Source organism: Sus scrofa, chromosome 7 (genome assembly GCF_054392235.1).
Source record: "Sus scrofa isolate SSC_HxYL_T2T_F1_AM1 chromosome 7, Sscrofa_HxYL_maternal_Yorkshire_Landrace_v2.0, whole genome shotgun sequence".
NCBI classification, from domain to species: Eukaryota; Metazoa; Chordata; class Mammalia; order Artiodactyla; family Suidae; genus Sus; species Sus scrofa.
Genome location: NC_139389.1, coordinates 19,923,223 through 19,995,311, shown reverse-complemented (window position 1 = coordinate 19,995,311; position 72,089 = coordinate 19,923,223). Strand labels below are relative to the sequence as shown.

Below are 72,089 nucleotides of genomic sequence, written 5' to 3'. Positions count from 1 at the left end.
TCATTCATGGGTTAAACAGTTCTTGAGTAACTATAATGTACTAGAGTCTAAAATTCTCTGGAAATTCAAATGTAATCGGTCTGTTCCAGGCTTCAAATATCTATGAGCAAATGTGTATCATTTCCAGGAATTGTGTAGCAATTTTGTAGCATTAATAAGATGGATATTAATTTTAAAACAAAGTAATTATAGGTAGGATTTTTTTTTTTTTTTTTTTTGGTTTTTAGGGCTTCACCTGAGGCATATGGAAATTCCTAGGTTAGGGGTCCAATCGGAGCTACACGATAGCCACAGCAACTTGGGATCCAAACCATGTCTGCAACATATACCATAGCTCAATGCATGGATCCTTCAGCACTGAATGGGGCCAGGGATCAAACCCACATCCTCATAGATCCTAGTCGGGTTCGTTGACCGCCGAGCCACAAAGAGAACTCCCTAAGTAGGATTTTTTACAGACTCCAAATCTAAAAATTTTTATGAGCAATATATGTTGTAGTGTCCTATAAATCTACTGCATTCTTAACTGCTGCATCCACAGAAGGATGTGCCATAATTTATTTGTTCATTCCTCTATCAGTAGTTTCAATATATCTCCTCATTTTTAAAAGTTTTATTAAAGTACAGTTGATTTACAATGTTGTGATAATTTCTGCTGTACAACCAAGTGATTCATTTATACACGTACACACATCCATTCTCTTCAGATTCTTTTCCTACACAGATTATCGCAGAATACTGGATAGAGTTCTCTGTGCTATACAGCAGGTCCCCACTGGCCAATCATTCCATATACCTCAATGTGCATATGCCAATCCCGAACCTCCAGTCCATTCCTTCCCCTCGCCACCTTTCCCCTTTGGTAACCATAAGTTTGTTTTCAAAGTCCGGGAGTCTGTTTCTGTTCTCAAATAAGTTCATTTGTATCCTTCTCTTATATTCCACATATCATATTATGTTTGTCTTTCACTGACTAATTTCATTTAGTATGATAATTTCTAGGTCCATCCATGTTGTTGCAAATGGCATTATTTTCATTCTTTTTTATGGCTAAGTAATATTCTGTTTTGTCTATTTAGCAAATTTTCTATTTCCATTCCTCTGCCAGTGGACATTTAGGTTGCTTCTATGTCTTGGCTATTGTCAGTAGTGCTGCAGTGAACATCGGGGCGCATGGATCTTTTGAATTAGATGTCCAGGAGTGGGCTTGCTGGATCATGTGATAGTACCCGTTTAGTTTTTTTTTTTTTTTAAGGAACCTCCATACTGTTTTCCATAGTGGTTATACCAGTCCCAACAACAGTGAAGGAGGCTCCTCTTTTCTCCACACCCTCTACTGCATTTATTATTTCTAGACCTTTTTTTTTTTTTTGCTTTTCTCAGGGCCACACCTGCGGCATATAGAGGTTCCCATGCTAGGGGTCCAATCGGAGCTATAGCTGCTAGCCTACACCACAGCCACAGCCACATCAGATCTGAGCTGTGCCTGCGACCTACACCACAGCTCACAGCAATGCCAGATCCTTAACCCACTGAGTGAGGCCAGGGATCAAACCCACAACCTCATGTTGGACTTGTTTGGACTTGTTTCCACTGTGCCACGACAAAAACTCCTATTTGTAGACTTTTTGATGCTGGCCATTATGGCTGGTGTAAGGGGTTACCTCATAGCAGTTTTGATTTGCATTTCTCTAATAATTGTCAATGTCAAGCATCTTTTCATGTGTGGGCTTGGGGGGTGGCGCATCTGTATGTCTTCCTTGGAGAAATGTCTATTATTTTCTTGCAACAAACATCTTTTTGTACAAGTGCTAAAGTACTTCTTTATTAAAAAGAAAAAAACGCCTATACTAGAAGAGAAGTAGAATTGCTAAGTCAAAGGATACTCCCATTTAAAATTTGCCAGATAATGTCAAATTTCTTCCTAAAGCTACCAATTTATATTCCTACAAGTACAATGAACATAAACCTTTCCCAGTGTACTCACCAACACTGATTAATATTCATCATTAAAATTCTATCAAACTAAAGAATGAGAAGTGACTCCATCTTCTTTTAATTGATGGGAGAAGGGCAGAGGAAAAGGTAGGGGAGATTTTCACTTTGTTCTCTTTTTATCTGATGGAAGACAAATCTGAGTACCTAGCCCCTTCAGCCAGGCTGAGCTGGCCTGAGCTAGTCTGCAAAGGGGCAGCCTTGGCTGCTGTTAGCCTTCCGGGTATACAGAGGCCCTTCAAGATTGTTCCAGGGCCTTCCAAATGCAGTCTTTGACCTTCGGTGTAGATGTAGGCCTTCCATATGCATTCTCCCTACTCTTCTTCTTTGGCCCAAAGATCCTGTCATTCATTTCCTATGACCTAGAGAATTGAGTATCCCATGGGCCAACACGTTTGTAGCAACCTAAATATGTCACATGGTGACATCTTTGGTGTGAGGTCAGGTCCTCTCTCCTGTGAATCCAGGCGACTGTAGCGGCTGACCCTTCTCTGCTAGGTGTCGGCTGTGTCACATACAGCCATCTCTGCCTGGCCCAGGCTGTGGGGAAAAGAAAGCTGGAGGGTTCCATGTGCTCTGTTTCTCCTCGATAAATTTTCTCTAACTGTACTGTGTGGTGCTAGTGCTATGTGTCTGTGACCCTCTAGGCTGACAAGATCTGTGATGTTTTCATTTTAGACTAATAGGACCTTTAAATATCATTTGAGTGGTTGTTTTTTCCCCCCAGTAATGACAGCAGTCATTTGTTATGCACACAGGGCCTGTGGGTCAGGTATTCTCAGTCAGGACACAGTGGCGGGGACAGCTTGTTTCTGCCACGTGCTGTCTGGAGCCTTGGCTGGAAGAGCAGCTGGGGATGGAATCACTGGAAAGGTCACTCTCTCTTGTGTCCAGGATTGATGGGCACTGAGCCCTCAGCTGGCATTGCCGACCTGACCTACCCGGGTTCCTTCCGGTGGCCCCAGGCTTCTTCATGACGTGGTTATTGGCTTCCAAGGAGAGGCTCTAAAGAGAGGGCCTGGTGGAGGCTGTATTATTGTAGACCCACCTTCGGAAGCCACAGAACATCACTTCTGTCATCTACTCCATTGTTTGGGGGTGGTCACAAAATCCTACCCAGATACAAGCAGAGGGAACACAGATGCCGGATCTCAGGGACAGGAATGACAGTCACATGGTAAGAACAGCCTGTGGGCAGGTGCAGCCATCTTTGGAAAGAGAATCTTCCACTTTCCCTAATTCCTAGGAACTCATTCTTTTAATTCCCAAACTGGAAGATACTTGGTCAAATATTTCCCACCAGAAGAACATAATATAAATTTGGAACTGCTGGAAAAACAGAGGGAAGCACACATTTGTCTCTCTAAACTGGAGTCTAGGTTCCAATAACTCTTTAATCATGTGTCCATCATTTATTGTAGCTGCCCAGAAGTAAATATCCTAATAAAATGATTTATTTTATATTTATTTTGACCTTCAAAATTGCTGACCCTAAATCTGACCACACATAAAGTTAGTGTATTTGTTTTCATGCTTCCTCAGAACTTAGAATGGTCACCAGGCAGATGAGTGGCTTAGAAATGCCTTTATTGCATTATAAGGGATGACCTCTAGATACCAGAACTGAACACAGGACCTGACCATTTGAAAAAGATAGCTGCATTTCTCACAAATGGTATTTTTAAATATTAGTCAGTGTCATATATTCTTCACTGAGTTTAGTTCTAGAAGAATATATGTATAGGGGTGATCTTTTCCTCTCACAACCTTTACATTTAATTTCTGACCCTGGAAATTATATTTGTACTCACACAGTATTGACTCCTTTTGAACTAAAAATAAATTACTCTTATCACTGCCTGAGCCTTTTAGCAGTGTGGGTGGTGAGGGGAAGGTATTACTTGGATTAGTAGCACCTATAGCTTCTCTTTATGCAGGGTATGCTCTTTGGTGAATCAGGATCATATTAGAGGAAGGCAAAGGTTTCTAGAAAATTCCCTTCAGGACATGGCTTGGAGAAGGCTTATAAATTCCATAAAGTTTCTGGAATCAAGAGTCAGAAAGAATTCAATTTCATTGACATAGAAACTGTGTTTCTTTTACCAAATTTGCCCCTAACTGAACATGGAGCCTTGGGAAAGTGAATCAACCTCATCCTACTTGGGAGGGAGAAGAGCAGAAGAGCAGTGTGGTTGGGTTGAACTGGGTCATAATCATTACTGCTCTAAGCATCTATGGTTTTTTAGATATTGTGGATTTCTTTTTCTCTAGATCAAAGTTTTATTAAGCCTTGATTCTAGGTCTGGGCTTGTTTGATTTATGGAGTGAGCTAATGTCCAGTCCCTCCGCCACACATTTAATTGGCTAAAATATGCACCCTGAGTTTATCTAATGTAACCAGAATACCCTCAGGATATGAACCCGACTACCGACCAGCATTATTGGATATTGCTGCACTGAAGATCCTGTCGTATTTTATATTATAAAAATTCAGAGTAACAATGGTTTTTTAAAGACCTATTCACTCTTCTTAGCAGTTTTCCACAAATATCCTCATCCTTTACAAACATCCAACTCTTTCTCTGGTTTTGATTAAGTTTCTGCTAGAAATTATAGTAGTATAGACTTAGAAGTGGCTTGGCCCTCATTTCCCTCTGATGACTGCTTCAGGTGTCCCTCTTTTTTTTTTTTTCTAGCATTCACTGTATCCATTCATTTATTCAAAAATATGTACCATACTAGGTGTTGGGGATACAGCAATGAACAAGACAGGCATGACCCCTTCTTTCATTTAGCTTAATGTCTAGGGGTAAAGACATTGAATAAATAATCATAGATGTATTGGAAATTAGGAAGGAGATATGCAAAGGTCTACACACTATAGAATCTTATCTTAGGATTTAACCCAGTTTGTGGGCATCAGAAAATTCTAGATGAAGTGGCATTTAAGTTGAAATCTGAGTAGTAAGTTGGACTTACCAAAGATAGGAAAGGAGAACATTCAAGCAAAGGGGAAAGCAGAAATTATAAGGTCCATGGAACATTAGAAAAACCATCAGAAGTTCACACTGGACAGAGTGGAGAGAGGGCTGAGGAGAGTGATAGACAATCATGCTGGAGAGGAAGGCACAGGTCTGACCAGGATGCATGTTATACGTCATGCTAAGCTTTTGGACTTTATCCTCCAGGAAGTTAGAAATCATTAGGGTTAAAGCTGGGAAGAGATAGGATTAAACCTGTGATTTACAAAGCTCATTTGGTTGTCATATAACAAGTCGGTTGGGTTGACAAAAGGAGAGGCAGGAAGCTTAGTTAGGATGTTCCTGCTATGGGTGGATGAGAATGATGTGTGGGCTTGGCCCAGGGCACTCCATTCACTTGGGAACAATAGGGTTTGGTGTTCTGTAAAAGTTGGGGGAGGAGGGAGGACATAGGGCTTGGAATGGTTCTGTGAAGACCAGAAGGAAAGAGTGTTTCAGAAAGAACAAGTGGGGCTAAGATGTTCAGTAAGGGGATGACTGAAAAACATTGTTTGGATTTCATGATGCACAAGATATTGCTGCCTTAGGGAGAACACTTCTAGTGGAATGAAGAGGGTAAAATTCATTTGGGGTGACTTGAGGGGTGAGTGGAAAGTAAAAAGAAGGGAGGAAGAGAGACAGACAGTGAGTGACTGTTACTCTTCACTGGTTTAGCTGTAGAAGAAGAGCAAGAATCATTGCTGGGAGATACTAGTGAGATAAGAATTATCATTTTCCAACTAGGAGAAGCTTGCCTATATTTAAATGCTAAAATGATATTGCAGTTAGAGAGGGGGAGTGGAGGAATTAGGAGAGAAAGGGACAAAGCCAAAGGCCCCTGAGACGACTACGGATCAGAGGATGAATTCTAGACCCAAGGTGGAGGAATTGGTCACTTATCACATTTTGCCAACCTTTTCCTATCAGATGTCTGTCTCCTCCATGAGGCCATTAGCTCCTAAAGATCAGAAACTGTACCTTCTTTGATTCTGTATCTCCAGCATCAGTTTAGGGCTTAACAGCAAAAGTGCCCTGTGAGTTTTTAGCTGAACCATGGGTCATTTGTGGTGGGAAGACCACAGGAGTTTTCTTTTGTGGATGGAGACTAAATGCGTTGACAGTTGGAGGATTGGGGATCACTAGGGAGTGAGCTTCTGGAATAAATTTAAGAAATGACCAAGAACTATGGAATGGCAGAGTTGTCTGGCCAGTTGTTTGGCTAGAAGTTTGCGTTTATACCTGATGGGAAGGCCTCAGCTGAAATTAATCAAGTGGAGATAAAGAGCAACCGGTAACATACAAGTCAAGAGTAACTGAAAAATGAACTCCTGCCCTCTTGGCTTTCTCTTTGGTCCAGAAAGGAGGATGGACAGCCCAACACTATTCCATAGGAAAAGAAACAATGCTCATGCCTTCTGAGCCTGTTTTCATCAGCTCAGATGCCGCCATATGCTCAGGTCATAAACGGAACAACAAATAACCAGACGAACATTTTCCATTCAGTTGCTCTTATATCTTCTACAAACACGGAAGTTAAACTAATTCAGTGAAGCAATTACATTAGAGTGTTCCTTCTGTACTGGCAGAGGGCATCATTAATAATAATTAGCAAATGTTATCCCATATTTATTCATTCCCCTGAAATTTCAAAATCCTTCACTAATGTTTGACATGAGTTTCTCCCAGGAATGAGGAAAGGAGATGCAAGTGGGCTTGTAGTATTTGTAGGAAGGGAAAGTGGAAGCAGGATTAAAAGGATTTATGGATTTGGTTACAGAAGCAAACTAGCTTAAGAGTTCAGAGAAAGATTTTTTTTTTTGAACCAATATTTCTTCAACATTTATGGTGTACCTCTGGCCTAAGCTCTTCTTGCCAGATGTGGGCAATAAAAAGATCACGGAGCTCATGATCTGAAATGCTCACAGTCTTAGAATGAGTTCAAGTTTCACTAAATGCTATTCAGGGAGAGAGACCTCCAGGTTCTAGCAAATGGGGCATACACACCAGGACCCACTTACCAATGGGCAGAAAGAATGGTTTTATTACTCAGTACAGTGCCCTGTCAATCCCAGTTCAGACTTCGTTGATAAAAGCCGGATTGCAGAACATGGTCAAGGCCGAAGGCTTACTTGGGACCCTTAATCACCCATCCTGGATTTTTGTTGGGGGACTTCCATGTTCCAGTTGCCTCCACAGGTATGTCTGGGCTTGCAGAGGAGCTTCTGAGACCAACCAACCTAAAAAAGAACCCCAGGCCTCCCCACTTCACTGTGCCTACTCCTCAGTAGTCCTGCCCACTCATAAACTTGACCCTGTAAAGGCCAGTGTCTGGTCAATCAGAAGAGCCTTTTTTCCTTCTCGTCACGGGGAGAAGTGTTTTTCCACTTGCTAATGTGAGAGGAAGATTTCTTCGAGCTACCCCTGGATCCTCCCAGCAAATTCCTCTTTTTACTTGAGGAGATTCTGCTCTCTGGAAACAAATGCGTGAGACAGACACCATCTCTGTAATGAGATCAGTGGGGCAAGGGAGCCTGGGAAACAGGAGCATTTAAGGTCAGGCAGAAGAGAAGGAACAAAACAAAACACACAGCGCTAGAACAAGACAAAAGCAGAAAGCCATGGAGACCCAGAAGAGAGCATATTTCACGCTCAGATTTCTAGAGAGCAGACAAATTTCAAGGAGAGAGGCAGCACTGGGAGTTCCCGTCGTGGCGCAGTGGTTAATGAATCCAACTAGGAACCATGAGGTTGCGGGTTCGGTCCCTGCCTTTGCTCAGTGGGTTAACGATCCGGCATTGCCGTGAGCTGTGGTGTAGGTCGCAGACGCGGCTTGGATCCAGCGTTGCTGTGGCTCTGGCGTAGACCGGCGGCTACAGCTCCGATTAGACCCCTAGCCTGGGAACCTCCATATGCCGCAGGAGCGGCCCAAGAAAAGGCAAAAGACAAAAAAAAAAAAAAAAAAAAAAAAAAAAAAAGGAGAGAGGCAGCAGTGCTGGATGTAATAATGAGGTCAAGACCCACAGACACTCATTACACTTCACAGCATGGAGGCCACTGATGGCCTTTGTCCCAATGGCTTGGTGAGAGAAGCAAGATAGCACAGGGGGAGGAATAGTTAGGAAACTGAGAGGAGGAAGAAGGGTAGCAAGAAACTTGGCAGATGGGAAAAAAAAAGAGGAATAGTTGCTAAAAGACATCATCATCTCATTATTAGGACAGTGTTTAGAGGCTTAGAGACAAAGGGTATTGTGGGGGTGAGAATGGAGAGAATGCAAATCATCCCCTAGAGAAATCTGAAGGGCTTTTTGGGGGATGGAGTGTTCTGTTACAGGGGATTTTCACCAGAGGGTTGAGGCTGAGAAGGTTAAGATACCATGGAGCTGAGTACACAGTTGAAAATCAGTGTACTCTGAGACCTTATAAGTCCGAAAATGCCTTTATTTTTATAGTCTTGCTTGAATTACACGTAGGCTGTAGAATTCTCCCTCAAAACTGTGTAAGCATCTTTCTACTGTAGTTCCCTGGCATTTAGTTTACAAATGAGAGGGCGAATGTCAGCAGGTTTCTTTTCTTTTCTATTCTTTTCTTTTCTTCTCTTTTCTTCTCTTTTTGTCCTTTTCTCTTCTCTTCTCTTCTCTTTCTTTCTAGGAAGTAGAAAAAGTAGCTCTAATTGTCAGGCAAAGAGGGAACACAGAAGGCTAGTCACTGCGTCAAGAACTGTGCCCCCCTTGGAGGGGGTAGTGAGGAGTCATAGTGTTTGAGGAGCAAGGCATCATCAGCTCATAGACATGCTCCTGATTGGTGGGTGATCAGATAATTAGGAGTCAGCACCATCGACCTTCTGGTTCCAACCTGTCTGGGATCTACATGCTTGTGGGCTGCAGATACTTGACTTTTTCCACCCAATGGGAGCTTCAGCACCTGCAAAACAGGTCCAAGGACAAGGCTCAGAATATTATCTCTAGTCTTTGAAGAACTAACTAAAGGTCCTTGACTTTGTTATTCTGTTTTGCCTGACTGTTTTCCTTTTTTCTGTATTTTCCCCCTTTCTCTGATTAAGTTGATTGTTTGACTGAAGTTTTTCCATAGATGGAGGAGGTGGAGGGCGTGAGTTGGGGGTCCACTCTGGGAAGTCCTCCCGGGGTCCTGCTCGGTTACACTAAGGCAGTGAACTATCAACGACCCAGAAAAATCAGAAATTCCATCTGGCTTGAAATGCTATTGATACATTTCTCGTGTGCCCTGCTGAATATTTCAGTGATGAGGTGAACAAAGCATTTAGGGGAGTAGCTACACTGGACCTAATTTTCATCAAGAGAAAACTGATTTGTGATAGATGCAGGAATGTGACAGAAAGTGATCTTGTGATTTCAGAGCCTGTAATAGCCAAAGAAATTTGGTGCCCATATCAGTTGTCAGCCTTAAATCTCTGACTCACATAAGACTCTTCCTCAGTCATTTAGAAGATGTGTTGAAATATAGGTCCCCAGACTCTTCTTCAGATTGACTGAAATCAGAATCTGTGCATGCTCGTTAAAAGAAGGTTTTTTTTTCCTCCTTGTCTGGTTGACTTGGGGAGGCTTTTGGTGGAGGATGGAGGGTGGAGGGTGGAATAGGGGCGTGGTCTGGAAGTTTGTAGGATTTCTTATAGGATTTTTTTGTGGGGGGGTCCCCTTTAAATTTCATCAGATTACCTATGCTATGCCTTTTTTCAGTATTCCTGCCTCACAATCATTAGATTCTTTAAATATGAAATCAAGTTTTTCTGTAGCTAAGAAAAAGTCCCAATATTTCCTCGTTCATTCCATCTTCATTTATTCTGTTTTCTCCTTCTGGAATTCCTGTTACATAGAAAGCAGTTATCAAATATTTTTCTTCTGGTTATTTTGTTTTTCATAATTTTTCTTTCTCATTTCCTATTCTCTTTCACACTTTTTCTCTGTTTTTGTTTTTGTTTTTTTGCGATTCCTTAAATTGATTTCCTAGATCACGGATTCTAGATTTGGTTTTTGACATATTGTCCTGCTACTTAAGACCCGTACTGATCCTGTTTTGTTTTGGCACTCATGGTTTTATTTATTTAACTTTTTGTTCTTGTGGCACCTTCTTCATAGCTCCTCTTTAATTTATGCAACATCTTCCCGAAGGTCACCCTGTCCTTGGAAGTTTAAATATGTCTAATCCCAATTCCATACCTGATAAGAAATAGAATGTCTCCTCTGGGGTTTTCCTTTATTTTTAATTCAGAGAGGTTTTGTGTTTATGGTTCCCTCTAGGTCCAGTTTCCTTTGACCAATGATCTCCAGATCCCACTCCTTCGTATAGCCCACCCTGGCCCGAACACACTTCTTTTTTTGGGGGGGGGGGGTCCTCTTTTTTGGCCGGGGTGCAGCTTGTGGAAGTTCCTGGGCCAGGGATCAAATCCAAGCCCAAGCTTCAACCTATGCCACAGCTACCAGATCCTTAACCCACTGCCCTAGTCAGGGGATTGACCGGGCAGGGCCGCAGAGACAAGCCAGATCATGACTCCACTGCACCACAGCAAGAATTCCCCATGGGAGTTCCTGTCGTGGCGCAGTGGTTAAGGAATCCGACTAGGAACCATGAGGTTGCGGGTTCGATCCCTGCCCTTGCTCAGTGGGTTAATGTTCCGGCGTTGCCGTGAGCTGTGGTGTAAGTTGAAGACGTGGCTCGGATCCTGCGTTGCTGTGGCTCTGGCGTAGGCTGGCAGCTACAGCTCCGATTAGACCCCTAGCCCGGGAACCTCCTTTTGCCGCAGGAGCGGCCCAAGAAATGGCAAAAAGACAAAAAAAAAAAAAAAAAAAAAAAGAATTCCCCAGAACACACTTTTATTCCTTGTGTGTCCCAAATGCCATTCGCCTTGTGTGGGCACCTTGTGCAGGTGTAAGGAAGGGATGATAGCACAGCTTTCCAGAGAGCACATGCTATTATTTAAAGTCCTTCAGCCACCCCATCACCAGGCATTTCTCACCTGCCATTTTTCTAAGCAGACCCTCTCTCCTGTCCTGTTGAGTGGCTGTTGGTTTACAAACTGATCCCTTACAAGGAGGGCAAAGAGAGACCAAAGAAAGAGGCAGACCACTCAGATTGGTAGGTGGCAGGTTTCATAAGCAAAGAAATGCACCCTTGAGGCTGGTCTTGGGCAACTGCAAGACAGGTAGATCTCTGAACCTGCCCCACCAGAATCTTGAAATTCATGTGGGGAAGCCTTCACTGAACTCAGTCATGTATTCCCTCCAGATGGTCTCAACACCTTATTCTCACAAGGCTATGACCTTGGAACAGCTCCCACTGTGGGAATGGTGGGCAAACATTCCAAGAATGGGGAGGGGTGATAAGCTTCCCATTACCTGGATCCACCTTGAGGGTCAGCTGGTGGCCATGTCCTCCCAATGACCCCCAGCACAGCCCTGCCTCTCTTCTTATCTCCCTCTTTCAGCTATGTGTCCTCCTTCTAGAACTTCCTTCTATTGCAAATTTCCTTTGTTTCTCTGTCAGTATTTAAGTAAGTCAAAAAGTTGTGGCCAAACCACACAAACCCCAGTTCTCAAAGAAATTCAATGGACTAAACTCAGGTCCTTGCTATTAAAATATCACAATTTTTTTGGCTGCACCTGCAGCATGTGAAAGTTACCAGGCCAGGCATTGAACCCATGCCACAGTAGCAACCAGACCCACTGCAGTGACAATACTGTATCCTTAATGCCCTGTACCACAAGGGAACTCCTAAAATGACAATTTTTATAGCTTGCGACACTAATGAAAAAAATGTTAGTTCTTTCTTATTTTTTTTATGAAACCCAACTTGGAGAGAGATACCTTTTCTCTGATTGCTCAACTTAGTATTTTTTCTGGTAGATAATTTTTCTTCATCCTCCTTGATTTCTCATATTTCTAAACAGAGGTCTAGTTTCCTCTTGGCAGTCGATGTGGCTTCCCTCAGCAGTTATGCATGTCATGGTTCAGTTTTTTTCTGGTGGTTTCCTGCTTCCTTTCCCTAAATGAGGCTTACATAGAATTTATTAAATGTGTAATAAATGTACAACCATACAACCTCCAGCAATAAAACATGGACTCTATAGGGTGCTGTTCTAACATGAACCAACTATGACTCCTTTCTCAGCTACTTGAGTCACTCTTGACCAAGAGTAAATAACAGATTAGTTACTGTCTGTCCTTCTTTGTTTTCCTGACTTGGGCTTGTTTTTGTGATGCATTATACCTGTGGATGCATTTAGGTTGTCCATATGCTAGCATCAGGGCTGATAAACGAATCACATTGCCATGAGCTGTGGCATAGGTCACTGGCATGGCTTGGATCCAGCATTGCTGTTGCTGTAGTGCAGTCCAGCAGCTACAAGTCTGATTAGACCCCTAGCCTGGGAACTTCCATATGCCACAGGCGTGGCCCTAAAAAAAGAATGTTTATAGCATATTTAATCAGATAGTCAAAACAAGGAACAATCCAAATATCTAACAATAGGAGGATAAAGAAAATGCAGTGTATTTACTGTGTGGAATACGATACAGCAAGGAAAAAGAACACACCAGTGGGGGAGAGATGGTTTGGGGGTTTGGGATGGGCATATGTACACTATCATACATGGAATGGATGCTCAACTGGGCACTTGCACAAGGAATTCTACTCAATATTCTGTAATACTCTATCTGGGAAAAGACTATAAAAGAATGGATATGTGTATATGTATAACTGAATCACTTTGTGGTATGGCAGAAATTATCACAACATTTAAATCCACTATACTTCAATAAAACTTGTAAAACATGGAAAAGATAAAAAATAAGCCCAACCTTAAGAAAAAAAAAAAAAAAAAGACCACACACACACCACTGCTATGTATAACAATATGGAGAAATCCCACAGTCATAATGGTGGGAGAAAAAGTCAGATAGATAACTATATAATTCCATTTACATAAACATCAAGAATGGACATAACTAACTTATGGTGATAGAGATTAGCAGAATAGTAAGTGTTTGGGTATTGACTGGGAAGGAGTTTGTAGGAGTGCTAGAATGTTCTATACCTTAGTATGGAGGTAATTACATGGGTATGTACCTATGTAATTATCTCCTGGGTACAATATCAGTGCACCTTAATTTAAGTTATACATAAACTTAAAAAAATACTATGTGATGTCTTCTAGAACTAGAGAAGGAAGAATTTGAGAGACCTTGATTTGGAAAGGAAAAGAATACTTTCATGGCCAAGTGCTAATTGGAAGCACACTTTATGTGGAAGCCCTTTCTTCCTTTATCCTATTAGCAGACATTTCTCCACCTAGAACAAATGTGGTTTAAACTGTCCTCTTACTAACTTTACTGGGAATTTGCCATTGAATTTGCTTGTACATCGCTATAAGTACTGTGGTGAATATAAGTCCTAAGCCACATCCCTGGCACTCCAGAAACCTACAACCTAATAGACAAGACCAAATAAAATATTTCAAGAATGTAGTATTTCTTTTTTTCTAAAGTCCAAACGGTGAGATGCAAAATTCTCTAGGAATTCAGGAGAAAGAAAAAAATCAGTAGGAAATGGTGTAAGTGATTTTCATGAAGGAGGTAGGACTTGATAGCAGTTTTTAAAACCAGATGGGCGGACAAAATGTCAGAGTCCTTCACTTTATTTGTTTGAAGAACCTGTTTGCTAGAGCTGCAATATGGTCATTGTTGACAAGACCGGATGTTTGTCAGGGAGGTGGCAGTAAACCAAGAAGAGGATCCTAGGCTTCTCAGGTGAGCCAGGATTGGACCCCAAATTGACACGGGTTGGGATGCTAGGGGCTGGGAAGATGGAAACACAGAGGAACATAGGAATCAGGAGTAAAGTGAGGCCAGAACTAAACTCTACACCCCAAGGGGAAATACTCTGCCGATTCACTTTCAGAAGAATATAGAAAGTTTGGGGAAATATATTAATTCCTCCTTAATGCTTTTTTCTCTTTCTCCCAACTCATGGATCTGGAAAACACACACACACACACACACACACACACACACACACACTCACACTCACACGCTTTATATTCTGGTGCTGGCAGGGAATTAGGAGTTTATCTAAAGTGGCAAGGCTGTACTGGGTGGAACCAGGACAGTAACAGTAAGATTGGCAGATATGTAAAGACAACTGAAATTCACATCAGCTGATGGACTGTTCATGCTACCAGAGGTCTGACTCGCCTGCTGTGGTCTCATAATTGCTCTTGGAAAGGTTTTCTGGCTCTGAGGAAATCAAATCAAATTTATTACCAAGCAAATTGAAATTTCCAGGCTGAAGCTATTCTAGAACTTCTAAACATCTTTAAAAGAAGATTTCAGCCTCACCCTGTTTTGACTTTCTGCAAGGTTTTGCCCCTTCTGCCTGGTCAAAGGTATAGTTAAATTTTTTTTCCTACTGAATTTAGGAGTGATATTTTTGGTAATCTGCCTTCACTTCTTCTGGTGAAAAGTTACAAGAGCTGGGAGCTCTTGGTGGGGGGGACAGGGCGGAGTTCATGCTGTTAAGACAATTTCTGTGGATCTAGTACTTACCATCTCAGGAATATCTGATTTAAAACTCACCCAGTTACTGAGTATCAAGCTTGCCTTTTCCACATCCTGCTTGCCCTGGATATTCCATCTGCCAGAGCCCCCTCTTTCCAAGCCCTGTTTGCTTCACCCAACCCTATCGCTGGCAACATCTCCTTTTCTGTAGATTTTTCTTATTTTTCCCCTGGCTCCAACAGATCTTGTCTTTGGAACTTTCCTTCTGGCAACACATTGCCCACTGCTTTGCTCGGTCCTCAGAAAGCTTTAGGACCAAAAGGGAGACTGAAGATTAAGGGCTGAAAGAGCCTGGAGGCCTCGAGTTTCAGAGTTGAGGGGTGCTCTGGACTAAGACATACCCTGAATTCATGGTTCAAAAGTGCAGTCCGTCTTACAGCTCCTACCAGTAAGAGGCCGACTCCTTCAGGGTAAGATTTTGTGGGCTGGGTTAGAATTTACTTGCCGTTTACAACTTGTTTCTATATCAAGAGCCATACAAATACTTTCAGATTGCCACCTAGTCATAATGGGGGCACTGTCTGTAAGATATTTAATTTTAGTTTTAATTTTATTTATTTATTTATTTATTTTTTATCTTTTTGTCTTTCCTAGGGCCGCACCTGTGGCATATAGTGGTTCCCAGGCTAGGGGTCTAATCAGAGCTGTAGCCACCAGCCTATGCCAGAGCTACAGCAATGCGAGATCCAAGCCGCATCTTCGACCTACACCATAGCTCACGGCAATGCCAGATCCTTAACCCACTGAGCGAGGCCAGGGATTGAATCCACAACCTCATGGTTCCTAGTCAGATTTGTCAACCACTGAGCCACGACGGGAACTCCAAGATATGTAATTTTTAAAATGTCAGTGTTATATTTGGGTACATGCTAGTTCTCAAGAAAATATGAACCTATTCTAAAATTCTAGGCATGTGCAAATTCCAGGTACATAAATAAGTTTTTATAGGCATCATTGTGGGCCAATAATTGCAGTATTCGTTTATTCTTTCAGCAAATATTCATTGGACTCCTCATGTGTGCTAAGCTGTAGGGGTGTGATGGCAAACTTACATAGGTGTGGTTCCTTCCTTTTTGTGGCTGTCAGTTATTTCTAGGGGATACAGGTATTAATCTCATAACGAAACATGAAATCAAAAGCTTGCTAAGTTACGTGATAGAAAGGTATGTGATGCTTTGAGTGTGTGTAAAAGTAGGGTTTGCCCTTCTCTGGGGAGTGGAGAGGAATTCCCCCTGGAGTTGATGATTGAAATGAGATCAAAAGGGTAAGGAGAGTTAAATCTGTGCAGAAGGCATCAGGAAGTATATTCTGGGCATAGGGTTGTACTTTAAGGAAGTGGAAGAAGGCCTGGTGTCATTAGGATCCTTCGGGGCCTTCTCGGGCCACCTGACCTCTGTGGGCAACTACAAGAACAAAGGATTTCTGCACCAACAAACCACGCCCCGCCCCTTCGCTTTTAAAAATGCTTTGCAGTTTGGGTTTGGGGAGTTCAGGATATTCCTGGGACATGAGCCATTTATCTCTTGGTATGGTCCTGCAGTTAAGTGCCAGACTCCAATGTTTGGGTTTGTTTGTCCTCACTGTGCATCAGGCACACGGACTTGCACTAACCATAGTTCAGAATGAGCGGGAGGAAGTAATTAGGGGTCCCTATTGTCACCTCTTAGGTCATACTAGGAATTTTCTTCTTTCCCCTGAAGCAATGCGAAAAGTCTTGGCAGGATGAGGTTATTTCAAAATTTCCATTTTAAATATGTTATTCTGGCCCTAGTGGAATGAACAGAGTGAACACTGGGTGACCAGTTAGGGGGCCATGGCAGTTGTCCAGAAGGGAGATGATGGTAGCCTGGATCAGGTTAAAATGGACAGATTTGAATTGAATATGGGATAGTGAGAGAATGCGAGGTGCCAAAGATAACAGGGGCTGTCTTGATGGATATTTGGAAGTTTGGAGATGAGTGAGATGTGCTGAATTGGATTTGGGACATGCCAAGTTTCAGGGGTCTTTAGGATATCCTAGTGGATCTATAGGAAAGGCTAAACAAATAAGGGTTCCTGGCTCAGGTCTGTTCATGTGAGAGTCATTGTGTTCTGGAGCCATGGGTATGGATGACCCTTTAGGGGGAAGATGTCAAATGAAGAGTGTGCAGAACTGGGCCTTGAGGAACTACGTCATTTAATGACCAGGTAGAGGAAGGATGAGTCTACAGTGGAAACAGAAAGAATGGCCAGAAATGTAAGATGAAAACTAGTGAGCTAGTAGTTGCGTAGAAACAAAAAGTATGTCTGACTGTAAAGGAGAGGAGAAAGCAAACTGGAAACTATGTGGGGCTGAGCTGTAATTTCTTTCATGGAAGAGATTGGGACAGGTTTTTTTTTTTTTTTTTTTTTTTTTCTGTCTTTTTGCCATTTCTAGGGCCGCTCCCATGGTATATGGAGGTTCCCAGGCTAGGGATCTCATCGGAGCTGTAGCCGCCGGCCTACGCCAGAGCCACAGCAATGTGGGATCTGAGCCGCATCTGTGACCTACACCACAGCTCACGGCAACGCCAGATTGTTAACCCACTGAGCAAGGGCAGGGACGGAACAAGCAACCCCATGGTTCCTAGTTGGATTTGTTAACCACTGAGCCACGATGGGAACTCCTTTTTTTTGGGGGGGGGGGACAGTTTTAATGTAATGCTGTTTGATTCCATTTATATATCATTTGTGAAATGACAACATTATAAGGGTAGAGAACAAATCAGTGTTTGCCAGAGAATGGGCAACAGTGGGGCTAAGACAGTCAAGGGCAGACCTTGGGAGTTCTACCCAGGAGATTCCTTGGTCTTAATGGAAGCTAAATGTCTTGATTGAAGTGGTAGCTATGCAAATCTATACACAGAATCAAATTTTATAGAACTATCTACATGTGCATGTAGACACACACACAAACACACACAAGTGGCTGCACATACAAACTGGCGATATCAGAAAAACGTTTGTATTCTTTTGTGTGTGTGTGTGTGTGTTGTTAACATTTTATTAATGGATGAAATTCAAATTCCATCTAATTTTCACACTTCATGAAATATTCGTCTTTTAATTCTTTTTCAACCATTAACAATTGTTTAAAAAAAAAAAAAAGACAGAAAGAAACCACTCTTCACTCACAGGTAGTACAGAAGCATATAGCTGGCTGGACTTGGCTTGTGGGCCACAGTTTATAGACTCCTGTCCTCATTAGCCCAGAAGGGCCTGTAAGGGATTTGTACTGGACAAAGATGTGGGCTTGACTGGGAGAAGGAAGAGGATGTTAGGATGAGAATACACCTGACCTCAGGTTTAGAGGGGACAGAGGTGAAGGCTTTTCTTCAGAGTGGGCCGACGCCTCTTCCCCGTCACTGTAATGTATTCTGGTATATGGTATTGTACCACTCTCAACTTCCTGCTTTTGATACGGGAATATAGTAATAAAGTGATATAAGATGTCACCATTAGGGGAAGCTAGTTGAAGGGTACAGGGGACTCAACTCTTATTACAAATTCCTGTGAGTCTCTTTTATTTTTATTCTAAAATTTATTTCAAAATAAAAAGTTGTAAAAAGTCAATGGGAAAGATAGGAAATTTACAGCCAAAAAATGTCCCAGTGTCATGTCTTTATCTGTTTAGTTCTCTGTCCTTCAAGTGCAGCTTAATCATTACCATCATCGTTGTTACTCATGCATAATGTCCGGGAAGCACTTCTTATTAATTGTATAACAGGAAACTCCCAACATCCTGCCACTAGCAGCCGCTGTCAGAGGCAATTTGGCGCATGTAAAGAGCAAAAAGTGTTTGTTTTGAGTGTGTGTGTTTTTGGTTTTGTTTATTTGTTCTTTTTAGGGCCACACCTGTGGCATATGGAAATTCTCAGGCTAGGAACAGAATCTGAGCTGCAGCTGTTGGCCTACATCACAGCCATGGCAACACCTACCGGATCCAGATCTGAGGTGTACCTGCAACCTATGCACAGCTTGCAATACTGCCAGATCCTTAAACCACACGGATCAAGGGATCAAACCCACATCCTCACAGACATTATGTCAAGTTCTTAACCCGCTAAGCCACAGTGGGAACTCCCATTCTTGATAGGACCTTCTGTGTTGATTATATCTGGTGGTAGGGGTGGGTTGCTCCCTCCCAAGAGGCCAAGCCTTAGTCTTCCATAGTCCCAGGCTCCACATCCGTGGATTCAACCAACTGAGGATCAAACATATTTGAAAGAAAAATGTTCTAGAAATTCGCAAAAAAAGCAAAACTTGAATTTGCCGCCCTTTACCACCCTGGCAACTCTTTACATAGTATTTACATTTTATTAGGTATTATAAGTCATCTAGAGGTGACTAAAAGTATCTGGGAGGATGTGTGTTGGTTATATGCCAATATATGCCGTTTTACATAAGGGACTTGAGAATTGGCAGATTTTGGTATCTGCCGGGGTCCTGGAACCAATCCCCCTCAAATACCAAGGGATGACTGTATGCTTCAGAATAAATGAGGATTGCACATGCTTTGAGAAGCCGTATTTAAAACGCCAGTTTCTCCACTCTTTTTATTGTGCAATATAGAGGACATACAGACAAGTTCATAAAATAAAGTTTAACACTTAAAAAGCAAACACCAAGTTTACTCCAAGTGAAATATAGTAACACTGCCCACCAGCACCTCAGAATTCTCTCATGTGCCCCTTGTTTTTTCAAAATAGCCTTGTCAATAGATGATTTACGTACCATAAAACTGACCTTATTTAATTGTACTAGTTAAGGATCTTTAGTATATTTGCAGTTATTCAGCGATCTTCACAATCTAATTTTAGATTCTTTCTATCACCCTCCCCCAAAAGAACACCCAATCATCAGTCCCTCCCCATTTCCCAGTCACACCCCTACTCCCACCCTTGATAACTTAATCCACTTTCTATCTCTATAGATTTGCCTCTTCTGGTCATTTCACTAAATGGAATGATAGCATATGTGGTCTTTGTGTCTGGCTTCTTTCACTTGGCATGGTTTTGTGAGGTTCACTATGTTGTAGCATGTATCACTACTTGTTACTTTTTATTGCCAAATAGTACAGTTGATCCTTGAACAACATACGTTTGACCTGTGCTGGTCCACTTATAGACTGATTTTTAAAAATAGTAAATACAGTGCTACATGATCCATAGTTGGTTGAATCTGTAGGTGTGGATCTGTGGATATGGAGGGCAAGCTATAAGATCACATGCAGATTTTTAACTGCTCAAAGGGTCAGTCCCCTAATCACCACGTTGTTCAAGGGTCACCTGTATTCCTTTGTTTGGATATACACATTTTATTTATCCACTGCTTGATTGATGGGCTATTTTGAATAATACCAAGAGAATATTAATGTACAAGTTTTTGTGTGGACATATCTCCAGCTCTTTGAGGCAGAGACCTAGGAGTAGAATTGCTGGATCCTACAGAAACTATATGTTTAACATGTTGAGAATCTGCCAAGCTGTTTTCAAAATTCTCACCAGCAATGTACGTTGCCTTCTGTTTCTCTACATCCTCACCAACACAGTACTATCGGTATTTTTTTTTTTAATCACAGCCATTCTAATGGATGTGACATGATATCTCATTGTTGTCCTTTCACTTTTTCGATGGTGTCCTTTCGATGGGATTGTCTTTGTCAATCCCGTGTGATGTGTGCAGAATTTCTGTTTTATTAATATTCATTCTGATATTCTTTCTTTTTTCTTTAGATTTTGTTCTTTAATGTTCTTGAGATGGAGGCTTTTTTAGCCTTTCTTTTTTCATAGTTACCCTCAAGGCTATCTTTTTATCTCTGAGTACTCTATTTCCACATGGATCATTCTAGCTTCCTGTCCTTGCTTATCTGTGGATTCTTGCTCAACAGTGAGAAAGCTGGCTCTCAGTGTTGCCATATATTTATTTAACTGTGCCATTCCAGGATACATGTACGGAAGTATCAGAATTGCCAACTCATACTCCTACGCAAAATAAATTTGTCACCCAGGGTATGGTAGTTCCTATGGGCAGTTCCTTTTTGCCTTTAATCTTACAGACTCCATTCACTTCCAAAGATACTTGGCCAGCACTTTTCCCCTCATCCACTTCAGTTAGTTTGTTCCATACATTTGTAATAGTTAGATCCTCTTGTTAGCCTATGTTTTTTCCTAGGATTCCTGAACCTCCCAAATGATTTTTTTCTTGTTCTTACTTTCTCGAAGCCTTAAAAAAAAAAATTCTAGATTTGAATAAGTGTAGATGTTACTACATTTATAGATTTTACCTATAACAACTTCAGTGTATCTTCTGACTAATGGATACATTTCTCTTTTATTTGCCTACATCATTTCAAATTCAAAATACTGCCTTTCCTCTCTAACATCTTTAAGATCGATGAATAAACCTATAGTATACTACAATTATGCCTCCTCTCTCCCCTAAATATTCGTCTTTTCAGAATAAAAGAGTTCTAAATTTTAGGCTCTAACTAGAAAGTCCTTGCATCCACTTTATGACTTCAGTCTCATTTCTCAGGACTTCTTCCAGCTCTGGGATGTCTTTCTCATGGTGTGGGGAATCAAAACTGCACAGCATATCTAGCTGAGAGACACTGAGTGGTTTTAAATAAAAGCAGGATCACAAATTTTATTTTGTTTCCGGTATCCTCTCTGGGTAACACCCAGTGTTTTCTGTAATGAAACACACAATGTGGTGTCTTAAGGGAATAGTTGCAGCTGATGCCTCTTTATTGAACAGTTTAACATAAAACCTATTATTCTAAAAGTGTAATTGGAATTACTTTTCCCTAAGCATTCCTTCTTCTCTACTATCATTATTCTAAAGTCTTTTTTTTCATGGAGGATGCTTCTGGTGCCTGCTCCTTTGTGGGGAAAGTTGATCCAGGGGCTTGTTACAGGCTTCCTGATGAGAGGAACTTGTGCCTGCCTGCTCACTGGTAGGTGGAGTTGAGTCTTGTCCTTCTGATGGGTAGGGCTTTGTCTAGGGTGGGGGTAGGGGTGGAGGAGGGTGGCAATTAGGCCAGTGATGTGCCTAGGAGGACTTTAGGCAGTCTGTTTGCTGATGTGTAGGGCGAGTTCCCACCCAGTTTGTTGTTCGGCCTGGGACTTCCGAGCCCTGATGGGTGGGGCCAAGTTAAAAGTTCCTTCTTAATTGCTCCTTTGCCATAATTTCACCTGTTCACATAGCCTCATAAGAGCTTTTTGTCTATTGATTTCTCATTTTGGTTTCTGGAACAGCTTGAAGGCCATTTGCAATCTTGAAATTTTCACATTATTGAAACGTGAAAGTACCTGGTGGAAGATGTAGTGATGAAAGAGTAAGTCTCTTCCTCTACGAAGCTTGTAGCCTAAAGTTCTTCTGCTAGATCATTGGTTCCCAAGGCATTTTAGGGAACCAATTAAAATTAATTGGTTTTAAAATTAATTTTTATTGACCCTCATTCGGTAGTGGTATTTTTAATGGCTCCTCGTTGGGAACATGTGAATATGAAGTTGGGTCGTCTGTGGGTTGGGGACTACCATTCTAGGTAATTTATGAAAGCATTAAGCTTCAGTCCTGAACTGCCCAATAGGTTAAAAATGCCACTGTTCATAATTCCCCATAAATAACAATCGTATAAACACACACACACACACCATAATATTCACCCACGTTCTGTAGAATTCAGGTGTTTGTTTGTTTGGTGGAAGGCAGGCATTTAAAGTCTATAGAAATTCTCTTTACTAATTTTGCCATGATCATATTGTTTTTACTCACTCAAAGAATTCTAGTAGGCTATTGAGACCCCTTCAAAATTAAAATGTCTCTTCCCTTCACCCTGTTGACATGTTTACCTAAGTGTTTAGAAAATTTCCTAGTCAACTATTAGATCATGTAATAAAAAATGGGAATTTATACTTACTTTTTTTTTTAAGCTTTCAGATCTTTCTTGAATAGAAACTTATCCTGAGAGAGAATTATAGTCAATCTGCCAGTCTTAGAGTTATTCTTCACCCCCAAGGGGATTGTACATATTCTAAGATTGTTTCACGTCTCACCTTTGAATAAAATTTGCTGTCAACCTAGACCCTGGAAAGCCGGGGAGCCTGTCTGGCCTGTTGACTAGGTCACTCTAGATCAGTGGGTGAGCTCACCATGCCTGGGTCTGGCTTTTTCAGATGCTTCAGAAGGAGCACTGCTAGGTTCTTTGCAGGGTGGGCCATGGTCAATGCTGTTATTTATGGACATGGGGCAGGGGCTATCAGAGCTCTGAGCCCTGAGTACCACCTCTAGGAAAGGCGAGCAGCTGTCTGTGGTTTGCCTTTCCTAACTTTGGCATGCCACTTGCAACAGGTTTTAGAGACTGGTGTATGCTGAGGCTTTTAATCTTGACTACATCTTTTATTTAATTAAGTTTTTGATTGATTTTCTAGCTGGCAGTCCCCTGCTGAGTCACGCTAGATGTGCTTTAAGAATTTTACATTAATAATTTTTAGAGTCCTCTGTAAGACGCTCCTCAAATTTTTTGGCCTGCCTAATTTCTTCTTCTTTTTGTATGTTAAATGTATAATTTAATAAAATTGAAAAGGCCATATAATTTGAAATAAATGCTTTGAAAAAATAATTTGAAGATACAGGTAAACAAAAGAAAGAAAATAATCTCATCATTTGTTGAGGTACTTCTAACATTTTAGAGTATTCCTTTAGCCTTTTTAATAAAAATTATAAATTAAATTTTTTTTTTAAATAGAGATTTACTGTATTTACACTTTAGTGTCCTTTTTTTTCCTCATTTTATATTAGGAGCATTTCTCATAGCCTTAAATATGATTTATAAATGATGCCTAATATTTAATTGTGTTATATATCATAATTTATTGAACCAATTTCCTATTGTTGGAACTTTAGGTTGTATCTCATTTTTGGTTATAATATAATTTTGTTATAAATAATTCTACAATGATTATCTTTGCCACGTGCACTCTAGTTTCTTAGGATAAATTTATAGAAGTGGCATTATTGAGCTTTATGTATGTATTACCAAAGTTCTATGAAAAAATGCCATTGGTATCTTGGATAATGATTGCATTAAATCTGTAGATTGCCTTGAGCCATATGGTCATTTTAACAATGTTAATTCTTCTAATCCATGAGCACAGTTTATCTTTCCTTTTGTTTGTGTTGCCTTCAGGTTTTTTTCACGTCTTATAGTTTTCTGAATACAGGTTTTTTTTTACATCCTCAGTTTAATTTATTCTAGGTTTTATTTTGTTTTGTTTTGTTTTGCTGTGCCAGTGGCAAGCAGGGGTCAGGGATCCAGGAATCAAACCTGCTCCATAGCAGTAACCAGTGCCATAGAAGTGACAATTCTGTATCTTTATCCCATTGAGCCATCAGGGAACTTCATTTAGAGGGTTTGGTTTTTTTTTGACATAACTATAAATGGAATCATTCCTTAATTTCTCTTTCTGATACTTCATTGTTAGTGTGTATAAACACAATAGATTTCTGTATATTCATTTTATATACTGCAGCTTTATTGAATTCAGTGATGAGTTCAAACAGATTTTTGGTGGCATTTTCAGGATTTTAGTATCATGTCATGTGCAAACAGTAACAGTTTTACTTCTTTCTTTCCAATTTGGAAGCCATTTATTTATTTTATTTGCTCGATTGCTGTGGCTATGACTTTTAATACTGCGTTGAATAAAAATAAGAATAGGCATCCTTGTCTTGTTCTTTATTTTTAGAGGAAATGATTTCAGCTTTTTGTTATTGAGTATGATGTTAGCTGTGGGCTTGTTATTTATGGCCTTTATTATGTTGTATGCTCCCTCTGTACCCACTTTGTTGAGAGTTTTTTTTTTAAATCACAAATGGATGTTGAATTTTTGTCGAGCTTTTTCATTAAGATGATCATATGGTTTTATTCTTTGATTTGCTAATATAGTGTATCACATTGATTGATTTATGGAAAATAAACCATTCTTGCATCCCTGGGATAAATCCCACTTGACCATGTTTTGTGATTCTTTTAATATGTTATTGGATTCAGTTTGCTAATATTTTGTTGAAGATTTTTGCATCTATGTTCATCAGTGATATTGGCCTGTAATTTTCTTTTTTTTTTAATGATATCTTTGTCTGGTTTTGGTATTGGGATGATGCTGGTCTTGTAGAATGAGTTCAGAAGTATTCCTTCTTCTGTAATTTTTTGGGAAAAGATTGAAAACAGGAGTTAACTCTTATTTAAATGTTTAGTAGGACTTACCTCTGAAGCCATCTGGTCCTGGACTTTTGTCTATTGGGAGTTTTTTTAAAATTGATTCAATTCCATCATTAGTAATTGGTATGTTCATATTTTCTATTTCTTCCTGATTCAATCTTTGGAGATTGTGCACCTCTAGGGATTTTTCCATTTCATTTAGATTGTCCATTTTATTGGCGTATAATTGTTCATAAGGTAATCTTTTACGATCCTTTGTTATTTCTGGGGCTTTTTTTTTTTCTTCTTCTTCTTTTTAGGGCTGCACCTGCAGCATATGGAAGTTCCCAGGCTAGGGGTCGAATCAGAGCTGCAGCTGCTGGCCTACATCACAGCTACAGCAATGATAGATCTGAGCTGCATCTGAGACCTATAGCACAGCATGGCAACACCAGATCCTTAACCCACTGACCAAGGCCAGGGGTCAAACCCACATCCTCACAGATACTAGTTGAGTTTGTTACCACCAAGCCACAATGGGAGTGCCTGTATTTCTGTGGTGTTGTTTGTAACTTCTCTTTCATTTCTGATTTTATTTACTTAGTCCCTCTCTTTTTTTGATGAGCCTGGCTATTTTTATCCATTTTATTCATCGTTTCAAATAACCAGATCTTAGTTTCATTGATCTTTTCTATTTTTTGAGCCTCTATTTTATTGATTTCTACCCTGATCTTTATGATCTTTGTTCCTTCTACTAAATTTGGGTTTTATTTGTTGTTTTTCTAGCTCCCTTAGTATAAAGTTAGGTTATTTAGTTTGGATTTTTCTTATTTCCTGAGGTAGACTTTTATCAATATATATAATTCCCTCTTGGAAGAGCTCTTGCTGTTCTCCATGGATTTTTGGATCATCTTGTTTTTGTTTTCATTTGCCTCCAGGTATTTCTTGATTTCTACTTTGATTTTTCCAGTGACCCATTGGTCTTTTAGTAGTATATTGTTTAGCCTCCATGTGTTTGGGTTTTTACAGTTTTATCTTTTTCTTTTCTTTACTTTTTTTTGCAATTTTTTCCTTGTAGCTGATATCTAGTCTCATGGCATTGTGGTCAGGAAAGATACTTGATATCATTTCAGCCTTCTTAAATTTACTAAGACTTGTTTTGTGGCCTAGCATGTGATATATCCTGGAATACATTCCATGTGCACTTGAAAAGAATGTGTATTCTGCTGCTTTGGGATGGAATATTCTCTGTATATCTATGAAGTCCATCTGATCTAATGTGTTCTTTAAGGCCAATGTTTCCTAATTGATGTTCTGTTTGGATGATCTGTGCATTGATGTTAGTGGAATGTTGAAGTCTCCCATTATTATTGTGTTACTATTAATTTCTACTTCAATATTAATATTTGACTAAAATATTCAGATGCTTCTATGTTGGGTGCATATATATTTGCAATTGTTTTAGCTTTTTCTGAAGTGATCCCTTTATCATTATGTAATGTCCTTCTTTGTCTCTTGTTAGAGTTTTTCTCTTAAAGTCTGTTTTGTCTGGTATTGTTACTCTGGCTTTCTTTTTTCTTTCCATTTGCTTGGAATACCTTTTTCCATCCCTCTCATTTTCAGTCTCTGCATGTCTTTAGATCTGATGTGAATCTCTTGTATACAGCATATATATAGGTCTTTGTTTTGTATCTATTTGCCTACTTTATGTCTTTTGATTGGAATATTTAGTCCATTTACATTTAAACAAATTATTGACAGATATGTGTTTATTGCCATTTTGTTAATTATTTTCTGGTTGTTTTTGTTCTTTTGTTCTACTTCATTTCTTTATTCTTTTGCCATCTTATCTTGTGATTTGATGTCTATCTTTAGTGCTATGTTTGGGTTCATTTCCCTTTTTGTGTATGTATTCATTACAGATTTTTTATTTGTGGTTACCATGAGGTTTATATATGGCAATCTTTATATATGGTCAATTACTTTTGTGTGAGTGTTTGTGTCTTTTTTTTTTTTTTTTTTTTTTTTTTTAGCTATTTCTTGGGCCGCTCCCGCAGCATATGGAGGTTCCCAGGCTAGGGGTCCAGTAGGAGTTGTAGCAACCGGCCTACACCAGAGCCACAGCAACGTGGGATCTGAGCCGCGTCTGCAACCTATACCACAGCTCACGGCAACGCCGGATCATTAACCCACTGAGCAAGGGCAGGGATCGAACCTGCAACCTCATGGTTCCTAGTCGGATTCATTAACCACTGCGCCACGACAGGAACTCCTTTTTTTTTTCTTTTTTAAGGGCTGCACCCTCAGCGTATGGAGGGTCCCAGGATAGGGATTGAATCAGAGCTGTAGCTGCTGGCCTATGCCACAGCCACAGCAATGTAGGATGTGAGCCACATCTTTGACCAAGACCACAGCTCATGCCAATGCTGGATCCTTAACCCACTGAGCAAGGCCAAAGATTGAACTTGCACCCTCATGGATGCTAGTCAGATTCGTTTCCACTGAGCCATGCCAGGAATTCCCCATATGGTCAATTACTTTAAGTTGCCAATCTCTTAAGTTAGAATGCATTTTAAAAACCCTGCTTTTTTTTTTTTAACCCATCCATGTCTGTTTAATGTTTCTGATACCACATTTTACATCTTGTTATGCATATCCCTTAATCGCATATGGTGGATATAGATGGTTTTACCACTTTAGAATTTTAACTTTCCTTATAATTTCATTGTTATAAGTTGTTTATCTACTACCTTCATTGTATTATGCCTTTACCAATGACATTTTTACCTTCATAATTTTCATATTCTAGTTGTGGATTTTCCATTTCTGCCTAAGAAAGTCTCTTTAATATTTCTTATAAAGCAGGTTTGGTGGTGCTGAACTCATAGCTTTTGCTTGTCTGTAAAAGTCTTAATTTCTCCTTTAAATATGAATAATAGACTAGCTGGGTAGAGTTTTCTTGGTTGTAAGTTTTTTCAACCATCACTTTAAATGTATTGTGCCACTCTCTTCTGGCTGGCCTGCAGAGTTTCCTTTAAAAAGTCAACCCACAGTAATGCAATTTCCCTTGTACATAACTAGTTGCTTTACCCTTGTTGATTTAATATTCTTTCTTTATCTTTATTTTTTGCTACTTTAATTACAATGTGTCTTGGTACTCTTTGGTTGATCTTGTTTGGGATACTCCGTGCTTCCTGAATCTGGATACCTGTTTCTTTTCCCAGCTTAGGAAAGTTTTCAGCTATTATATCATCAAATATATTTCCTTCCCCTTTCTCTCATCTCTTTTGGGACACATATAAGGTGAAAGTTAGGATGCTTGATGTTGTTCCAGGTCTCTTAAATTGTCCTCGTTTAAGCAATTTTTTTCTTTTTTTCTGTTCAGTTTGAGTGATTTCCACCACTCTGTCTTCCAGTTCACTGAATATTTCCCGTGTATCGTCCAATCCACTGTTGATTCCATCTGATGTATTTTTTATTTTAGTTATTGTGTTCTTCAGCTCTGTTTGATTCTTTATATTTTCTAACACTTTGTTGAAAACTTCTAACTTCTAGTTCTGTTTATCCATTCTTCTCTCAAGTTCTTTGAGCATCTTTTGACTATTTTATCTAAACAAAATACGATATACACACAATGGAATGTTATTCTATCTTAAAAGGGAAGGAAACCCTGTCACATATTAGTTACAACATAAATGAATCTTGAGGACATTATGCTAAATGAAATAAGCCAATCACAATAAGACCAAGACTCTATGATTATACTTACATGAAGTAGTTAAAGCAGTCAAATTCATAGAAACTGAAAATAGAATGGCAGTTACCAGGGGCTAGGTGGGAAAGGGAAATGGGGAGTTGTTAAATGAGTATGGGGTTTTGGTTCTGCAAGATAAAAATTTTGGAATTTTATTGTACTCAACAATGTGAATATACTTAACACTACTGAAGTGTACACTTAAAAATTGTTAAGATGATAAATTTTATGTTAAGTGTAGTAAAACAATTTTTTAAAAAATTGGTTACATTTCTATCAGAAAAAATTGATCTGAGGAGTTCCCATTGTTGCTCAGTGGAAACAAACCTAACTAGTATCCATGAGGATGTGGGTTCGATCCCTGGCATTGCTCAATGGGTTAATGATCCAGTGTTGCTGTGAGCTGTGTTGTAGGTTGCAGGTGCAGCTTGGCTCTGGCACTGCTGTGAACAGATTCGACCCCTAGCCTGTGAACTTCCTTAGGCTGCAGGTGCGGCCCTAAAAAAAAAAAACAGGAAAGAAAGAAAGAAAGAAACTAACTGATCTGAAAGTAAAATTACAGTGATACCAATTACAATGGGAGCAACAGCTATAAAATATCTAAGCATTAGCTGAGCATATATAGGACCACTATGAACAAGTGAATTTTCAAGATCGTAATAAAGAGCAAGCAAGATGATTTGAATAAATGAGGAAATACCCTCTGCTTTTGCACGGGACTAAAAACAACAACAACACTCCTAAGTAGCTTTTTAAAATTTATATGTGCCATTAATTTGATTTTTCCCTTCACTGACCTTTGACCTTTGGAAGTATTTTCACATCATTTGTCTACACAGTAATTCTCAAACATAGCATTGGATATCACAGGGCACAGTAGGTGAATTTTCCCTTTTTGAACTATGGGGTATATATTCATTCTTGTATGTTTATTCTGTCAGTCATCAGATATGTACTGGGCACCTACCATATGACACTTTATATTTCAGCCTTCATGGAGTTTACATCCCTATAAAGAGAATATCAAACATCTTCCCATTTAAAGCAAAACTAATCTAATTAAGAATTTAGGGGTAAAATGCATTTATGGACTGACAATTCTGAATGGGGTGCCTTTTCTTTCTCTATCCCTTTTTCTCAGAACTTAACCTTCTGGAGGGTTTCTGGCCTTACGAGATGAACATAAAGATGAATATCATTTGATTTTTTTTTTTTTTTGTCTTTTTCTATGACCACACCCACAGCATATGGAGGTTCCCAGGCTAGGGGTCTAATTGGAGCTGTAGCCACTGGCCTACACCCCAGCTCACAATGAGCAACACCAGATCCTTAACCCACTGAGCGAGGCCAGGGATCAAACTTGCAACTTCATGGTTCCTAGTCAGATTTGTTAACCACTGAGCCATGACAGGAACTCCTGAGATGAATATCATTTGAACATAATATTTTTTGACCACATCCATGGCATGTGGAAGTTCTCTGGCCAGGGACTGAACACATGGCACAGCAGCAACCCAAGCTGCTGCAGTAGCAAAGCCAGATCCTTAAACTACTGCACCACAAGAGAACTCCCTGAACATAATATTTATGAAAATCAAAACTAAAGCAAAAATTCCATGACAAACAAAATATCAAATTTTAAGATGCAGAGAGCTACACTGCTGTGCCATGCGACCAAGTCTGAGGCAAAGGGGAAAAGTGTATGTCCCTATATAAATGTCTTTGTGTATTTTTTAATGGTTATTTTTAAAGAACATTAGAGTATTTGAAAAAATACTGAAACATTGAAAAGTAGGTATATTCAAACTGACATCATTTTAGTTTAAATATTTTATTTTACCCAAATCAGAATTTACTATAATTTTATTTTCCTGATTTTAATGGAAACAAACTCATCAATAATAGTTTTAAAATCAACTTTTGGAGAAAACCAACCATTAAAAAATATACAAAAGCATGTATATAGGAGTGCACATTTTAAAATTTTGCTTTAGTTTCCAATATGAGTTCTCTCAGAATTGATAAACAAAGAGGTAATTAGTTCAACTTGCTTTACACAGACGCCTTAGAATCTACCACAGAACTTTGGCTAACTGGCTCATTCAATCAAGTAAAGCAAAATATTTAGAGAGACTTTCTTTTCATACTTTCTACAGTTATTCCAGAAATTGCCTCACTGCTTGCTTTGTCTTGGTGTCAGATATTTGTACTCATAAGAACAAAGATAAAAGAACTTCATGAGGCTGAACACAGATTCCTATCAAATATATTTAAAACATACATTGGGAAACATTTCAAGTCTACTGTAATCAGAATTACCAGAAATTTGGGACAGAAGTGACAAGGAAAATCTGCTTGGAAGAAAGAGATCATATTCAATTAGAGAACTCTGCCTTATCAGTTGGAAATTGGAAGTAGCTTCTCTGTTGTTTTCTATGATGGTGTGCTTTTCTCATTATTTTTATGTCCTGTGTAAGAAATTTGCAGTACTTCCAAAAATGAAAATGAAAGTGCCACCAATGTCCGGGAGCTGCAAACCAATTTTGAGTTAACCCACAAAGAGAATTTTGACCACTTTTGGTTTGGAGTGGAATGTAGAATTAAACATGCACACAGATTTTGTACTGTGAATATGCCAAAAGATATTTTGAAACCCTTCTTGGCAAAAATGATATTCCATTATGATTCAGAGTTGCATAGTAAAGAGAGTTTGTTTTAAGATTGGGGTTTGAGAAATGCAACATCAAAAAATATGAAAGATCCAATGCTTTATTTGCTGCTGGAGCTTTTTATAAATTACTCAGATTGATTGCAGTTGGTTCGTTTCTTTCTTTCTTTCTTTCTTTCTTTCTTTCTTTCTTTCTCTCTCTCTCTCTCTCTCTCTCTCTCTCTCTCTCTCTCTCTCTCTCTTTCTTTCTTTCTTTCTTTCTTTTTTTGTCTCTTTAGGGCCGCACCTATGGCATGTGGAGGTTCCCAGGCTAGGGGTCAAATTGGAGCTACAGCTGCCAGCCTACTCCACAGCCATAGCAACACAGGATCCGAGCGCGCCTGGGACCTACACCACAGCTCACGGCAATGCCAGATCCTTAACCCACTGAGCAAGGCCAGGGGTAGAACCTGAGTACCCATGGATGCCAGTCAGATTCATTTCCCCTGAGCCACGACAGGAACTCCCTTTTTTTTCTTTCTTTCTTTTTTTTTTTTAACTATCATATGCATGGCCTTTATTGTTTGCAATGGGAGGTGGAAGATGAAGGACAGCTTTGGCTCTTTGGGTGGCTCCACGGAGTTGGTCACAGCTCTTGAAAAGCTGGTTCATCCTTTAAGTAGTCAGCTCTTAACACAAGAGGCAATCTGCGAAGTGGTGGGCAGAGAAAAATAGAGTGTTTTTAGAAGCATCTATGTGCAAGTAAACAGGGCAGTTGTGGTACGAGGTTATAATGCTACACAGAATAGTCATATGCATTAAGAAGTGTCCAACTTATGGTAACTAGACTTACTGTGGTGATCACTTAAAGATGTACAGAAATGCCAAATCACTATGTTGTGTGCTGGGAACTCATATAATGTTGTAGATCCATTATACTTTAAAAAACAAACTCATAGAAAAAGAGATCAGATTTGTGGTGACCACAGGTAGGGGTTGAAGGGAGAGGGAATTGGATGAAGGTGATCCAAAGGTACAAACTTCCAGCTATAAACAAGTATTAGGAATGTGATGTACAACAGGATAAACATAACAAACACTGCTGCACTTTGTGTGAAACTTGTTAGGAGGAGTTCCCACCGTGGCACAGTGGTTAACGAATCTGACTAGGAACCATGAGGATGTAGGTTTGATCCCTGGCCTCGCTCAGTGGGTTAAGGATCCAGCGTTGCCGTGAGCTGTGGCGTAGGTTGCAGACACAGCTCGGATCTGACATTGCTGTGTAGGCTGGCAGCTACAGCTCCGATTAGACCTCTAGCCTGGGAAACCTCCATATGCCACAGGAAGCAGCCCTAGGAAAGGCAAAAAGACAAAAAAAAAAAAAAAAAAAAAAAAAAGAAAGAAAGAAAGAAAGAAACTCGTTGGGAGTAAATCCTGAGAATTCTCATCCCATCTTTAATTTCGTACCTGTGTGAGGTGATGGAGGTTTACTAAAGGAAAAAGACACAATAAATTTCTATGTCTTCTGGAAAGTAAAAAAAAAAAAAGTGTGTTGGCTTTGACCTGGGGGTGGGGGATGGGTAGCTTGGACGGCTTAACCAAGGAGGGGATGATTGCGCTACCTTTGAACCTAAGGGTGGTGACTCTCAGTGGGAAAGGAGAGAAGCTGTGTTTCAGGCAGAGGGAGGTCCAGCTGCCAAAGCTGGGAGATGGGGGAAAGTAGAGTGGGTTATTGAAACTGAATATAGAGTTCAGCATCTAAAAGCGAGGTAGTAGAGGAGGAAGCTGTGTCAACGGAAATACTGAGCTGGGTTCACATCCTCTTTCTCCACACAGTCTAATGCCTTGTGGAAGCAAATGAGCCACAGAAGCTGAAGGAAAAACCACCATTCTTTCTTAATACCTGGAGAGAGGCAACGACAGACTATGAGCAGGCAAGTGAGAGGGGGCTTTAGCTGTCAGGGAAGGCGGAGATAAACCCTTGATGGGTAGGATGGCCATTGAAAGGAGGGGAGAAATTTGCCCCAGCAGGTAGCCACCAAGCTTGGGGACTTGGAGGGAGGGCTTTCAAACGTATTTTCATAAAAAAGACCTGTGGAGCTGTCAATGCTCAGGGATTCTCTCTTAAAATCTAACAGTATTAATCTGCTAAAACATTTGCCTTTTCATAGCATCGAACAAACGACGGAGATCCTGTTGTGCCTCTCACCTGCCGAAGCTGCCAATCTCAAGGAAGGAATCAATTTTGTTCGAAATAAGAGCACTGGCAAGGATTACATCTTATTTAAGAATAAGAGCCGCCTGAAGGCATGTAAGAACATGTGCAAGCACCAAGGAGGCCTCTTCATTAAAGACATTGAGGATCTAAATGGAAGGTACTGAGAATCCTTTGCTTTCTCCCTGGCGATCCTTTCTCCCAATTAGGTTTGGCAGGAAATGTGCTCATTGAGAAATTTTAAATGATCCAATCAACATGCTATTTCCCCCAGCACATGCCTAACTTTTTCTTAAGCTCCTTTACGGCAGCTCTCTGATTTTGATTTATGACCTTGACTTAATTTCCCATCCTCTCTGAAGAACTATTGTTTAAAATGTATTCCTAGTTGATAAACAGTGAAACTTCTAAGGCACATGTGTGTGTGTGTGTGTGTGTGTGTGTGTGTTTACCAGCTTTTATATTCAAAGACTCAAGCCTCTTTTGGATTTCCTTTCCTGCTCTCTCAGAAGTGTGTGTGTGTGAGGTGAGTGCTTGTCCAAACACTGCCCTAGAACAGAGAGACTTTCCCTGATGAAAACCCGAAAAATGGCAGAGCTCTAGCTGCACCTGGCCTCAACAGCGGCTCTTCTGATCATTTCTTGGAAGAACGAGTGCTGGTACCCCTTTTCCCCAGCCCCTTGATTAAACCTGCATATCGCTTGCCTCCCCATCTCAGGAGCAATTCTAGGATGGGATGGTTGGGCTTTCTTTTCAGTGATTGACAAAGAGCTAGCACAGCTTGCAGAGCCAGGGGGAGTTCTGGGTGGAGGTGTTTTGTCAGCCTGATGCTCACCACTGATAATGAATGAGGGATTGACCCCATCTTTCAAGCTTTGCTTCAGCCTAACTTGACTCTCGTAGTGTTTCAGCCGTTTCCATATTAGGCTTGTCTTCCACCGTGTCGTGTCGTCAATCTTATTTCTCAGGTCATCTGTGGGCAGTTTAGTGCGAATGGACTCAGAGGTAACTGGTAGCTGTCCAAGAGCTCCCTGCTCTAACTGTATAGAAGATCACCACCCAAGTCTGGAATCTTCTTACACTGGCCCACAGACTTGCATCACTGCATACTTAGCTTCAGGGCCCAGCTCCCAGGTTAAGTGCTGTCATACCTGTAGCTTGCTTGGCTCTGCAGATAGGGTTGCTAGATTAGGCAAATAGAGGGTGCCCAGTCAAATTTGCATTTCAGATAAACAACGAATATATTTTTAGTTAGATATGTTTCAGGCACTGCATGGGACATACTTTTGGTAGGCAGCCTACTCTGGAAGAACCTCTTGGTTGTTTGCTGACAGACTGCTTTTGAGTCCCTTGCATCTTCTGGGTGGTTTCAAGTTAGGGAGACCTCAGCCATAGGTTGTTCTGTCACCAAGAAGCTTCTGCAGGCACGTGCAGGCCTTGAGGTCTTCCGACTTGTGGCCCGGGGACTCTGCTTTTTCTCTGTCCTTTTTTCTCCTTAGTGGGCCATGTCCTGTGGTGTTGTCTTAGCCAGTTGTTTAAGGGAGTGTTGCAGCTTTATGATTAAGAGCATGGTCTTTCCTTGCAAACTGCTTGGTTTAGAAGCCTGGCTCCACCACTTAGCGGCTCTGTGACCTCGGACACATTTCTTAGCCTTTCTGGGCCTCGCTCTTCTTCCTCATAAAGTGAAAATGAAAGTAGACAAAGCCTTCTCTGTCTGGCTACTGAGAGGATGGAGTGATTTCATACACATAAAGCACTTAAAATAATGTCTGGCATATGATACATGCTCAATAAATGTCACTTACATTTGCTATTATTATTACTCTGCCATGATCTTGTGTAGCTTAGGAACAGAGGTTCTTTACAGGAATTCAGGCTGTTCTTGAATCTGGCTTGCTCAGCTTAATATGGTAATTGCTTTGCCACAGACTGGTCTTCCTCTCCTTCACCCAAAGCCTTAGGGGGTGAACGATCCCAGTTTCAACCTATTCTGTTGGCAGGCTAACATGGAGATGGCACCATCTTAGCTCTGCTGCAGGTGGGGAGCCAGATTCACCCAGCTTTGCTCCCAGATACAGCTCCCCAAGCATTTATATGCTGAAACTCCATCCCAAGAGCAGTCTACATGGTACACTCCCCCATCCATCTCTCCAAATTTGGCTGCTTCTACTTAGGCTCTCTGTGCAGCAATTCACCTGAAATATCTCTTCCACGATACAGTCAAGGGCAGTGACCTACCTGTTCCACCTTCCCTTCCTCAGCCATTTTTCTTCTTTGTACATAATCAAGATCAGGAACTCTCATAAGCTGTGGTCCTCATTTTGTCAATCTAATTTCACAGCCTCTTGGCACATGAAGCTGTCCTCTCTCTCCTTTCTGCCTACTGCCCATGAGCAGTTGTGACACTGCCACATTTCTCCTTTAACGACCCAGCCTGCTGAATAGCTGCATTTGGAATGTTTTCAATTTTTGTTAATTTATTTATTTCATCTTTTTTTTTTTTTTTTTTTTTTTTTTTTTTTTAGGGCCGCACCCATGGCATATGGAGGTTCCCAGGCTAGGGATCCAATGTGAGCTGTAGCTGCTGGCCTACACCACAGCCACAGCAATGCACAATTCGAGCCAATCTTTGACCTACACCAGAGCTCACGGCAACACTGGATTCTTAACCCACTGATTGAGGCCAGGGATCAAACTCTCGTCCTCATAGATACGAGTCAGATTCGTTAACCTCTGAGCCATGATAGTTGTTAGTTACTCATTGATGAGAAAGGAAGTGTCACAAAATATCCTCCATAAGTCGAAGTTTGAATATGTTTTCTGCCTTGTTACTAGAAAAGAGCATTAAAAATTCTTGATTGTAATGAAGCTTGGAAAAAATCAGCATAGTTTACTGATATATAAGTGAAAATAGACATTGTTAGTTTAAACAATCTGATATTTCTGGTTGAAGACATATTTGTCTGTAAAAAAAAAAAAAAAATCTTGAACTGTTTAAAAAAAAACTTGACTGGAAACACTACCAAAATATGGGAGTTCCTACTGGGACACAGCAGAAATGAATCTAACTAGTATCCATGAGGACACAGGTTTGATGCCTGGCCTCGCTAAGTGGGTTAAGGATATGGTGTTGCTGCAGCTCCGATTCAACCCCTATCCTGGGAACCCCCATATGCCACCCTAAAAAGCAAAAAGAAAGGTGCAGCCCTAAAAAGCAAAAAGAAAGAAAGAAAGACAGCCAGACAGACTACCAAATATGGAGAGAAAATGGAACTTTTAGGCCCTATCTCCAACTATCACATCCCTATCACCGTCTGGTAAGAAATGGAAAAAATATTACTAAGCCTCCTTTGTTGCTACAATTAATCTGATTCTCATTCTGAAGCAGTGTTGCCAGAGTTAACAAATAAAAATGCAAAGCTGAGTAGTTAAATTTGAATTACAGATAAACAAATTTCCAGTATATGTTCAATATTGTGTAAGACATTTTAAAATTATTTTTTATTTATCTGAAATTTATATTTTTCCTGTATTTTATCTGGCAACCATGATCAGAAATCTTTAAACAATCAGGAAGTCTTTTTTCTTAGACAAATGAAAATTTGAGTTGATCTTAGGTTTAGTACACTATACTAGGGGCCAAGGGTTATAGTGTGACTATTAAATCACAGATAATCTTTATTACTACATTATTTCCTTATACTGGCCCCACTTGGATCTTACCCAGCTTAGCTTTTGTATGAGAGTCATCCTTAAAGATGAATTTATTCTTTAAAAAAAAAAAAATTTTAAGGGCTGCACCCATAGCATATAGAAATTCCTAGGCTAGCGGTCAAATTAGAGCTGCAGCTGCCAGCCTATGCCACAGCCACAGCAATGCCAGATCTGAGCTGCATCTGTGACCTACACTGCAGCTTGCAGCAATGCTGGATCCTTAACCCACTGAACAATGCCAGGGATTGAACACACATCCTCGTGGATACTGCTCAGGTTCCTAACCTGCTGAGCCACAGTTGGAACTCCAAAGCAGACTTTATTCTGATGGCTCTGCTGATCTCTAACACGTTATTTTGTGCCATGATGTTTATCTTCACTTTACTCAAGTCAGGGAAACACGAAGAGTCTCATACAGGATAAACCCAAGGAGAAATGTGCAAAGTCACATACAAATCAAACTGACAAAAATCAAATACAAGGAAAAAATATCTTCACTTTCAAAATCACCTACTGATGATGAGTTTATATTTCCTTGGATATTTGAATATTAGCTATTTTTTTCCTTTCATGAGTTTTGTGTTCAACCAACTACAGTCGTTTACTTTGATCACAGAATAATGCATTTAAGCCTTAAATAGATTAATATTTATTTTCACCATTTCATAAACCTAAGTACAATTTTCCATCCAGGTCTGTTAAATGCACAAAACACAACTGGAAGTTAGATGTAAGCAGCATGAAGTATATCAATCCTCCTGGAAGCTTCTGTCAAGACGAACTGGGTAAATACCATCAATACTGATCAATGTTTTCTGATGTTACTGTCATTGGGGTCCCTCTTGTCAACTTGTTTCCAATCTCATTAGAAGCCTTGGATGCATTCTGATTTTAAACTGAGGTATTTTAAAAGTAACCATCACTGAAAATTCTAGGCAAGTTTTCTCTAAAAAATCCCTTCATTCATTCATTTGTTCAGTAAGTATTTGATGAGACCTTACCATGTGTAAACATTGCACTAGGTATTAAGAAATACAAAGATGGATAAGATAGAGTCGGCGTAAATGAGATGATATAATGAGACGTTATAATGAAACTCACAATTTCAGTTGGGAAATAAAGTCCTTCAAATTCCATGACTCTTTCTGGCACACGTTAGAGGCTACAGCTTCTGTGTGATTCTCATGCTGGCTCCACTTCTACTTTTTCCTTCTTCCTACTCAAGAAAGCCTATCGAAATATGAGTAAGAAGGGCTTAATCATAGGAATAAATTTGTCTCTGTTCTAAGTGATTAAAAATGTCTATCAGTATAAAAAGTTACTTGGGAAGATTCTTAAAACTGCTTTTACACACTGTTTTAGAATGACTGTTATATAAATAAAAAAGTAGATTTGATCTAACACAATTAAATGACTTTTGGAAATATTGACTAATTCTCACCTTGCCCCTCAAAGGGATGCCTGAACCATTTCCTTCTTTTGCCAGAAAGCCCCCACCCTTTGTCTGTTGACCTAGCCTAGGAAATCTTCAGATCACATTGTTAGCAGGAACTGGTTACATGTGCTGTACAAATACTATTTAATTCATCTGATTAAAAAAAAAAGAGATAAGAAGCAAAAGTTTGACTATCTTAAACTGTTTGCGTACCATCTACTTTATGAGTATGTAACCCAGAAACTTAAAGCTCCTTAAGGGAGCTAAGTCTTTTGGATAAGACCTATAGTGAGACCTTTTAGCAAAATGGTTAAGACTGAATGGAGCTCACTAGCGTGGGTTCATATCCTGATGCTCAAACACGCAATTAAATGACTTTAGGTGGGTTAGTCTCTGTTCTTTAGTTTCCTCAATGGGAGATAATATTGGTAGTAGCGATTTTACTGGGTTGTTGAAAGAACATCTGTTAAATGTTCAGAACGTGTTACGACAGAGTACAGAGTAATGATTTGCTTGTATATGTATGACTCAAATAGTCTGCCATATGCCTTGTGACTGGGTCCTGTGGAGCAGGAAGGAGGGATTTCCCACCCAGCAGAAAGTTGGGTAAACTGGAAAATAGACTGAGGCCAGGAAATGATGCAAAGCGTTGATGTTCACTGCCACGGCAGGTGAAGGGCAGGGCCAGAGTTGTCAGTAGGGTCAGTGGAGGACTGGAAATAACAAGACCCACTGCACTTTTCAGCCTCTGCTCCAGTAAGGTAATGTTGTGAGAGTAGAAAATTTTGTTAACAGAACCCACTTTTCAGTACAGTGCTACCAATACTGTAGTGATTTCATACCACATCCCAAGAAAGAAAAAGATGGCTCAATCCCATGTGAGCTGAGATTATTTGGTTTTATTGTTAAATAAATAGCATTGTGTGGTCATCATTAAAAAAGGTAGATGTTAGGAAAGTAGAAGGAAGAAGACTCTCACCTACATTTTCATCACTGTTTTGGTATCTGCCAGTTGTCACCTTGGTCCCCTTCCCCGCCTCTCCCCTGCCTCCTCTTCCTCCTTCTCCTTTTTTTGGAATACAATTCAGGTACCATAAAATTTACCCTTTTAGAGTGTTTGACTCAATGGTTTTTAGTATTTTCACATGTTGTGCTATTACTATCACTATATAATTCCAGGTCATTCACATCATCCCCCAAAGAAACCTTCTAACTATTAGCAGTCCATTCCCTTCTTCCCTCAGCCCCTGGCAACCACTAATCTACTTACTGTCTCCATGGATGTTCCTATATTGAATCAAGCTAGCATAAACCCCACTTGCTCATGGTCATAATTCTTTTTTATAGTGCTAAATTATATTTGCTAATATTCAATTAAGGATTTCTATGTCCATATTCATAAGGAATATTGGTGTGTAGTTTTCTCTTTGTGTGATATCTTTGTCTGGTTTGGGGATCAGAGTAATAATTACTGCTCTCATAGAATGAATTGAGAAGTGTTCCCTCCTTTTCTATTTATTGGAAGAGTTTGTGAAGTATATTGGTATTGATTCTTCTTTAAACATTTGGTCAGATTCACCAGTGAAGCCATCTGGGCCATGGCTAATCTTTGTGAAAAGTTTTTTGATTACTAATTAAATCTCTTTAATTTGTTATGGGTCTGCTCCTCAGACGTTCTAGTTCTTCTTGAGTCAGTTTTGTTCATTTGTTTCTTCCTAGGACTTTCTCCCTTTCATTTGGATTATTTAGATTGATAGTAATATCCCCCTTTTAATTCCTGGCTGTAGTAATTTGGGTCTTTTCTCTTTTTTCTTGGTCAGTTTAGCTAAAGGTTTGTAATTGTATTAATCTTTTCAAATAACTAACTTTTTTGTTTTGTTTGTTTTTTGTTTTTTGTTTTTTGTTTTTTGTTTTTTGTTTTTTTTTTTTTTTTTTGCTTTTTAAGGCTGCACCTGAGGCATATGGAAGTTCTCAGGCTAGAGGTCTAATCGGAGCTACAGCTGCTGGCCTATACCACAACCATAGCAATGCCAGATCCAAGCTGCATCTGCGACCTACACCACAACTCGGCCAGGGATCACACCTGCAACCTCAGGTTCCTAGTCGGATTCATTTCTGAAGCACCATGACGAGAACTCCCTCAAAAAACAAACATTTATCTTCATTGATTTTCTGTTGTTTTCCCGGTCTAAATTCCATTTAGCTCTAATTTTTTTTTCTTATTTCCTTCCTTCTGTTTGCTTTGTGTTTAGTTTGATCTTCTTTTTCTAATTTCTTAAGGTGGAAGTTTAGTTTTTTTATTTGAGATCTTTCTTTTTATTATAGGTGTGTACAGATATAAATTTCCTTCTATGCACTGCATTGTTTTAGCTGCATTCTATATGTTTCAGCATGTTATGTTTTTATTTGTATTTGTATCAAAGCATTTTGTAATTTCTGTTGTGATTTCTTTCCTAAACTGTTTGTATTTAGAAGTATGTTGTTTAATTTCCACATATTTGTGAATTTTCCAACTTTCTTCTCTTATTAGTATCTAATTTCATTTCATTGTGGTCAGAGAACATACTTTGTATGACTGATCTTTTAAAATTTATTGAAACGTTTATATAACATAGTTTATGCTGGAGAATATTCCAAATGTACTTGAGAAGAATGTGTATTCTGCTGCTGGTGGAATGTGCTTTTTTTGTCTGTTAGGTCTAGTTAGTTTATAGTGCTGTTCGAGTCTTCTATTTCCTTGTTCATCTTCTATCTAGTTGTTCCAGTCAATTGTAATTATTTTATATATTACTTTTTTTATCCTGTTTTTTGTCTTGTTAAAATTATTATAGTAGTCATGTTAGGTCAGATTCCATATATACACAATTATAAAGTATGTTTACATTAAATATTAACTTACATGATTTATTTAGCCATTTTTCTGTTGTTGAAATTTAGACTGTTCATAATTTTTTTTTTCCATCAAAACGAAACTGTGATCATTGTGCGTAAGAGCTGCTTTGTGTTTGGAGTTGTTTCTGTGAGACAAATGAATTACTGGCAAAAGGATATGACTAACTCATGCTTTCGCCCATTTTTTTTTTTTTTTTTTTTTTTGTCTTTTTGCCATTTTCTTGGGCCGCTCTCACAGCATATGGAGGTTCCCAGGCTAGGGGTCGAATTGGAGCTGTAGCCACCGGCCTACGCCAGAGCCACAGCAACGCTGGATCCGAGCCGTGTCTGCAACCTACACCACAGCTCACGGCAACGCCGGATCGTTAACCCACTGAGCAAGGCCAGGGATCGAACCCGCAACCTCATGGTTCCTAGTCGGATTTGTTAACCACTGTGCCACGACGGGAACTCCCGCCCATTTTTTTTAACACCTCATACTTTAACATAAAGATGGGCTTCACATGGACTGATAGCTCAAATGAGGAAGGTAAGACTATGAAAGTAATGGAAGAAATGTAGACTATTTTTGTGACCTAGAGATTACTGATACTTCTTGACTTTTCAAACAATACTTCAAAAGTACAGCCCAAAGGGAAAAAAGAAAGAAAAAAGAAACACACATATACACAAACCTAGTGAATAAGATATCATCGATACACTACAGATTTCTATGAACTGGAAGACCCCATGGACAAAGTTAAAGAACATATGATAGTTTGAGTGATTATTTTGCAATATTTACAACCAATGAGGGAATATTATCCAGCTTATAGGAGGAAGTAATGCAAATCGACAAGAAAAAGATAGGAAACCCAATATAAAAATTAAGAAAATACAAAAATTAAGAAAGGATATGAACTAGCATTTTACAAAAGAAAAATCTCCAAAAGTCAATCAGCACATGAAAATATGCTCAAACCTATTAATTATTAGAAAACTACAGACTGAAGCAATGAGGTGCTTTACTTTACATCTTTTTGACTGATAAAAAGTTAGAAACAAAGGTGATATCAAATGTCAGGGATAAAAGGATATAGAAATCGTCATGCCTGTGGTGGGAGTATGGCCGGTGCAGTCATGTGGGAAAGTAATCTGACAGTGGTTAGGCAGAGCAGGTTTATGAATACACTGTGGCCCATCAATCCCACGCCTGTTTATGTACCAAAGAAATCCTGTTGTGGCAGAATCTATGGGTCCACCCCTGGGAGCATGAATTAATAAAATGTGGCACCAGGGTGTGTGAAACTCCAGTTAGAGATGAGATGTCCACATGGCAACATGAATGCATCTTAGAAACATAGATTTGAATGAAAAAGAGTAAGAAACAGCCGGGAAACCCAATACCATTTATAAAAATTAAAGATGCACACATACAATGTAGTAAATATTTTGCATGAACTTTCAAATGGTTGCCTACAGGGGAGGAGAGTAAAGAAGAGTAGAAAACAAAGATAAAGGGAGTAAGTAAGTAGCTCTGCCTGGACTGAATATAATGTGTCATGAACTGAGAAATATGGTTAACATAATCCTCTTAACTTGAGGTCCTAAATGAATGAATGAGTCCACTATTCATTTACCCATTCTTTAATGTGTATTGCATTATAATCCATTTTTTTAGAACCAACCAATTTTTGTTCCCATTAACTACTTAATCAGCCTGCCTTTTCTCCTCATTCCTTATCAGCTCAGGGCATTCTAGTTTTTCAAACGTTCCTCATTTGAACCAAAAATAGCATCATTGTTTTAAATTATACTTGTTTTTCAAATACGATGCTTATATATTCCAAGTGTGTTTGCCCATTTTCTTAGGTGGTAGAAATTTTTCATTTTACTTTTCTATCTACTCAGATTTTCCATTGGAATTATTTCCATTGCTATTAAACTTAGAAGTCCCCCCTGTGATATGCCATTTTTTTCATACTTTTTAAGCACTTGGTTGCTTTTCTTTGTGTCTTTAAGCACCTGGAATACTTATAACCATTGCACAGCACTGTGTATCAGGCAGCCCTTCCTCTTCCACTAATTTATGGTCCTTCTCTTAGACTATATTAAACTGTTATTTAATTAGGATCCTCTCTTCGTCCTTATGATTTAATTATTATAGTTTTCTAATATGTTTTTATTATAATTCCTCTTCATTATTCCTCCCTATTAAAAATTTTAATGAATTCCATTTGTTTGTTCTTCTGGTTAAATATTAAGTCATAATCCAAATAACTTAGATGTCATTAGTTTATGTGGTCAAAGTAAGGATACCACATCTTTATAGATGCAGGCAGTTGGCAGATGTCATGATTTTCTTCAGTGCATAAATGCAATTTATCTTTGAGCAAGGGGCATAAAAACTTTTATGGTATTGGCTTTGAAATAATAGTTAAGAACTGCAGACTCAGTTTTTCCTGCTTTTCTTGAAAAAGAACACTTCTAAAGAAGGAAAATCCTTAAGCATGGATATCGATGTAATTTTCTGAAAGTCTCCTGTAATTCCTTGGGATTTTTGTTGTTGTTTGTTGGTCGGTTTTTTTGGGTTTTTGTTTGTTTGTTTTGTTTTGTTTTGTTTTGCTTTTAGGGCTGCACCTGTGGCATATGGAAGTTCCCAGGCTAGGGGTCCAACTGGAGCTACAGCTGCCAGCCTACTCCACAGCCACAGCAACATGGGATCCTAGCTGCATCTGTGACCTAACCACAGCTCTTGGTAATGCCAGATTGTTAACCCACTGAGCAATGCCAGAGATCGAATCTGCCTCCTCATGGACACTAGTCAGATTAGTTTCTGCTGAGCCACAATGGGAATTCCCAATTCCTTGTATTTTTGAACTGGTTATGTGCTAGCATATAATTTTGTTTCTTGAATCTTTGTGGGTTTTTTTTTTTTTTTTTTTTTTGTCTCTTGTCTTTTTAAGGCTGCACCCACAGCATATGGAGGTTCCCAGGCTAGAGGTCAAATTGGAGCTACAGCTGCCAGCCTACACAACAACTGCAGCAAAGCGGGGTCCAACTTATATGACAGTTCGTGGCAATGCCGGATTCTTAACCCACTGAGCAGGGCCAGGGATCGAACCTGAGTTTCCAGTCAGTTTCGTTAACCACTGAGCCATGATAGTAACTCCTGTTTGTTCAGTCTTGAACCTCCTTTTTAATTCTTTATTCCTTGAGGGTGAAATAATTGCCATAATAATACTATCATTTATTACATGCCTTCTCTGTGCTAGGCATAGTGACACTTTAGGATTTATTATATCACTTAATCCCTACAACAACTCTGCAAAGTATGTATCATAATCCTATTTGACAGATCAGGAAATTGCAGCCCAGGATGCAGATAATATGCATCCATCACAAGTGACTAGATATAGTCCCTCTGCTATTCAGCAGGGTCTCATTGCCTTTCCATTCCAAATGCAATAGTTTGCATCTATTGTATATGTGTTTTGGGGTTTTTTTGTCTTTTTTTTTTTTTTTGTCTTTTCTGGGGCCTCACCCTTGGCATAGGTAGGTTCCCAGGCTAGGGGTCAAATTGAAGCTGCAGCTGCCAGCCTACACCACAGCCACAGCAACTCGGGATCTGAGCCTCATCTGCAACCTACACCAAAGCTCACGGCAACACCGGATCCTTAACCCACTGAGTGAGGCCAGAGATCAAACCGGCAACCTCATGGTTCCTAGTCGGATTCATTAACCACTGAGCCACGATGGGAACTCCCTAAATGCAATAGTTTGCTCTATTAACCCCAAACTCCCAGTCCATCCCACTCCCTCCTCCTCCCTCTTGGCAACCACAAGTCTGTTCTCCATGTCCATGATTTTCTTTTCTGGGGAAAGTTTCATTTGTGCCATTTTTCATTTTACGGGTAATTTTTACTTCAGTTTCTTCCACTAGCAGTTGTCTTAAAGTGAGTATAATTAATATTCATTTGGAAAATGTAAGCAAAACATTTTTTAAAGGGCCATGCCCACAGCATATGAAAGTTTCTGGGCCAGGGGTTGAATCCAGGCTCCAAGTTGCAGCTGTGCCCTACACTGCAGCTGTGGCAATGCTGGATCCTTTAACCCACTGTGCCCGGCTAGGGATCAAACCTGCATTTCCACAGCTACCCGAGCCATTGCAGTTGGATTCTTAACCCACTGCACTACAGTGGGAACTCCCACAAAACATTTTTTAATGTCCTTTGAATAAAGTAGGAAAGTGCTCGTCTTTGAGGGCAGGGCGGCAATGCCATTTCCACAAGGTTTGCTTTGGCTTGGGACCTCATCTGCTGTCATTTAGTAATGAATAAAATTGCTGACAGTAATAGGATTAACTGTGTGTGGAGATAGCCAGGGTTAGAGATAAAAACACTGGAGAAGTCAAATAAGTTGCTCGAGGTCCTCTAGCTAATAAGCTATTAAGTGGGAGAGTGAGGGCTAGAAACAGGCCATCTGTCTCCCAAGCACATGTCCATTAGTGGTTTGCTGATAGCCTTCCAGAACAACAGAGAGGACTCTCAAACATGGTCTTGCCTCCCTCCAATTGATCCTCTCCATGTGCCTCACAGCGGGTCTTTCTAAAATTAAGTTCTGATTTTAATTCTCCCTTGCTATAGCACTTAGGTATTGCTTTCAGCCAGTGCAATAGAAAAACCAGGCAAGAGTGGCTCAATCATATAGGAGGTTGTTTTTCTTAGATCCCAAGCAGGTAATCCTGGGCATTATGGTTGTTCTGCGTTTATCAAGGAGCCAAATTCTCTATCACCTCCTGTTCTATCCTCCTCAGTATCTGGCTCTATTCTTCAGCATCTCAAGATGGCTTGTGCTCCTCCAAGCATGGCAGTCAAATTCCACACAAGAGGGGGAAATATGAAGGGCAGACAGTGCTGGTCTCTTGAGCTGTCCCTCTTTGTCGGGGAAATAAATGTATTCCTTCAAGTCCCGTGAGACTTCTGAAGTAGACGTCTGCTTACGTCTCACCCACCAGAACTATGTAAACTGCACATAGTGCTAGGTCTACATAGCCACTCATAACTGCCAGGGGGTGGGAAATCTTTAAATAGGTGTACCACCACACAATTAGGATGCTAATAGTAAGGGAGAAGGAGAGAATAGGTTTTGCGCAAGCCACCAGCATGCCTGCCACAATTGCTTAAAATTCTTCATTGACCCCTCATTGCCACAGGATGAAATCCAAACGCCTTCTTAGTTGGGAATCTGACCTACCTGTCTCTCCCACCTGGTTCAGACACCATTCTCCTTGGTCATAAAATTCCAGTCATTTGTGAACATCCAGCTCTCCCATGCCTCCATGCCTTTGCACATGCTGTTCTTTTATCTTTTATGTTGTCCTTTTATCTTTTATCCAAAAGAGATATCCCATCATCACATCTCTTTTGTCAGCCCCCAAATACTTTGTCTTTCAAGTTCAGCTGGAGGATTACCTCCTATTTGAAATCAGCTTTGTCTCTTACAACCAAACAAGGTTTTCCTTCCGAGACACTCCCACAGCACCTTGAACTCATCTCTATCAATCATTCATTTGATTGTAATGAAGTTGTTGGTGGTATGCCTGTGTCTCTGACACATCTGCGATCTCATGAGTTCCTTAAGTGGAATGTGAATAGCGGGATGAACAGTATTGGTCTTCAGCCCTCATCTCTGCAGATGTTGCTTGACCCAAATGAGCGTTGCCTTTTATTTTGATTTTGCTTTGATTTGTCTACTCCATGTACTTGAGCCATGCATTTCTGTCTTAGCGATGCTTTTTAAAAGTCATTTTTTGGTTGATTATCCAGATTTGTCCACCTTTGCTTCTAGTTGTAGAAAAGGATGAAGAAAATGGAGTTTTGCTTCTAGAACTAAATCCTCCTAACCCGTGGGATTCAGAACCCAGATCTCCTGAAGATTTGGCTTTTGGGGAAGTGCAGGTAAGGAAATGTTAAATTATAATATTCTTAAAAACACAAATAAAGCTAACATATCAATTTATATATATATATATATATATATATTTTTTTTTTTTTTTTACATCTTATATTACCTTGAGTATTCTTGGAAGTGGCTAGTTAGGACATATAATAAAGTTATTCTGAAGTCTTTTTTTTTCTTTTTCCATGGTGAGCAGTGGCTTGATGTGGATCTCAGCTCCCAGACCAGGCACTGAACCTGAGCCGCAGTGGTGAAAGCACCAAGTCCTAGCCACTAGACCACCAGGGAACTCCCCATTCTAAATTCTTGAGCACATTATTTAGGAACCTCAGGAACTTGGCAAGGATTACAAGGAAATATATCTAGATTTAAAAAAAAATCTTTTAGCAGAGGTCCCAAAGGAGAGTCATGCACAGCTATGGGAGGAAGTTCAGAAACTGCCCTTGCTACCAGATCACTGTCAGATAAAATGGCCAGCTACATGTTTCTGCACATTGCCCTAAGATCTTTACAAACTTTTCTGTGCATTTTTCCACTTTTAAAAGAAAATTTCGGGGTTCCTGTTGTTGCTCAGTGGTTAACGAACCCAACTAGTATCCATGGGGACAGGGGTTCGAGCCCTGGCCTCACTCAGTGGGTTAAGAATCTGGCATTGCTGTGGCTGTGGCGTAGGCTGGCGGCTACAGCTCAGATTGGACCCCTAGCCTGGGAACCTCCATATGCTGCAGGTATGGCCCTAAAAAAAAAAAAAAGAGAGAGAGAGAATTTCCTCCAGAGAAAACACTTTGGTAGTTTGGGAGAGGTAAACAACCAAAAATTAATTTTTCTGGAGTATTCGGGAAGCTTGTAAAAATGGGCTCTTACTTTTTTGAGGAGACAAATGGGAACCTACCCAGAAGAGGCACAATCACCTGCATTTGATTTCTTGACCTCTCCCTACCTTCTTTGCTGGCTTTTCACATTTGGATTTCTGTGACCTTATCTCTGCTCCTTGGTGTTTTCATTTTTCCTGTGAACGTGCCAGACTATGGGAAGGGAGTAAGGCGTTGATTTGGAATCCTATAGTCTCTGCCCGTCTCTAAGTCATTGTTTTTCACCCTTCTCAAAGGACCTTGACATCCTGAGTGAGTCCCCAAGTAATTTAGGTGAGAAAGCCTTAGAAGCCAGTGCAGCCAGGCTGCATGACTGTGTCCACCCACTGGAACCAGTCATTCTTATACCTATTCACAGCCACCCTACCATTTAAATCCCCAGAGGTCTGCCATAACATCTATAACTCCCTTTCCTTGTAAATTGTGTTTTAAAAGACTGGTAACAAAAGATATTCTGTGTTACAGAGCATAATTAAATACCTTGGAGCTGATTTGAGTTGGGTAAATCAACTGGTTTGACCCCTAAAACCCACCATGAGCATTTCTGTTCTAATAAAGTAATGCCTGTGCTGGGAATTGTGTTCTACGGAAATGCTCCTGCTGTGTCTTTCTTGAGTCCTGTGTCATTGAACATGCTTAGGAGCAAAGGTCCCCCATGTGGCTTGTCTGCTAACCAGCCCAGTTCCTTGTTCTGGCTGGTAATGATCCGATCATCTGAATCTCACTGTCTTCCAACAGATCACGTACCTTACTCACGCCTGCATGGACCTCAAGCTGGGGGACAAGAGAATGGTGTTCGACCCTTGGTTAATCGGTCCTGCTTTTGCGCGAGGATGGTGGTTACTACACGAGCCTCCATCTGATTGGCTGGAGAGGCTGAGCCGCGCAGATTTAATTTACATCAGTCACATGCACTCAGACCACCTGAGGTAAGGAAGGGTGAGCCCTCAACTCCGAAGAAAATGCTGCAATAAAAGCACTGTTGGTTTTCAGCTTCTTTTGTAATCACTGCTCATTCTGAGGTAGATTCGCTTGGGCTGATAAAAAGAGAACTAATTCAGATAAATGCTTGCATTTGCATAGCCTCTTTTTTTAAAAACTTTTTTTTTTTTTTTTTTTTTTTTTTGTCTTTTCAGGGCTGAACCTGTGGCATATGGAGGTTCCCAGGCTAGGGGTCGAATCAGAACTGTAGCCCCGGGCCTACGCCACTGCCATAGCAACATGCATAGCCTCCTTTTTAAAGTGCCTTCCTGTTTTATACCATTGGGATGTGAGAAGAGCTATTGTGGAAAGGAGCATGGGGTTAATAACCCTGGACCCTCTCACGTCCTACCCTCAGGCTAGTTGGTAAAACTCTGAGTTTAAGGATCATCAAAGTTGACTTCCTTTTTTAGTTTAACATTTATGGTGGGAATCAGCACACATTTTCTACAAAGGACCGGAGTGTAAACTGTTTGGAGTTTTACAAGACATATGGTTGGCATTGCAACTACTTAACTCTACTATTATAGCACAAAAGCAGCCATAGTCGGTCCTAAGGAGCCTGATTGCCTTCAGCTTTATAGGCAATGACGTGTGAATATCACAAACAGTTTCCTGTGTCACCAAACATGATTGCCTTTTGATTTCCCTTTCAACCCTTTAAAAAAAGGTAAAAGCCCTTCCTAGCATTCAGCAGCAGGTCGCTGTGTTTTGCCAACTCCTGATCTGTAGCATTTCGACAACACTGAGCTCTCAACTTTTGAACCCTGAGTCCACCACATCCTTCAGTGAAACCAGAGCCATATGATACTAAGGATAGAAACGGAAACTTCCTGAATCCAGGCGATCAAATAGGAGGGAGAAAGAGGAACTTTCATTGACAAAAACCACAAATATTTGTGAATGGACTGTTACAAATATTTGTGAATGCTCCTATTCCCAACCCCCTGGCTTCATTACAGGGTCCTATGTGTTCATCCTTATTGAGAAATTTGTATTGCTACTGCCAGGTTGCCAATACCCAGCAGTGCCCATGGTGTTCTAAAATGAAGCAATTTCAACTTTATTTTTTTTTCCTGTGACTTTACATGACAAGTTCACATGAAGGATATACTTTGATAGTAATGTCCATGGTTAGGGAAAATACATTGTTTGTTGGTTGACTGGCCCCTGGATTTTTCTATTGAAAGTCCATGAGATCTCGAAGGCACAGGTGTGTTCTCTTGCTTTTTAAGGAAAGGGTTTAAAAATTTAAGTAATTAACAGCTTTAGTAACAAATTACCTGTAACACACTTAAAAACCGAATACCACCCACTGGAGTATTGTGCTACGATTAAAAATCTACTTGTCTACTACATGATATCTTTGTCCCACAGAAGGTTCTGGAACCAAACTTGTAATTTCAGGATTATGAGAGCCCTGAGTTCACGCATTGTGTAATAACTATGTTGTGTGGTAGTCAATTTGTACAGCTTGCTTAGAGAGAACAATGTCAAGTTAAGGAGGCGATTGCTTTATAGTGCCTGTCACAAGATGCCATTGCCATTGTCCTAGCAAGAGATATTCTATGGGAGTATACTACATTTTAGTGAGGATAAGAACTTTTTATGGCATTTAGTCCGGTCATTTCCCAACCACTGTCCTGAAAACCAATTTCATTTTGATTTCAGGGGCTTGTGTGGGCAAAGTTGCCAGGCATTAAAAAGCCACTTCTCAACTGTAGTATCACAATGCTTTAGTTGGGTAGTGTATTGCAGATAGCTTATGGCTGAAAAGTTACCAAGCCTTGCAGTTTTCACTCCTTTGAGTTTATTTCCTTGACAGAATTGACCCTGAGTTTTTTGACTCTTACCTGCTCAACTAATAAACACCAGAGTCATTTATCTCCATTGCTCTTGTCTGACCTTTATTTACTGAATAATGCCTTATTGGTTCACAAAAACAAGGGGGGAGGGGGCCAGCATGCTTTAGAAAACTGTCTTTAGTCAAAGAAATGTGATTTTATTATGTAAATATATGAGTATTATAATAGATAGTGTTATTAATAGACACCAGCAAGAATTGTCAATAATTTAAAAATCACAAATTAAAATACATCCATGTTAGAATCATTTATCCTAACTCCCAAAGCCCTTTAAAGTGGAAGATTTAGATGTTAACCCAGAGATTAAAGACATGTTCAAAGAATCCTTGATTTTTTTTTGAATCCCTTGTTTTTAGAGAAGAAAACCTAATGATTTTCCCCCTCTGGATTCTACATATTAAATATAGTTTTGGAACTTGAATATTAGTATGGTTAATAAGTGCTGATATGCTGATTTTGTTTATATTTTTCTTATGAGTAAATATCCTATATCACCAGACATTATAGTCTATGTACAAATATGATTCTTAAACCTGATAGCACATTCATTAGAGTTGGAATTGCCTTTTTTTTTTTTTTTTTTTTTACAGTTGCACCTGCAACATATGAAAGTTCCCAGGCTAGGGGTTGAATCCAAGCTGCAGCTGCCACCCTACATTACAGCCGTAGTAACAGCAGATCCGAGCTGCATCTGCAACCTATGCTGCAGCTCAGGGCAATGCCAGATCCACTGAGTGAAGCCAGGGATGGAACTTGCATCCTCATAGAGACAACGTCGTGTCCTTAACCCACTGAGCCAGAACAGGAACTCCAGAATTTCCTTTCAATAGAAGAAGCACCAAGTTTAGGATCAGAAAGCCTGAATTTGAATACCAATTTACTATTTGTTAGTCATATATTTCTGAGTGTGTTTCCTCATTTATTAAAAGCAGACTAAAAGATGAGAGGGTCTTTTGTTGAGAATCAAATACAATAACATGTGAAAGTGTGTAACACTATGATTGAAATATACCTACACAGCCATTTATTTGTTTATTGTTCATGTTTTGCCACCCACACAGTAGTATATAATCCTTTTATGTAATAAATGCTAATAAATGAAAGTTGGCAACTTATGTAAGTACTCAAAAATGCTTGGATGGTTCATTGTGTACTGACTTGGGATTACTACAAGAGGTAAATGTCATTTTCCTCTGTGCTAAACTTTATTGTCTTGGTTAGTTAGTGACTGACTCTCTTTAAGGACAAGGAGTTCATTCTGTATACCATGTGTGGCTATCAACCTTCGAAGTTTGAAAAACTGCCCCAGGGTGGGCACCCATCCGTTCTCTTAGATATATGGCCGAGACCTTTCTCTCACTGGGAGGGAACCACACTGAGGAATGAGAAAAAAAAAAGGAAAATCAAGATGAAACCAGAAACCTCTTTGGCATAACTTCTCCACTCTGTACTTTTTGTTAGAACTACCCTTGCACAAAGCAGCATCAGTGTGGAAGACAGAATTTGCACACCTGGTTTGATATACATGCCGTGGTATATGGGATGTTCTAACAATAAAGAGGACTCTCCCAGGAAATCTCCTCACTGTTATAGTCAGCCTTGAGGAAAGAGCTCTTCTTTTGGACTCTGGGGAGAGTCTAGTTTTTCAGTTCCTTGCTTCTCGGTCAACGTGTTGGTGTAAGGATCACACTCTCTCTTATACTAGATAATTCTATTTTTTCACCTTTCAACCTGTCTATCCTTCTGACCCTAGTTACCCAACACTGAAGAAGCTTGCTGAGAGAAGACCAGATGTTCCCATTTATGTTGGCAACACGGAAAGACCTGTATTTTGGAATCTGAATCAGAGTGGCGTCCAGTTGACTAATATCAATGTAGTGCCATTTGGAATATGGCAGCAGGTCTGTGTTCTTTCCACATGTTTGGGTTATCCTTTCTGGGATAAATTTGAGGCGAGATAGAAATTTTAAGACTAAAGAAACAATGGCCTACTTTTTTTGTACATGGTCCTGTGTAAATCTCTATTTGAGCTGAAATAAGATGGTCTTCCTCTCCAATTATCCATGGTATGACTCTGATGGATAACAAATCCAGTTCTGAAAAAAGGGGATTTCTTTCCAGAAGAGAGGACAGTTTCTTCAAATATTGAATTAAAAGCAAAATAGATGTAAACCGTTGTTGGTTTTATTGTTGAATTCCAGGTAGACAAAAATCTTCGATTCATGATCTTGATGGATGGCGTTCATCCTGAGATGGACACTTGCATTATTGTGGAATACAAAGGTATTTTCTTACCCTCATCAGCAATGAAAATTGCTCTTGGTAGAAAGGATAATAATAGTTATCCAAAACATCATCCTATGTTCATCTGTTTCTTCCCTCTTCATTTTCCATAGAGTACAGTATATTCTATCTCTGTCTTAGGAAAATGGACTGTCATTCATATAATCTTACAGAGAATCAATTAGTAATGTACTCTATGCCGTGACAGGTGCAAAGGTTTTTTTTGAAGGCAACAGATAAAAATATCCTATATTTCACCTATTGTAATTTCCTTAAAACTGACATTATTGAATAAATGTTTTACTTTCATCTTGAATATTATTATGTTATGGAATCATACACTTTACCCCAATAATCATCGAAAAGAATTTCCAAAAGGTTGAGAGAGTTGTGTTGATCTGATTACTTTCCTCTGCATCCTTTGAGCTTAACCTTTGAATATAGTTTGCTAAGGAAAGTAGTCTGTTTATGATCCTGGAGTGGAATCAGGCTAAGTGTCCTCATTCAGAACCCACTGAATCAGACAGAATGAATTTATTTCCTTGAAAGTTCAAAATGTGTCACTCAAGAGTATAAATTTTCAAATCTTACTCTCTCTTTTCCTTGGATGTGAGCAATTCTTCGATAATTGAATGAGGCAGATTATATAGACTTACATGGAAGACTGTTGGCCTGAGAATTCAAACTATGGTGTTCAAGATTTCACCTTGAGTCCGATGCCATTTTGTTTTCCCACAGGTCATAAAATACTCAATACAGTGGATTGCACCAGACCCAATGGAGGAAGGCTGCCTATGAAGGTTGCATTAATGATGAGTGATTTTGCTGGAGGAGCTTCAGGCTTTCCAATGACTTTCAGTGGTGGAAAATTTACTGGTAATTCTTTATATCAAAATGATGCCAAGGAGTTGGCATGGCACTTTGCTAAATGCTGTGTGAATCAATACAAAGATAATTAGGACATGGTTCTTCCTCACAAGAGGTGTGCAATCTTATTGGGAAATCATACTTGCAAGTCACAAATATAGACTAAAGTTTCCAGCTGAGAATATGCTGATGGAGCATGAAACACTAAGGAGACTAGGGAGAATCTCAGGAAAAATCAAGAATAATTTGGATCAAATGGATTCCTGACATAGAACATAGAGCTGATCAGAAAGAGTCTGACATTGGTAATCCAGGCTTAAGTGCTCTTTGTATGTGGTTCAGAACAGAGTGTGGGCAGCCTGAGGGGGATACATACCCTTGACCTCGTGGAAAGCTCATACGGGGGAGGGATGAGGCTAAGGAAGCCCCTCTAAAGTGTGGGATTACGAGAGGTTGGGGGGGTGGTAGGGAAAATAGTGGTCAAAGAGTATAAACTTCCAGTTACAAGATGAATAAATTCTAGGGGTATAATAAACAGCATGGCAACTATAGATAGCATATTGTACTATATACTTGGAAGTTGCTGAGAGTAGATCTTACATGTTCTAACCACACACACACACACACACACACACACACACACACCACACACACACACCACACACACACACGTGCACACAAACAGAAATGGTAATTATGTGAGGTGATGGCGGTGTTAACTAACTTTATTGTGGTCATCATTTAGCCATACATGCATGTCATGAAATCACCATGTTGTACACCTTAAAGTTATGTAATACTAGATGTCAGTTATATCTCAAAGCTAGAAAAAATGTGGGGACCAAGGCAGAAGCTCTTCTGCTCTGTGTCTAAGGGTGGTTCTGGGGCTGGGATGGGGAGGATGGTTAAGTGGTATATTTTTTTCATACCTTTGCTCAGTACTATCATTGTAAGTGTTCAATATATGTCTGCTTAATAAATTAATGTTTTTAGTAAGTAATCTCTGTTTAGTAATGTGTCAAAAATGCCCTACTTGCAATAAGAAGAAAACCTGTCCAGTTCCTTCCTTTTTTCTGTAAGTCTGATTTCATTGCCTCCCAGAATGCATCACCATGTGAGAGATGAGGGAAGGTGCTGTCCTTATGGGGTTAACAGTGTGACTAGGGAGGCAAAACATACCTACTAAAGGGTGGTAGCATAATTCAGTTCTTATGTGAGTATGTGTATGTGTGTGAGTATGTGCACATGCACATACATTTTAAAAGGTCTGTAATATACTAACATGTTCATAGTGGTTACACCTAGCTTATAGGTAACATTTTTTCCCCTGTATCCTTGTTTGTGTTTATCAAATTTTCATAACAGTAATGGTAGAAGGAGTACCTGACATGGTACCATACATGCTCTGGGCCCTGCCTAATTTCTCAATTTCCTTTATTGCCCATACCCCCATTGCTTGACAAGCATAAGTCCATACTGGCTTGTTTTTCGTTCCTCAGACTCAGTACACCATGTAGCTCCATGCCCTGGGTCTTTGTATGTGCTATTTCTACTGCTTAGAGTGCTATTGCCCCTGACCACCACGTGGTCAGCAACTTCTCTTCTGTGTCTGTGTCTATGGTCTATGATTCCAGATGTCATCTTCACTAACTACCCTTCTAATATGCCCTTCCATCCCACCCGTCCTCATCCTTACCCCAGCCACTCTCTATTTGGTGGCTCTGTTTTATTTTCTTCCTAGCTCATCACTCTTTGAAATGAACTTATTTACTTATTCATTATTTGCTTCTTTCACTAGAATGAATGCTCCATGAGAGCAGGGACCTGCTTTATCTTGCTCGCCACTGTATTCTCAGTGCCTAGAACTACGTCTGGCACATAGTAGGTGCTCAATAAATATCGATCAAATGAAAGAATGAGCAAACGAACAAATGAACAACACGTGAGGTAGGCATCATGATTCCATTCAACAGAGGAGAAAAACAGACTTAAAGAATTGAAGTGGTGGAGCTGCATTTTGATCTTGACTGACTCCAACATCCATGCTCTTGACCACTGTGCATCTCCAGAGTGTAATGAACATACTTTACTTTTATATTCCACCAAAATAACAAAGCCATGCCCATGTTAGTAGAGAGTTAATCGACAGTGCCCTTAAAATATGCATGCACCCAGGGTACAACTATGCATGCTGCCCTGTGTTTTCAGTTGGATCCAAATGAATTGCCGTAAACAAAGAGGGGATTCAATGTCTTTGACTAGTTTGGGATATTTTCCTAGTAACCAACTTTGCAAAATAAAGCCACTAATGACAAGGAGCTTTGTTCTACTTCTGCATCACTCAACTGTCAATTTTTATCTCTTGCAAGACTTCTAATCTACTAGAACTTTTGTTTTTCTGTGATTTCTGAACAGAGAAGACTAATCCAAACCCTGTCATTCCAGAGGAATGGAAAGCCCAATTCATTAAAACAGAAAGGAAGAAACTCCTGAACTACAAGGCTCGGCTGGTGAAGGACCTACAACCCAGAATTTACTGCCCCTTTGCTGGGTATTTCGTGGAATCCCACCCAGCAGACAAGTATGGCTGGATATTTTATATAACGTGTTTACGCATAAGTTAATATATGCTGAATGAGTGATTTAGCTGTGAAACAACATGAAATGAGAAAGAATGATTAGTAGGGGTCTGGAGCTTATTTTAACAAGCAGCCTGAAAACAGAGAGTATGAATAAAAAAAATTAAATACAAGAGTGTGCTATTACCAATTATGTATAATAGTCTTGTACATCTAACTTCAATTCCAAACACTATATGCTTATACTAAAAAACGAAGTATAGAGTCAACCTTCTTTGACTAACAGCTCTTCCCTAGTCAGGGACATTAGCTCAAGTATAGTCTTTATTTTTCCTGGGGTAAGAAAAGAAGGATTGGGAAGTAGGAATGCAAAGAAATAAAAAATAATTCTGTCATTGTTCAAATAAGAATGTCATCTGAAAATAAACTGCCTTACATGGGAATGCTCTTATTTGTCAGGTATATTAAGGAAACAAACATCAAAAATGACCCAAATGAACTCAACAATCTTATCAAGAAGAATTCTGAGGTGGTAACCTGGACCCCAAGACCTGGAGCCACTCTTGATCTGGGTAGGATGCTAAAGGACCCAACAGACAGGTTTGACTTGAATATTTACAGGGAACAAAAATGATTTCTGAATTTTTTCATGTTTATGAGAAAATAAAGGGCATACCTATGGCCTCTTGGCAGGTCCCTGTTTGTAGGAATATTAAGTTTTTCTTGACTAGCATCCTGAGCTTGTCATGCATTAAGATCTACACACCACCCTTTAAAGTGGGAGTCTTACTGTATAAAATAAACTATTAAATAAGTATCTTTCAACTCTGGGGTGGGGGGGAGACTGAGTTTTTTCACAGTCCTATATAATAATTTTCTTATCCTATAAAATAATTAGGAGTTCCCGTAGTGGCTCAGCAATAACAAACCCGACTAGTATCGATGAGGATGCGGGTTCGATTCCTGGCCCCCCTCAGTGGGTTAAGGATCTGGCATTGCCGTGAGCTGTGGTGTAGGTGGCAGACACGGCTCAGATCCCACGTTACTGTGGCTGTGGCATAGGCCAGCAGCTCCAGCTCTGATTAGACCCTTAGCCTGGGAACTTCCATATGCTGTGGGTGTGGCCTTGAAAAAAAAATAAATAAATAAGATAATTACTCAAATGTTTTCCTTGTCTCAGAACCTTACTTCAGGATAAAGAGTGAGAAAGTTTTTTTTATGAAGGGCCATTATTACAGCTCAAAAATAAGTTGTCTTCAGCAAGTAGAAAGCAATAAGCCTGAGAGTTAGTGTTCCTATCAGTGTAAATATTACCTCCTCGCCAATCCCCAGACAGTCCATTTGAACAATTAACGGTGCCCTGGGAGTACAGTTCAGAAACATTAATGTGGATGTTCCAGACCTGTATTTTTATAAGTACTTGTCTTGAGCCGGATGGAACCATCATTCCTCACCATTATTTAGAAGTGGACTGTGACTCTGTTGGAGATCAGGGCACACGGTTACCAAAAGCACACCCTTCTCCTGGCCTTACCTTTGCAAAGCTGGGGTCTGGGACACAGTCAGCTGATTATACCCTTTTACTAACTTCCCACAGCTCAAATCTGGTCAATTCTCCTTCACAAATCTCTTAAAAATCCATCACTCACCTCCAGCCTCTTCTGCTGTGGCCTTGATTCAGCCTCTCACAATTTTTTTTTAACCAGAATTCTGGCAGTGGCCCCTGACTTGCCTCTGTGCTCCCAGCCCCGCTGTCCTCTGATCCATCCTCCATGCCAGCCTTTTTCAATCTGCTGGTCACGATTCATTGATGGGTTAGGAAATCAATGGCATCACAACTAGCATTTAGAAAAAGGAAATAGGCGTTCCCGTCGTGGCACAGCAGAAATAAATCCGACTAGGAACCATAAGGTTGCGGGTTCAATCCCTGGCCTTGTTCAGTGGGTTAAGGATCCGGCATTGCTGTGGGCTGTTTTGTAAGTCACAGACGTGGCTCTGATCCGGCATTGCTGTGGCTCTGGCGTAGGCCTGCAGCATCAGCTCCAATTAGACCCCTATCCTGGGAGCCTCCATATGCTGCAAGTGCAGCCCTAAAAAAAAAAAAAAAAAAAAAAAAAAAAAAAAGACAAAAATAAAATAAAATAAAAAGAAGTAGAACAAAATTGTATAGAACAACCCTGAGTATGTTGCCTGAGCACATATAACAAGGGTAAGTATTATTTCAGGAAACTCTGGTTTCACAGATACTCTTGGCATATGGACCCCTAGAGTCCTGATGTAAAATATATTCTTCCTGGGATCTTAGGCAAGAAGTTTGAAAGCTCCAACTCTGCACTGCTGCCAAAGAAATGATTTTTAAGTGCAAAACTCTTCCCGTTCCCTTCCCTGTTTAAAATTCCATAGGATCTCTCCAGTGCCTCTAGGATAAAGGCAGTTTTCATTCTCTAGTTCAAGGTGAGAGAAGATTTTAATTATTTCACGTTTTAGTGGGGAATTCAAGAGTCTGGCACCTGGCATTTGCTGAACTCTCTCCATTATCCCTCTCTAGTTCCCCAGACGCATCCTATGGTAGAAATTCGCAAACTAGAGTGAGCGTCAGAGTAACCCAAGGAAACTGGGTAAATGCAGCTCCCTGGGCTCCACCCCCTGAGATTCTGATTCAGTAGATCTGAAGCAGAGCCCTGGAATCTGCATATGCATCATTGTGTCACACCAAAGCATTCTGGGTAATGAGAGTTGATGTTAGGTTCTCAGTAGTAAGACAAAGTATAAGAGATTCCGGGAGACTGAGTGCTCAGCTCTGCCTTGTGAGGTAGGGAGAGGGCTAGAGAGAACAGGAGATGTGGACAGGGAATGCTCAACCTCCAATCTTAGGCATTTGAGCTATGTCTTAGAGGTCAGGAGAAGGTTACCAATAGAGTGATTAAGAGATTGAGGTTCCAGTCAGAGGGATATGCTGGAGAAAGGGGGTGAAAATAATGTCATAGGTTTGGTGAGTGCAGATACTTTGAGTTTTTAATATTTTTATTGAAATATAGTTGATTTACAATGCTCTTAGTGAGTACAATTACTTTGAATAAGTGCATAGATGTATGCCATTCTTCCAGAAATGATTTATTGAGCTCCTTTGGGCATCATGCTAAGTACAGGGGAAACAGCTGTGAAGAGGTCCTTCCCTTATGAAGTCATTCATCCCCTTCAGTAAATGAAGGTAAAGGAAAAGGATGAGACAGGGATGCCGTGTTGGACCAGGGTCAGAAAGTCCTTATAAGACCTTGCCTGGAGGGCAAGGAACTTGCCTGTGAGTAAGGAGAGCTTGAGAAAGCGATAAAGCAAAGAAGGAATATTACTGCATTGTGTTTTAGAAAAACCATGTCCTGGGGAAGAACTCCTAGAGTCAGGGGGGCCAGCTGGGAGACTGTGCTTTTTTCCAGGAGGAGATAAGTGAGGCTGCTGGCTGAGATGGAGCAAGGATTTAGAGAAGCAGATATGAGATTCATTTAGAAGTTAGACATTTTAGGATCTGACACATAATTTATCACCAAAACCAGTGCATCTCCGGCTTTGGGCCAACAGTGTTTGGAGAAGTGGAATGTAGGGACCTACCATTACCTGCCAAATCTTTACTACACAGATGCCTATTTCCCTCCTCATATTTCCTTTCTCCAGATCACGTCCTATTCTATTGCCAGGACTCAAGATTCCACCTTGCATGCAGTGATCCATCTTCACACTGGATGGACAGCTCTAGGGATGTCAGAGCACACTCTTGTCCATACTGCTGACTGGGTCTCCTGTCAGCCCATCTGTCTATCAGCTGTGGTATTATTAGTATAATAAGAGGGCTGTATATGAGAGACACAAAATTCTAGGTGTAGCTCAAAGATAGGCTAGAGTTATTCCTATGTACAACAAATATTTATGGGACCCCTTCTGTGTACTGTCATGGTTGCTGCTTTCATCATACTTGTAGTCTAATGGAGGTGGGGGCAGGGCAGGAATAAGCGGATGTCCACAAAATCAGTAAGACCACTTATATTCAACATTTTCATAATTTAGTTATTTGAGCCCAAAGGGTCCACATCCGTGGTATTCCAACTTTTTTTTTCCCCGGACATGGATCTTTATCTTTTTTTTTTTTTTTCTTTTTTGCGGCCAGACCTGCGGCATATGGAAGTTCCCAGGCCAGGGGTTGAATGGGAGTTGCAGCTGCCTGGTCTACACCACAGCCACAGCAAGGTGGGATCTGAGCTGCATCTGTGACATACACCGCAGCTGAGGTAACACCAGATTCTGAACCCACTGAATGAGGCCAGGGATGGAACCCGTCTCCTTATGAACACTATGTCATGTTCTTCACCCTCTGAGCCACAACGGGAACTCCAGACTTCGTCTTTAAATGTATTCTGACTTGGAGAGCTATCACACTAAGCAATTAACAGGAGCTGACCTGGTTTAGGCTGGGGTGGGGCCCTACTCCTCAATGTTCCCTGAGGCACATCTGTGGGACCCCTGGGCATCATCTATCTGAGCAGCCTTAGAGCTGCTCATCCAGTTGACTGTTGATGTAGAAGTGCAAACTTCTGCCTTCCTTATTTGTTGCTTTCTTTTTTCATTGTTCTCTCCCCTTTGTGTCTTTAAGCAAGGGCATCGTAGAGCCTCCAGAAGGGACTAAGATTTACAAGGATTCCTGGGATTTTGGCCCATATTTGAATATCTTGAATGCTGCTATAGGAGATGAAATATTTCGTCACTCATCCTGGATAAAAGAATACTTCACTTGGGCTGGATTTAAGGATTATAACCTGGTGGTCAGGGTATGCTATGAAGTTATTATTTGTTTTTGTTTTCTTATATTACAGAGCTATATGAAAACCTCTTAGTATTCCAGTTGGTTTCTCAATAAGCATTCATTGAGCCTTACTGACTGTCAGACGGAGGGCGTATTGGACTATGTGCTGAAACAATCCTTTGTTGAAAATGTAGGGAATGTTGAAAATGTAGGGAATGAAATGTAGATCCAGCTCTGTTTTTCTTTTGGAGGATTCTTTTTCCTCCATCACCGTGTCTTGGTTCTTGTTTGTTTTGGGTTTTTGTGGGTGTTGTATTGTGTTGTGTTGGTTATGGCAGTGACAGCTATTTAAACTGTGAAACGGGGGAGTTCCCGTCGTGGCGCAGTGGTTAACGAATCCGACTAGGAACCATGAGGTTGCGGGTTCGGTCCCTGCCCTTGCTCAGTGGGTTAACGATCCGGCGTTGCCGTGAGCTGTGGTGTAGGTTGCAGACGCGGCTCGGATCCCGCGTTGCTGTGGCTCTAGCGTAGGCCAGCGGCTACAGCTCCGATTAGACCCCTAGCCTGGGAACCTCCATATGCCGCAGGAGCGGCCCAAAGAAATAGCAAAAAGACAAAATAAATAAATAAATAAATAAATAAGTAAAATAAACTGTGAAACGGGGAGTTCCCTTCATGGCTCAGCAGTTAACAAACCCAGCTAGGATCCATGAGGATGTAGGTTCGATCCCTGGCCTTGCTCAGTGGGTTAAGAATCCAGCGTTGCTGTCAGCTGTGATGTAGGTCGCAGATGCAGCCCAGATCCTGCATTGCTGTGGCTGTGGCGTAGGCTGGCAGCTGAAGCTCCGATTCAACCCCTAGCCTGGGAACATCCATATGCTGCAGGTGTGGCCTTAAGAGGCAAAAAAATAAAAAAATAAAAAATAAATAAATTGTGGGACAGACAGGTGGCTCCACTGCAGAGCTGGTGTCCTGTAGCAGCCTGGAAGCAGGTAAGGTAAGGACTGCAGCTGGGTAAGGACTGAATTGCACCAACTGGGAAGTAAGCCTAGATCTAGAACTTAAGTTAGCCCTGACATAGACACACAGAGCTCACCAGCTAAGTGGTTCAGCTTATAAGCTGGTCACTGAAACTGAGGATGTCCACAAAAGCAAAATAAGTAGCAACAGGCAGCGGGATGCAAGAGAAAGAGGAGGCCTAAAATGGTCTGGGAATCCCTGCCATACTTATATTTTATCCTACTTATATTTAGTGCCTGAATGTGTGCCTGGAGAGCAAAGTTTAGGGAAAGCATCGGGAAATGCACAGTATTCATACCCTTAGGAACAAAGATCAGTTACCTCCAGGGTAAAGACTATTTCCAAGTTTAAATTTCAACCCCTGAACATTAGTACTGGGTACCAGGCAACACTTGCCATCCTCAAAATCAATGAATCCTAAAATTCAACCTGGGGGTCAGTGACAGTCTGTGACAAAGTTTTTGCTGGTCAGTAACGAAATAAGTATGAGCACACATCTGAGTATGGTCACCAAGATGTCAACTCTCTTTCCTTTGGACGAATTGTCATTATTCCAAGATTAGGTCCTTTCTATTTTTGAGGTGTGAAAACATCTTTCCTTTCATAAAATAAAAGGATAGTAGGTGGAAGAATTTTTTTTGTTTTTTGGTCTTTTTGCTATTTCTTTGGGCCGCTTCTGCAGCATATGGAGGTTCCCAGGCCAGGGGTCGAATCGGAGCTTTAGCCACCGGCCCACGCCAGAGCCACAGCAACACGGGATCCAAGCCGCATCTGCAGCCTACACCACAGCTCACGGCAATGCCGGATCGTTAACCCACTGAGCAAGGGCAGGGACCGAACCCGCAACCTCATGGTTCCTAGTCGGATTCGTTAACCACTGCGCCACGACGGGAACTCCTAATGATACTCTTTTATATTTAGCTACTATGTGATGATGAGAAACAGTCCACATTTTATTATTTTTTAGCCAATTTGATATCTCATTACTAAGATAATGATAATTTTCTCTATAAATTTTATTTAAGTTAGTGTTATGAAGTGGTTTTGCTAGTGTAGAAGGCTAGGATTTGAATTCAGTTCAAGAAAGAAGAGAGGGAGGGAGGGAGAGGGATGGGTAGAGGGATGGGGCAGTGGGAGAGAGCAAAGAGGAGAGACAGTTTTTGTATTAATTCTGCTTCATTGCTATCATTTAAGGGCACTTGGGTCTTGCACATTCTAGAATTTTCTAAGGACCTTGACCGCCAGATTGATATGCTTCTTCCCTTTACCATGTTGTCATTTGAACAGATGATTGAGACAGATGAGGACTTCAGCCCTTTGCCTGGAGGATATGACTATTTGGTTGACTTTCTGGATTTATCCTTTCCAAAAGAAAGACCAAGCCGGGAACATCCATATGAGGAAGTAAGCAGGAATACCAGTGGAAGTGCCCCTTTCTTCCTTCCTTCCTAAATAAACTTTTTTATTTTGGAACAACTTTAGAGTTACAGAAAAGTTGCAAGGATATTACAGACAGTAGTGTTTATATATATATATAAATTTTTTTTTGCTTTTTATGACCACACCTGTGGCATATGGAGGTTCCCAGTCTAGGGGTTGAACTGGAGCTACAGCTGCCAGTCTGTGCCATAGCCACAGCAATGCAGGATCTGGGCCACGTCTGTGACCTACACCAAAGCTCACAGCTGGATTCTTAACCCACTGAGCAAGGCCAGGGATTGAACCTGCATCCTCGTGGTTCCTAGTTGGATTCGTTTCCGCTTTGCCACAATGGGAACTCCAAATTATTGTTAATATCTTACTTTACTGGGGTACATTTGTTACAACCAATACTCTGATACTGAAACATTACTATTAACTCCGTACTTGCTTCTTTTTGAGTCATTTGCAAAGACTGGCTTCTTGACCTGCTTCCTTCCAAACAGCTGGCCTGCTTATGCTGTTCTCAGACCTGCAAGCACTGATCTCTGCCCTCCTTGCCTTCTCTCCAGTGGTGTCTCCTTCCCCAAACAAACCCAGTGTGGCTCTGGAAAGGGAGTTAAGTCAACATAAACCAACACATATTTTGTTGAGCTCCAATTTTGAGCAAATCCCTCACCTACGGCAGAGAGGCATGATGTTAAGAACTAGGGCTTTGGACACAAGGTCAAGACCAAGAAGGGTGCCTCACCCCGACTGATTCAGATAACCAATAATGAGGCTTTGAATCCCTGTCCAAAGGTTGTTTTTTTCCATTCTATTGAGCTTCTTGCCACCTTATCAGTTTTTTTTATGACAGTCAAATGACATGATATATGTGAGCATACATTGTAATTTTTAATTCTATATAAATGAATCACTAAATAAATTAGGAGGATATATAGTCCACCTTTAAGCATATTACATGTGTCACATGAATGTGTGGCGACTTAATTGTAGAGGTGTAAATGTAGCTTCCTATAATAGATGTGTTCCTAAACTACATTTTAATCATTGGTATGTTAGCACTTGCTGTTGAAGAAAAGCCTATGCCAAAAGTTCAGTGAAACCAATAATCCACTGCCAGCTTTCTGAGTTAAAAAAAATCCCTGGGTTTTCACACACAGGAACACCCTGTGTGAAACACTCATTTAGAGCAAAATGCATCTGATAAGGAGTTCCTGTTGTGCCTCAACTGGTTAAGGACCTGACATTGTCTCTATGAGAATGTGAGTTTGATCCCTGGCCTCACTCGATGGGTTAAGGATCTGGTGTTGCCACAAACTGCAGCTCCGATTCATCTCCTAGCCCAGAAACTTCCACAGCCCAGAATATGCCACAGATTCGGCTGTTAAAAATAAAAAGAAAAAAAAAAAAGAATCATAAATGTCTTGGTTTGTTCACCAAATACATGATAACTTGCTCTTGCCAAGCTCAGCTTCATAAATATTAAGTCATTTAATACAGCAGCCACCTTATGAACAGATATTACTGTACTTCCCATTTACAGATAAGGAAAATGCCATATTTAACCAAGAGATTAAATAACTTTCCCGAGGTCTTATAGCAAGTAAATCATGGTGCAGGGGTTTGACCACACGCAGTCTATCTCCAGAGTCTGTGTATTTAGCCACTGTTTTACTTTCAAATTTAAATTTATAAAACTTCTAAATTATCTGTTAACCATAATCTTTGGAATTTTTAAAACCACGAGTTCCTATAAAATGTTTCATTGAAAGTAAGTCACTTTTCCATAGCTTTTGATAATACATCTGTAGGATAAAGTAAGCCACAGCTCTCTTGCAGACTTGATACACCCTGGGGCAAAGCATCATGCCTGTCACGTACATGGTGGTCCTTACTTTGACTCTCAGTGCTTTTATTGCCCAGGAATTTTGTGAGATTTCTAGTTGTTGAGGTTTGTTTAAAGAGGTTATGCCGGTACTTGGAAGAGCTCTTTTCTTGCTACCTGGAGCCTTCTCATATTCCCTTTTTGAGGAGGGACGTGAATTGCCTTTCAAACTCATAAATATATTTTCTAGTACACAAGTCTCCATCTTCCTTAGACGCATGGCTCCTGGAGTTCTCCATCCTCCTGCTCCAATTTGGGTGGGCTCCTCTCTGGGTCTGCCGCCAATCTGCCACCCAGAGACATCCTTGACCCACTTCCAGACCCCACCATGGCTTCACTTTCTTCGCTTTCCTCCTTTGTGGAACCTTCTGCTTAAGAATCTGAGGAAGAAAATTTGCACGTGAGCTAAACTGGAGGTACTTTCCTGCCTGGTCTTGCACGATAGCTTGGCTGAGCCCATGATGCTGGGTGGCTGTTACTTTCCATGGACACCCGAAGGCGTTGCTCCTTTGGCTTCTAGTTGCATGCAGTGTTGCTTATCCCAGGCTGATCTTTCTTCCACTGTAGGTGACTTTTAAGAATTAAGGGATTAATCTATATCTACAACAACAACAACAAAGACCTTTTCAAGCTGAGGTAGGGCTTTCTGTATATGTTTGGAGTGGTTATCCAGCAGGCTTTACTTGAAGGCAGGGGTCATATCCTCAAGTGCTCATAAACGGACCACAGAAAGATCTCATAATTGGGTGGAGCTGGGTGGGGACCGTGTCATGTGGCCAGGAAATGCCAGATGGGAAGGGAGTGGCCCTTACTGAGCTCCAGCTGTACTTCTGAATTTTCTAGAAAACTCAGAAATCTGGATTTTTCATATGTAATACCCAGATTTATAGATGTGGAAAGCTAATTCATTTTTTTTTAAAGGGACTATAGGCAATGAACTAAGATCTAGGTTGTATTTGGACAAGGGGTCATCAGTTTAAGCTGTGTAGTTGAGCGTTCAGCTATTGGGCTGAGGGACCCCTAAATACTGAGACGGGGAGGTCCTTGCTCTGGGGCATCACAAGTACACTCCCTGGTCTCATTCAAACACTTTTCCTACAAAATTGATCCCATTTCTTCAGTGCACTGTCTGAATGCATTTGGCCCAGAGCCGTGCTGAGGCATAGGGAAGGGGTCCACGGTTTCATGGCATCGTTTTGTGCTGTGTGTCCCTGCTGTCGTCCAGGATACCTACCTCTCCTCCTCCTGCATCTGAATGTCCCCCCACAGACTCTCTGGGATTCTGCAGCCTCTGCCCTGTTCCTCAGACACCTCTTACCTGCCAGCTTTCCAGATTCACATTAGTTAGTCCAAATCTACTGCCGTCAGTGACTCACTTCATTTCTTCTTCTCTGAGGCAGTTCAGCCCAGTACAGTTGTTTTGTCAACACTTCAGTTGAGTCTGGAAGATGTGCATGGGTTATGCACGAGAGCGGTCCATCATTTTGAACTAGAAGTCCTTTCTCAGCCCAGAGACAAGTCCTCATCTCCTTTACTTCCTGACTCTTCTTCCTCTGCATCCTTCCAAGATATCTCTTTCTCCAGCCACCACCTAAATCTCTTCTTTTCCCGGGGTTCCGTGCTCAACCCACTCTTCTTCTTAAATCTGTGGCTGGGTGAACACATCTGCTGGCACCACTTCTCTGCTAAAGACTCCAAAAATCCATAGGTCCTGCCCGGCCTTTGCCCACCTCTCTCCAACACTGTCCAGCTTTAGATGTAGAGCTAATCCCCCCAGAGATATCATTCCCTGGATGTCTAAGTCCTTTGGTATCTCACTTTCAGCGTGTTCAAAATCCTCTTACAACTGTTCTTTCTCCTTTTCCATCTTGATTATTGGCAACATCCATGCCTTTCCCCTACCCCCAGCAGTGAGCCAAGCTAGAAACAAGGGCTTAATCTTCAATCTTTCCTTCTCCATCCCTAAACCTAATGAGTCTCCAAGCCCTTCCCAGTTTACACCCTAAATGTTGCTCAAAACATCCCCTAGTTCTTCCACGTGCTCTCCTCTATATTGAAAGGTCAAGAAAGGCCATCTTCCCTCCACTGTGAGGAAATAGATCTTGATACTGCCCCTGAGCTGGGCAGTCCTCGACCTGACAAACTGTGCAGTGTTTCTAAATCTCTACTGGCAAAATGAGAGTGCCTTTGACCTGTGTTGCGATCTCAGATCACAGTGGATGTAATTGTTTTATAGGAATGGTGAACGAAAAAGAAGTAAATCCCTAATGCCAAACTCCTGATCATTCTATGTCATTTAATAGCCTGTCATTTATGATAAAGTTTCCTCTACTGGCATTAGCACAATACTTCTCAGGAAAAAAAAAATATGATGCCAGATACTGAAAAGCTCCTGGTAAACATGAACATGGGTACCGATAAAATGTTGAAGCCAGTCCAATCTTAGAGTGACTTCCCTTCATGCTACTTCATGCTCTTTTTTTTTTTTTTTTTTATGAATTATCTCTTTTTTTTTTTCTCACAACAGTCACAGAGGAGACCGAGGCTTAGCAAGGTTAAGGTCACATGATTAGTAAGTGCTGGGCTGAAACTCAAAACCATCTCTGCTTGTCTCCTAACCCTGTGCACCTCTGACTATTCAACAGATCCTGTGTCAGGAGTTGGGATTCTTTGAAGGTAAGGGCCTTGACCACCGAATTAAGGTAATCTTGCTCTGTGGCAGGCCTTGTTTTCAGTATTTTAAGTACACTGGCTCAGGTAATCCTCACAACAGCCCCAGGAGGAATGTTCTATTACCTCCACTGTATAGATGAGGAACTTGAGGCACAGAATGGTTGCCAAGGTCACACAGCTATATTGGGGGTTCATACCCAGCCATCCAACTCTGTCTGTACTCTCTGCCACTCTGCACCCCCAGCTCCTGATCCACTTCCTGTTTCCATCCCTCGATTTCTGCTGCACTCAGGGGCCCCTCTCCCCCTCGGCCTGTGAGATCTGCTTCAGTAGGCTTTTCTCCTTGATTCCTCCATCCCTGCCCTTACAGGCAGCTGCTTCTCTCCGGGACACGAGGGGTCCATACTGACACTCTCTACTGGCTGGGTTGCGCCTAACTCGTGATTCCTCCTCTGTTTCAGATTCGGAGCCGGGTTGATGTCATCAGACACGTGGTAAAGAATGGTCTGCTCTGGGATGACTTGTACATAGGATTCCAAACCCGGCTTCAGCGGGATCCTGATATATACCATCATCTGTAAGTCCGAAAATGCCTGTCGTGTGTGCCCTAGGCTGCTGCAGAGGAGGCCAGGGCTATATAAGCAGAGTCAGTGACTGACTGTGCCCTGCAGTGTTGATGGCCATGGAGATTCCACCGTTAGAGCTTTTTTCTTTGTTAACCTTGAAAGGCAAATCTGGTTAGGAAGATAACTTTCAAAGAGTCACCATTTGGACATTCATGCCCATGTGCTTCAATCCTGTATACAAGTAGTTTAGAGTACAGGGAAGGGAAGGACATTATGAAAGGGAGAGGGTGTGTTTGGATCCAGCAGCTCCACTCCTCAGAATTTATCTGAAGACACTGCAAAATTACTAAGAATCACTATGACAAGAATGAGGATGGGGTGATATGGCAAAGTTGTGATCCTGGAAGACATTCATCTCCCATGTTGCCCAACTCTGAGCATGAATTTGGTGAACTAGTTGGTTAAGGGGATGATCCTCCAAGTTTCTCCCTGGTTGAGCTTCAAAAACCACGTAAGTTTCTCATAGCAAAACCGTATAGGTCCTTAGGGCTTTAGTTGGAATATTTGTGCTGAAATGCTGGAAAGCCCCATTTGCCATTTTTGTATTTGCAAAATAATCAGCAAGAGGGGAGAATGCATTCTTTCATGACCACTGACCCTCTGAAAAGGTCAGGAATTTAGTCTGAAGCAGGCAAGCCTCCTACCCCGCTTCTGCCATGAGCTTGCACGCACAGGCCTGTCTTGACATTTCTTCTTTATAGATTTCTTTTTGAATATCTTGAAGTTGCTTTAAAAATATTTAAAGAATGTAGAATTATATAAAATAAAAAGGAAATAACCCCACACCTCCCACAAAACCCTGTTTCCTGCCTTTCTCCACCCACTCTCCAGGGTAACACTTGGTAACAGCATAGTTGTATCACCCCAGGCCTATTTTTGAGCATATCAGCATTTCAAGAAATGTATTTTTTCTCAATAAAACATCCCTTATAGTTGAGGAGGGGAGGTTATCATTCCTGGGTTTTGTTTTTTTTTTTTTTTTTTAATGTAATCCTGGTACATCGGTAATTTGCATTTTTTATTCATTAATATCTTTGGTATTTCTAGTGTTGGGACACACAGGTCAACCTCAGTTTTTGGGTTTTTTTTTTTGTCTTTTTGTCTTTCTAGGGCCACACCTGCAGCATATGGACGTTCCCAAGCTAGGAGTCTAATCAGAGCTGTAGCCACCAGCCTACGTCATAGCCATAGCAACGTCAGATCCAAGCCGTGTCTGTGACCTACAAGCACAGCTCATGGCAACACCGGATCCTTAACCACTGAACGAGGCCAGGGATCGAACACACATCCTCATGGATCCTAGTCATGTTCATTAACCACTGAGTCATGATGGGAACTCCAACCTCAACTATTTTAATGTCTGTAAAACATTCCATTTGGAAACCATTTCATTTGTAAAGCAAAATGAAAACATTTTGTTCATTTTCAACAGAGTTCGTAGCTGACTTCTGTTCTGGAAAAAAGGAAATGGAGCAAATTTGAGTGAGAAAGATTCAAAGATAACTTTTCTTTTAAAAAAAATTACATCTTGGAAACTTCTGGGCTATTGATTCTGAAGACTATTTTTCTATATACTGTTTTGATAGCAAAGTTCATAAATGTGAAAGGATCCTGTGATGAATCTTGGGAAGCAGTCATAGCCCAATATATCTTTGTTGCTTTTAAAATGAGATTTAGTTTACTAAATATTTTTCTGATCATAAAAATAACACAGATCTACCACAGAAAATTTGGAAAAAAAAAACTTTTAAATTCAAAAAACAGTTAAACCACAAATGATCCCACCATCCAGAGAGCAATTTGTACTTTGGTGTCTAGTTCATCTTTCTTTTTCTGTTTACAAGCACATATACCACAAGCACTTTTTAAAAAAATGAAAATGGGATAATACTATACATACGTCTGTACACCTGCATGGTTACTGAACAGTCTTTGATCTACCCTGTAAGTTTCTAACTTTTCATTATTTGAAATGATGTTTTGGCAAAGAAATATGTAGGTGTGTCTTGCACACTTTCATAATGATTTCTTAGGATAAATTTCTTAGGATAAATTCATAATGATTTCTTAGAATAATCTATACTCTGCCAGACTGATCTTCAGGAAGCCAACTCGCCTTCTCAGAAATAACATATAACCCATTTACTTGCCCTCTCACCAATACTAGGTCCTAATGTTTTTGTGTACAGATTCTATATTTTTACATAGAAGAATTCCTTAAAGCAAGGCATGTCACAGAAAAATAGAAGGAAGACACAATTGTCATGTTTAAGGACTGCATTCTGTATCAAAAATGCTAAGTTAAATGAACATCTGAAACAGTACAGAAACGCTATCTTTCAGGGAAAGCTGAGTACCAGGTACTGAACAGATTTTGGCAAATACAGCAGGCATGGAAGTTTCCAAAACATGTTTTTCTACTTTATCTCTTACAGGTTTTGGAATCATTTTCAAATAAAACTCCCCCTCACACCACCTGACTGGAAGTCCTTCCTGATGTGCTCTGGGTAGAGAGGACCTGAGCTGTCCCAGGTAAAGCATCCTGCAGGTCTGGGAGACACTCTTATTCTCCAGCCCATCACACTGTGTTTGGCATCAGAATTAAGCAGGCACTATGCCTATCAGAAAACCTGACTTTTGGGGGAATGAAAGAAGCTAACATTACAAGAATGTCCGTGTTTAAAAATAAGTCAATAAGGGAGTTCCCATCGTGGCTCAGTGGTAACGAACCCTACTAGTATCCATTGAGGACACAGGTTCAATATCTGGCCTCACTCAGTCGGCTAAGGATCCAGT

At 40.4% G+C, this 72,089-nt stretch overlaps 1 protein-coding gene across 1 annotated transcript; it reads left to right on the top strand.

The window, feature by feature from the left end:
* Positions 1-33,400: 33,400 nt before the first annotated feature.
* CMAH (cytidine monophospho-N-acetylneuraminic acid hydroxylase) lies at positions 33,401-71,804 on the top strand (the record flags this gene model as incomplete). Its single annotated transcript, NM_001113015.1, is given in 13 exon segments — positions 33,401-33,604; positions 37,852-37,943; positions 47,315-47,424; positions 49,036-49,226; positions 52,897-53,044; positions 53,345-53,426; positions 54,165-54,302; positions 56,739-56,874; positions 57,332-57,472; positions 61,515-61,689; positions 63,972-64,088; positions 69,129-69,244; positions 71,729-71,804. Coding segments are annotated over 13 exon segments (1,726 nt in total), but the record flags the coding sequence as incomplete, so codon positions are not given.
* Between the last annotated feature and the right edge of the window lie 285 nt (positions 71,805-72,089).